The sequence below is a fragment of the Equus caballus genome, chromosome 8 (genome assembly GCF_041296265.1).
Source record: "Equus caballus isolate H_3958 breed thoroughbred chromosome 8, TB-T2T, whole genome shotgun sequence".
Classification (NCBI taxonomy): Eukaryota; Metazoa; Chordata; class Mammalia; order Perissodactyla; family Equidae; genus Equus; species Equus caballus.
The window spans coordinates 12,118,997-12,170,486 of NC_091691.1; the positions used below are offsets into that span (position 1 = coordinate 12,118,997).

At 42.3% G+C, this 51,490-nt stretch overlaps 1 protein-coding gene across 1 annotated transcript; it reads left to right on the plus strand.

The window, feature by feature from the left end:
- The first annotated feature begins 12,902 nt into the window (after nt 1-12,902).
- Nucleotides 12,903-43,892, plus strand: PIWIL3 (piwi like RNA-mediated gene silencing 3). Its single transcript, XM_023646955.2, has 20 exons — nt 12,903-13,040; nt 15,369-15,477; nt 20,635-20,763; nt 21,396-21,610; nt 22,235-22,353; nt 22,939-23,019; nt 23,666-23,863; nt 26,860-26,971; nt 31,784-31,910; nt 32,122-32,239; nt 32,630-32,744; nt 33,222-33,409; nt 33,858-33,930; nt 38,448-38,648; nt 38,793-38,896; nt 39,826-39,896; nt 40,282-40,435; nt 41,135-41,260; nt 42,124-42,271; nt 42,422-43,892. Exons 1-20 carry the CDS (start codon nt 12,903-12,905, stop codon nt 42,536-42,538), a joined length of 2,643 nt encoding a protein of 880 aa, XP_023502723.1. The 3' UTR covers nt 42,539-43,892.
- The last annotated feature ends 7,598 nt before the right edge of the window (nt 43,893-51,490 follow it).

Below are 51,490 nucleotides of genomic sequence, written 5' to 3' on the forward strand. Positions count from 1 at the left end.
ACCCAGCAACAGCTCAGCCAATGAGAAGCCATTGCCACCCTGAACTATTACTTTCCTCCAATAGATTTTCATTTAGAACAGCCCCTTCCTTTTTCTCGTAAAAGCAGCTACCCTTCTTTGTTTGCTGGATTGGCCAATGATTTGCTTTAAACAGGCACACCCGGAATTGCAATTCTTTCGGCTATTCCAAAATAAACTCATTTGGAGGGTAAAATAACAGGTGAATTTGCTTTTTAACTTGACACCCTCATCTTAACTAATTACATCTGCAATCACCCTATTTCCCAGTAAGGTCACATTCTGGGGTACTGGGATTTAGAACTTCAACATAGCTTTTTTTTGGGGGGGGGGGGAGTGTCACAAATCTATAATAACCTCCAAACGCTTCAAGTGCTTTCATTGTTTTCAGAGTCTGCAGATTGCTTCCTCTGACCCTCCATGATCTCACTTTTCTAACTACAGAGCTGTCCCTTATCACACAAGATTCAACTCAGGTCACTCGTAAAGCACACAAGCAGCCCTGGATTCAGTGTTCCTGCACCAGGCTGGGTCATCTGGATCACAGGGGTCATCTTGCAGGGCCACCACGGACTTGTCACCTGGATGCAGCCACATTCTACACTGGGATCCCCTCAAGCGAAGGCACTGGGGTTTTGCCACTTGTATATTTCTAGCAACACTTTGGGTGAGTGCCCAGTACTCAGGTTTCACGATTGAACAGAAAGAATGAATTAATAAATGAAAGGATGAAGTATGCCTGACTGTTCCATGATGAGCATAGAACACCTGTGGCTACTCATCTCTGCCACAAAGTATATGGGAACAAAGAACTATGTTAAAACCAATAATGGCAGCATGGCCTACAAGAAACCAAGAAAAGAGTGTAAAGTTAAAGAAATTTGGCTTGTGGATCTTATGACTTCATGACCTCTGATTCTGGAAAAAAAATTTGCTAAGATCCTGTACCACTCAACCAATTATTCCCCCCAGACAGGTGTGGGTTCCTTTGCGTTGTTTTCCTGATTGAGAGGCCACCATGTCTGGGGGCTTGGGATGTGATAAAAGATGTCCTCTGAGTGCAGCTGAACCACTGGAAGATCACACATTCTTTGCCAAAAGGAATTAACGTTGAATTGCAGGAATTATAGACAGAGTGACAAAGCAATGGAAAAAAAGTTGGAGGTAGAAGAATATTCCCGGTGCCCACCAATTCTTGCCGTATGATACTAGTGCTGATTGTATAATCTGGCATGAGTGTGTAATGTTTACAAAAATCCTTCACATGTGTCACTCTTGCTGCTGTCACAAGATGAGACAGATAAGATCAGCGTACTTATTCCTGTCCCATGGAGGGGGACCTGAGGCATGCAGAGATCAAGAAAGCACAAGTTCACAGGCTATATGAGGAGCAGCCTGGCTCTCTGGAGTCTGACAGTTGCACCCACTTGGGCCATTGGGTGTGTCTGGAGTCTGAGTCCCTTCTTTTGTCCCTGACACTATCAAAGCAAAACTAGGTACATCTTCAATAAGGGGAGGCCACGGGCATTTCTGATGACTCGAGGTCACTTCCTGAGTCCGTCAGGAGATGGTCTGTTTACACTTTAACTGTGAGCCAGCTTTCTTCCACACAAGAGTCTCCCTCTGACCGATATGTACACATCTGTATGTGGAAACACTAGAAAAGAAAAAAGAACAGAAAGGAACCCAGGCAACTCAAGAAATGTTCATGGCACATTTACCACATGCCCAGCCATGTGCCAGACGATGGGAAGGTGTGAGTGGAAAAGAGGCACGGCCCCTGTCCTTGAACTTAGGGACTAATTAAGGAGATACACCTTCTTAGTGAAATAATAATGAACAGTTGGGAACTCATTCACAAAGTCTTGTAGATTCTACCCACCATGTCCGAAATCATTCACCCCTCGCTCTGCTGCCACTGCCTTGGTCAGGCCCCACTTGGATAACTTCTACCCACCCTTCTGAGTGTCAGCATCAGGCAGTTCTCTTGACATGTACTCAATCCCCCTCACACTCTTCAGTGGTGCCTCTCCTGTGAGCTCCCTCCATACTCTGCATGCTTCTCTCCTTGTGCTTTCTACACTGTACTGAACGCGTGTCTGCCTTTCTCACTGGATTGAAAGCTCCTTGCAAGGGACTGTGACTTTTACATCTAAAAAAATTTCCTGCATCTAGTTCAGAGCTAGACATGTAGTGGGATAGGTCAGGGAGGACAGAGGGAAGTGAGAGCTAAAATGATCAAGAAAGTCAAGTGAAAGTGGAGACTGAATCATATGGAAAGGACTTCCTGGCGGGAATATCTGCTGAAGCAAAACCTTAACAGAATGGAATAATGTGACTGGAATGACCCAGGCAGAATGGGCCCACAGGAAGGAGACCCTGATGTCCAACAAGGAGTGCCTTAGGAGAAGATAATACAGAAAGCAAACCAAAGAGAAATTTACCTTATATGGACTCACAGAAAAATATACCAGGAGATGGTCTTGATTCAAAGAAAAAAGCCTGTGATGTCACTTCCATTCCAGTCAATTTGGCATTGGCGATGGCTGAAGCCACTCCCATCCCAGCCAGCCCCACAAAGTGGCCACTGCCCATGTCACTGGCAAAGAGAGAGATTCCCGTCTGGAATCCAAGACAACAGACTGGGATCAGAGTTTGAAAGAGCCCAACGAGACTTCTTGAAAACAGGAAAGTGATGATGTTTCGATCCCTACTCCTTAGGGCAGGGTTTGGCAAATTACGGCCTTTGGGCTAAATTTAATCCTTCACTTATTTTCATAAAGCCTATAAGCTCAGAATGGTTTTTACAGTTTTGAATGGTTAAATCTAAAGAATAACATTTTGTGGAATATGAAAACTAGATGAACTTTAAATTCAGTTTCCGTAAATAAAGTTTTCTTGGGTCACAGCCATGCCCATTGTTTAAGGTATTGACTATGACTGCTTTTGTGCAACAATGACAGAGTTCTGAGGTTGTGACACTGTATGGCCCACAAAGCCTTAAATATTTAAAATCTGGTCTGTTATAGACAAAGCTTGCTGACCCCTGGCCTAGGGAAACATTGACCTATCTATCTCCATTCTCTGAGTTGAGCCTGTCCTTGGCCAACAACTTCCACGGAAAATGAAGCAGTAGAGTGCTTCAAAAAATCAATCCCTCCTTTTTTTTTTTTTTTTTGAGGAAGATTAGACCTGAGATAACATGTGCTGCCAATCCTCCTCTTTGTGCTGAGGAAGACTGGCCCTGAGCTAACATTCATGCCCATCTTCCTCTACTTTATATGTGGGATGCCTGCCTTAGCCAATGAGAAGCTGTTGCTGCCCTGAACAGCTACTTTCCCCCAATGAACTTCCATTTAGAACAGCCCACTCCCCCTTTTCCTCTACAAAGGCAGCCCCCCTCCTCCACAGCATGAACATCCTGAATTGCAATTCTTTTGGTTATCCCTGAGTAAACTCATTTTGAGAAAAACATAACAGGTGAATTTGCTTTTTAAGTTGACGTCCATGAGTCAGGACATCTGTTAAAGCACTTATGAAGTCCCACTGCGTACCCCACCCAGTGCTGCCCGTGTGTGGGTTCCTCTGATGCAATGTGGGGTCAGGAGGAAGCCAAACATCAAGTCCCAATGTACTTCAGAAATTGTCATCATTCTCAATTTCCTTTATTCACTCTTATACCCATAGAGGAAATATATTTCCCGGAAACTCTGACCCACTCACTGGCCACCAGGCCACATCTCCACCAGCCGGGAAGATGCCTCCAAGAGTGCTGTGGCTGGTCCTCAGCATCGCTGAGCAGAAGGGAAGAAGTGAAGATCAAGCCACAGCAGAGGCACCCAAGACACCCCAGATGCTCTGGCCGAGGTGCTGACACTGGGGATGTTTTCATCACTCCTGCAGAGAGGAACATTTTCCTAGAAACTGTCACATAGAATTCTTTTAAAAAGGACTTCAAATAGCATAGTTTCATAAAAACAGGAGGTAGAAGGAACTCGAGAAATCATATTCCTCAACTTCTGTCCTAACTGCTCCGTTTTAATTGACTCAAACAATATGAGGTTTGGGTAAAGCTGTGCTTAAAAGAGAATTTGCAGCCTCAAATTCATTACTGAAAGAAAGAATGAATGTTAATAGATGAAGCATCCAACTCACTGAGTCAGAAAGCGAGTGAACAACAAAGGACTGTAAAAGAAAAGAGATAATGGAACCAAAATCTTTATTCCTTCATGCAGGTGCTGGAGAGGCCGAGCAGAGTAAGTGAAGCTCCCACTGCTGGCTCTGTGCATACGATGGGGTTATTAGGAGAATGAGTTAAATCAGAATGAGCGTTAGTTATGTCACACACCAGAAAATGATTCTGATGAAAAGCTAATGAGTTTTATGAAAGTTGTAATGTTTTCTCAGCCTTGTTATGCCACACTTCTCCCTCCCTAAGACACTTACTCCCTCAAGACTTGTGCCCACTCTGAAAGCCTTATTGGGCTTCCACATACCCACAGCCCAACAGCCATCACCATCACAAAATAGATGACAGTCACAGAGATGTCAGCAGCCTTTCAGATGCGCTCTGACATCGCAGGGGGCTCTGGGTTCCCAGTCATGGTGCTGAGGCTTAACATGCCGGCTATGGCTGCAGGCAGTGCCTGCCCCATCCCAGGATGGCTCTGACCTTATATAAGCTCTGGTTAATGATCAGCCTCAGGTAGGTGGGCCACGATATGAGAGACAGCTCCTGAGTGTGAGGATCTTTAAATCTCTCCTCTGAACACAAGCTTGGAGACCCTGGTCCTCCAGCAGTCAGCATTGGCCTAGGTAGAGTGCAAAACTGAGGGGTGAGAGGCCAGAAATGGGATGAGAATTGGAGGTGGAGAGTGGAACGCTCTCTGAGTGAAAAGACAAGGTCTTTAAGATTTACCCAGGTCAAATGAGGATGAGGGAGAGATGGAGGGGACAAAGAAGGGGGAAGGTCAGAGGCGAAGGGGCCAGAAAAGAGTCAGGAGGGACAAGGGTGAGGGTCCCTCATGGAGCAGTTAAGACTCCTGATCAAGGACTGTATCCATTGAAAGTGAAGTTAATTATGCCTTTCATAGATCCCAAAGCTCCATATTTCTCTGGAACAGGCAATCTGAGGTGGGCTTCATATGACACATCAGGACCATGGTGGCTCATGTAGGAAAGGGAAGTGGCTCTTCAAGCAGGGCTGGGGAAGGGGCTGGGTCAGAGGTTTTGACAAGTGACATAACCTAAAAGTGTGAGATGGTGATTCTCATGACTCAGGGCCCATGAACCACAGCCTGCAAGAAGTTAGAAGTAAACCCCAGACACTCTTGGTTTGCGCTTGTGGCCGATCTGAATTGTCTAGTGTTTATGTTAACCATTTGGTCTTGGAGAATGCCCAGTGGTCCAGGGTCATTCTAGAGGCTCCTTACTCCTCCCGAAGGCACACCAGAGCCAAGATACGTCATTAACTAAGTGCTAGGAGTCCTCAGATGGCCCACTTGGAAAAGAAGAAACATCTGTGGCAAGCAAGACAGAGTCTTGTCATCCATTTCATCATGAAGAAAGAACCACTTGGACCCCAAGTAAGGAGTACATTCTAGTGTAGAGCTCAGCTAAAGCAAGACTGTTACCACCCCCTGAATCTTACGTTTTTCATCTGTCAGTGGAGATAGCAATGTACTCCCAGATGGTGACAACCCAGTCTACCTTTATCTTTATGAATTAATGATCACCAATCAAGATGCCTAAAAATTTAAGGTGTGTGGTCACATGACCTCATGGGAGGTGGATCTCAGGCTAATTCTTACAATGTTTATGTAGAGTGCTGCTGACTTGAGATGAAGGACATACCCCAGGAGACACATTTTCTCCCACCACGAGACAGAATCAAAACTGAGGCTGGGGGTGGACATACACACTGTGAGGAAGGGTGGCCTAGACAAATACATTCCAATTTAGTTCTTTTCCACTAGCCACAGTGTAGCTTCTGTAGCCACACCATGAGAGGCAGAATTCAAGTGGGAGGAATAAAATGCTAAGAAAAGGCCACACAAGTAGAGGGAGAGAAGGTAATTATGAACTATAATCCTGTTTTTCATTCAATCAACTGACGTTACTGAGTGCCTAAAACATTGCTAGTACTGGGAATGGCAAAATGGGCAAATTCCAAACACAGGAAACTCATAATGTAGTTTTTGAAGAATGTCATGAATCTTCTGGGATCAAAATTATCTAATTCCCCACTGGCCTGAGGCAAGAGCCTGGGTCCCTCCCTTTGGGGTAAGTACTCCTATTTTGAGGCTTCTACTTGAGAGAGCAAAAGTCCAGAGGTCATGGGCCCTCAGTTGTGAGAATCACACATGCTTTTTGGTTGATTCACTCTTTGTCAAAACCTCTGACCCAGCCCTGCTTGGAGAGCCAGAGAAGATGCACACTTGACCAATAAGCATATGAAAAGATGGCTAACATCTCGAATAATCAGGGGAAATGAAAATCAAAACCACACCTCATTCCCATCAGGAAGGCCACATTGCATGTATATACCACGTTTTTTATCCATTCATTCGTCTGCCGATGGACATTCAGTTTCCCTCCACCTCTTGGCGATTGTGAATAACGTTGCATTGAACACGGTTGTGCAAATGTCTCTCCTGGACCCTTGTTTCAATTCTTTTGGATATACATCCATAAGTGAGATTGCTAGATCATATGGTAGTTCTATTTTTAATTTCTTGAGGACCCTCCATACTGTTTTCCACAGTGGCTGCACCACTCCACATCCCCACCAACAGCACATAAGGGTGTGAATTTCTCCTCGTCCTTGCCGATACTTATTTTCTCGTTCTCAGGGTAGACCCCCTGCATCTTAAAGATCCCATCATGACTTGGACCCCATTCTGCCCACTCATCTCAAGTACCCAAGTGGCCACCTCGAGGGGCTGAGCAAATGTATCCACCTTGGCGTCCTAGTCTGCAGCAGTTGGATTATTGTGGCGGGCAGTTACACAGCCCACGTTCACTGTCCTTCAGAAATCTCATGGGGCCTGTCATAATTGAATTCTCAACACCACACACCCCAGGGTATTCTAAACACGGCATTTATCAAGAGCCTGTGTGACTATATGGTTTGGCCATTAATTACGGCTGAGGAATCTGAATTTCTCACAACAACTAACAACCCAGATGCTACCAATTGGGAAAGAACCGAGCCCTTCCTGTACTTCCATCTATACTGCTCTTCATTCAGCCCATTGTGAGGACTCATCTTTATGTTCACCAACTAGTTTTACCATCCACAGGGCAAACAGCAGTGAGCTTTGATATGGGGTCCTGCCATTTGATACGAGAACTCCCCAGAGAGGACAAAGCAGCTTGCTTCAATTCAGTGGAGAGAGAGACAAGCCTCAGAACATCCAGCTCTAAAATGGGCTCCTCAAGTTGTCCTACCACCAGCCCTAGAGGCAGAGACTTCAGCTGCTTGCACTCCCCCAGAAGTCCCCCGACTCTTAGCATATGTCATTTTAGAGAGTAATTTTGTTGCATAAGTCCTTCTTTATTAGAATGACCTTGATATCACCCAAGACATAATGGGTTCTTTAGGTCTTCATATAGTCTGAGATCCTTCATCCCAACAGCACGCATGTCTAAGAGGTTGAATCTAGCCCTGGAATCAGGGAGTGTTCTAGTCCAAAAATCCCAGTGGTCACCCCTAGGTATCTGCATAGAGTTCTCTCAGAAACTCCAGCCTGTGCGTGTTTTAGTTGCAGACACATCCATACATGGCATTTGACTCAGGGCTGGGGTTTTCCATTGTCTTCTCAGAATTAATTAATATTTACTGCAAAGGTGGGTTCCGGCAATTCAAAGAGCTCCCATTTAGTATGGGTGATTAGATGGGGCAAAGGATGGGCTTGCCCAGCGTTCAGCTGTAAGCTACTGATATCACGTTCTCCATTTATGAATCCTGCACACTTCATTTACACATTGAGGTCCAAGTGATGACAGTGGTGAATATACCTCGTCTCATGTTCCTCCTTGGAGTTCTACTGTGACTTTGGTGCTTTTGAACACAACATTGACATAAGCCCAAGCCTCCCTTTTGGCCTCTTAATATTATCTTCTTCAATATGTTATCATATATTGTGCATTGTCATCCAGGAATGCACAAAAGCTCACTCACCATTCCCAGGCCATTTTAACATTTTACCTAACTTAATCTTGATACAATTTCAAGCTTGCAGAAAAGTTTCAAGCATCGTACAAGTATCCCAGTAGATCCTTCACTGAGATTCATCAACTGTTAACATTGCTGCATGAACTTTATTCTCTCTCTTTTCTCTTTACAGAAAGTTGCACATGCTTAATGTATGCATCTTGATGAGTCTGGACATAAGCATATATTGGTGCTCAGGGCAGGTCACTCCAAATTGCCCCACAATAGCATACCAATTATTTTGAATTAAAGGGACTTGAGAAGGAAAAAGGGCATTCCAACCCTCTGGTCTCTGTTTCCCCTGAAAGTGGGAAATAAATCTCCCACGTGAAAGGTGTTCTCCCTTCATCCTTATGACCAAAGCTAGGGAACTCAGGGCCGAGAAGCTCACATAAACAAACCTTGTTAATTTACTACCTCACACCTAAACTCTGTTGAAATTCCTCACTAATTCCATACCTCACAGCTAAGTTTCTTTGTCTTGTCATTCCTCACAAATTGTTGTTTCTTTGTGTAAATGTAAAACATATATATACTGCCCGCTTTATTCACTCTCTGAGCATCATTTCTCTATGATTTCCAGTACAGACATATTAAACTGGGTTTTTCTCTTGTTAATCTGGTCTTGTGTCAACTTTATTATTAGTCCAGTCATAACAACACAAGAAGGGTAGAAAGGAGATTATTCCCCCCCCCTCTCAACACACATACCTGTGGTACCATCATTTCAACCAAGGTACTGAACATATCCATCACCTCCAACAATGTCCTTGTGTTCTTTTGTCAGTTTTTTTTGTTTTCTGTGGTTTTTTTTTTTTTTTTGGTAAGAACATTTAACATGAGATTTATCCTTAAACTCATGGAAGCAGAGAGGTGGGGGCAGGAGAAGGGAGGGGGAACATGGAGCAGGGAGAGAGTGGTCAATGTGCTTTTATGTAGGGTGGTCAGGGCACGCCCCTTTGTAGCCTATTTTCATAGAATACCATTAATTTCTCCCAGGTCTCTCCATTAATTTGCAGGGGTGTGCTAATTATTCTCTTATAATTCTTGCCATCTCCCCTCTCTTCGATCCTTTTAAAGATTCTCTGTGATTTCTCCTTTTTGTCTTAATTCGGCTTCATGGCAGTTTACCTATTATATTGATTGCTTAAAGAACCACCTCTTCATTTTCTTACTAGTTATGTGTATTTTTTCACCTTTAATTTCATCATCCTTTTCCATTGTTTGGCTTTTATTTGGCTTATTTTGGTGTATGACTGTGTTTTCTCATTGTAGGTATAAATAAATACACAAATAAATGTGTGGGTATGTGTGTATATATCCGATATATTTATGATATACATATCCAAATTGTATTTAGTTACCAACCGAGTTTTTTATTTTTTGCCTGCATATCCTCATTTTTCCAGCTTAAATGCTGCTTTCTCTCCTACTGCCCTCCCCTCCTTTTTTTTTTTTTTTTTTTGACTGGAAAGAACGCTGGCAGTTCTCTGCATGTTATCCCTTCAGAACTAATGATAATCAGAACTCTGCGACATTTGGGGCTGTTTATAAGAGTTATAAGGTAGTCAGCTTTCCCATTGGGTTCATATTTAAATTTAATCATTCCTCCATCAACTTAGCTTCTCTTGATGCGTTAATTGAGCACCTCTTCTTTGCCAGGTACTATTATATCTAGTGGAGAAAGAGCAGGGAAAGATCAGACCAGGTCCCTTCCCTCATGGCCCTTCCAGTCTACTGGTGAAGGACTAACGATAAACAGACACGTAAACCATATGGCGACCAAGAATAAACCCATCACATGACCTGTAACACCAGGAGGCAGAAAAACTGTGTGACTTTTCCGAAAGGCATTAAAGAAGACCTACTGGAAAGAGTCCCAAGGACCATGAAGAGGTGGGTACCCACTAAAAGATGCAGTCCCGGTGTGACAAATGTAGGTCCAGGAAATATTTACTTAGAACCTGTGACACCCGAGGACTGGGCTGGACCTGGGACAGGACACTGAGTCCATAAGTGACGTCCGGGACAGTCTCTTCAATCCAGTGCTCCAGAGTTTTCTCCTCTGATCCTCTGTTCTCCCACACTCTCTCTCCTGGGTTACCCTCCACCAGACAAACCAGAATCTTTTTTTTTTTCCTGCTTTATCTCCCCAAATCCCCCCTGGTACATAGTTGTGTATCTTAGTCGCAGGTCCTTCTAGTTGTAGCATGTAAGAATCTTAAACAAATCACACACAATAGGCACGGCCACTACCCAGAATGCACCCAGGGCCCACTTCTATGGTAAAATCTAAGCAGAAACCTGGACACCCACAGGCATCTTCCCGGGAAGCACTTATGAGCACAAAGATTTTCCAGGAAAATCTCAGCGAGGACTCTGCAACTGGGAAGGACTAAATCAATGTCTGGATTCGATACACCCCAAATTAACAGGACAATAGAAATGGTTATACTCTGGAACTCAGTGCAATGATTCTAAAGCTCATTTAAGAGAATAACCAGCAATGTTTGAGTGCTTAGCAGTGACAAATAGAATTGGCAAGAAATAGGACATAATGGAGTATATGAGGAAGCCACTTGATGTAAACCTCATTCGGCCTGATTTTGTTTTTCCAAAAGGGCCTGACATGGTCATTGAGCATACACTGTATATCTGCTCTAAGCATTTGCTATGTCCCAAAGACAAGAACAAATGCCCTTAAGACAAAGGGGCACCTTCCCCCACCTTGGTACTTCCTTAAGAATCAGCATCTCTCCCTAGGCCAGGGGTTGATTGCTGTGCTCACCTGTGACCAGCCGGGTCAAGACAACAGACCTGCCACCCTGCTGTGTCCACTGAGACAGCAGACCTGCTACCTGCTGTGTCCATCAATCACTGTGCTGACAGAGCAGTCTCGTGACTATTGTAGTGACTATCTTAAAAGGGACATGTCAATCATACGTGAAACATCCTCTTTGAGGGTATCTAACCACTCTGTACTCCCCACCTCTTCGGTGCCCCTCCTTCCTTGGGGAAGGGAGGCCCCGGGCTATATGGTCCTCACATTTGGCTCAGAATAAACTTATCCGAATTTTCATTTATAGGTTAGTTATAGGTTATGTGCGTTAACAGCAGATTTAGGCTTTTCTAGTCTTTGGGGATATTTTCAAGTTACAGCCACCAAAACTTTGTGTTACTGGTGCACCACGGACAGTGCCGAGTTGAGTTTAGAATTAGAGCTGAGGGTGCACACAGATTTCTACAGGATCATGGTGGAATTTCAAAGCACTGGGTTAGGTTAGGATTGTTCAAGCAAAAGCGTCAGATAACCATCTTTCTCTTAATTAAAATAGGTATTCTGTGTGTATCAAGGATTTAAATGCAAAACAATGCAACTATAAAAATATTAAAAGAAAGAATTGGTGATTTAAAAAATCGTTTTTAGGTGGCAAGGAAGAATGACAGAAACCTGGAAGCAATTAACAAGAAGACGGATACGACAAATATCACTTCTAAGAAATGACCCGAATACTTAAAAGCTTACCAATTACTGCGAATCCACTCGTAGGGATCTGTGCCAAGGAGACGATTACAATATATTACAATAAGCCTGGGTTTGAATCCAAGGGCAGTCACGGCAGCTGCAATTTCCTTATCTAGGCAACAGCAGGGACTTGGTTAAAGTATTAAGGGGTGAGGCCGTAAGTTTCTGAAGTCTCAAGTGCACGTCGTTTTGTAAGGTCACCTGGCAGGTTGATCCGGGGATGGTTGATGGACGAGATAAGGTGGGGCTGGGGAGGAGGCAGAGCCGCCCCCACTCGCATCCCATTAAGACTCTGGAGCATCTCCGAATCCACCAGGTGCCACTCAAGGTCCGCCTCACTTAGGCCAGGATGGAGGCGGCGCCGGAAGAGGCCGGGCTGGCGGAATTGAAATTGAAATTGAGGTGGGCGCGGCCCGGCCCCTGCCCCGCTGAGCTCAGGACGCGTTCCGCCAGGCGGCCAGGCTGGTCCGACCTCCGCCCCAAACCCTACTTAGTGACCGCTGCAGGGCACAGGACTGTATCCCGGGAAAGGCTAACCGTCCGGGAGAGGAGCTTTGCGCCTCTGACCCGCAGAGGTCGGCGCTCACACGCTCCGGGGCTGGGAGGAGAGGGACCCGAGGCCACGGGTGCAGCGCGCTCAGATCGGCCTGATTCCCGCGGAGGAAGGAAGGTAGGCGAGCTGCGCGAGCGGAGTCCGGGGGACCGAGACCGGAGAGGTGGGCAGAGGGGCGGTTCAGGTTGCAGTAGCTCAGATGTGTGCGGGGGAACCCAGGGGACACTTGGGCCCCTCACTGTGCTATAGGGGTGCCTGGTAGATGAGAAGAACCCAGAACACACCTGACTCATACAAGCCAACCCTGTAACCCATAGTGTCTTGTGAGTCTGCGGGGGCAAAAGAACCATAATCAACAATTTTTTTTAAATTTCTATGACTATTTTGCCAGGTCCCGTCTTTTACTGCGGGACACTGACCACTTGGAAGCAGTCTTTGGTGTGAATGGAAAATGCGCGTCGTTAATAACCTGATGCTTTCTTTGAAGTCATAGTTTAACAAAAGTGACGAGGCAACGACACAGAGATGTCTAATATCACCGTGTTCTTTAACGGCCTCTCGCCTTCCGGGTCATCGTTTTCAGGACAGCGATGTCCGGCAGGGCCAGGACTCGAGCCCGCGGCAGAGCGCGCGGTCGGGCGTCCCCGCAACCTGCGGCCCCCGGAGCGTCCGCGGCACCTGGAGCGGCGGCACCTGGAGCTTCAGCGGCGCCTGGAGGCGCTACGACGGTGAGCGCCGCGCTGTGACGTACGTTGTCCCCTTTATGCAGAACACGCTGCCTCTGCTGACCAGAGACGCTGTTCGTGGAGCCAGTGTGGCTCAGGGAGAGAGTTCTCTCCTGCTGAGAGGGAACTAGTACATTTCATAAGCAAAGTCAGATTTTCGGGATGGTGTGGCTGGCTCCACCTACCCGGAGAGCCCCTCTCTGCCTCCCTCTCGCGTTGTTGTCACCTTAGCGCAGACTCCCTTTGAACCCTGGGTGGATGGAAAGGCTTCCACATTCCCTGGCCTCTCAATTTCTTGGGAGAGACTTCAAAAATTAAAGGACTTGAACAGCCTGAGTTGGATAGAGTTTTCAATCTTGTTTAAAACTTGTTATCCCTGCTGTCTGTCTGCATTTCTGTCTTCTCTTATCCCGTGTCCATGGCGCGGTCGTGCGCTGGAACCCACAGCCGTGCTGAGGGTCTTGCTTTGACGCCCTCCGGTGGGTCGCGGTGCTGGCCTGGCGGTCACTCGACACCATCTGGGTCCATTTCTTCTCCTCTGCGGTTGTTGCTTCTGTCTTCTTTTCTTCCCTCAAGCCTCAACTGCTCCTCCTCCATCCTAATTCTTAGCCTTTCGCAGCAACTCCTGTGTCCCTGAGACATAGAACATCAGAGCAGAAGTTCAATGTCTTCCCCACAGCATCTCTGCACCCGGGCCTCCCCCTCACCTGAGACCCCAGGGTTCTAGCTCCGCTCCCACCTAAAGAAACCATCTCCACTTACACCCTGTGCCCCTTAGCCGGTTCTGGGGCGCCTCTCCTGTAACCCTCCCCTCTATCTCCTGAGTCATCAAGCTTTATTCTCCTAGATTGTCCCTGTCTGCATACAACCAACCGGCTGCGTTTCCTCCCATCCAGCAAGAAACCTCGCTGGATCCCATTGCCCTCACAGCTCCTTGCTTGGTCTTTGCTTCCCACGGCAGAAATCTCTCTACTCTGAACTCCACTTCTTCCTTCTTCTCTCGCCACTCCTCTCTCCCGGTCGCTCCACTGAAACAGCTCTTGTCGGGTTTCCCCAGGATCCTCCACTTTGTCAGACCCACAGGTCAGTTCTCAGTCCTCTGTGTATTTGCTCTATCACTTGTTGGTGGAATAGTTAAGCCCTCTTTTCTGCTTGATCAACTCCCTCCATGTGGGTTCAGGTCACCACACACCCCTGGTTTCCCTCCTACCTCCCTGGCTGCTGCTGTTAGCATTCCTTTGCTGGGTTCTCGTCCTGCCCTGTTCACATGCCCGGAACCTAGTCCTTGGGCCTCTTTTCCTTGCTACATGGATTCTCTCCCTTGTCATCTTATCATTGTCATGGCTTTCAGTGTTATCTGCTGTGAGGACAGGGCCTCCTACTTATATCTCCGGCCAGTGCCCTCTCCTGCAATACCTCACACCCCGCAGATGTCCACACCCCGCAGATGTCCACACGTCATGCTCCTGATCTGCCCTGTTCATTTCCTCTGAAGAAGGTTCATTCTTCCAGTTGCTGAGGCCAAACTCTGGCTCCATCCTAGACTCCTCTTTTGAGCTCAAACCCTTCACTGGAACAAGCAGGAAATACTGTTGTCTCTGCTTTTCAAAAAAGTATCCAGTATCTGAGAATTTCTCACCCCTGTTACTACCCTCTGGTCCAACCCACCAGCATCACTTGCTGGACACTGCAGGTGGCCTCTAACTGGCCTTCTTGCTTTTGCCCTGGTCTCTTCCTCAGTCTGTTTCCATCACAGAACAGATAAGTCAGTCCTTGTAGCTCTCTGCCCAACACGCTGATAGGGCTCCCATTTTCCCAGAGTCAGAGACCAATGCCTTAAGATGGCCTCTCTCCTGCTGCCTCTCTGACTTCTCCCTCCTGCTAGCTTTGCTCCAGCCACACTGGCCACCTAGTTCTTCCTTGGCCATTTCTCCCTTAGGAACTTTGCTCTCTCTTTCCTCCACCTGTGGCTTGTGTAACCTTGTTAACACACTCACCTCCTTCAAGTCTTTGATTCAGTGTCAGCTTCACCCCGAGGTCCTGCTTTGTCGCCGCTAATACAACTAGCCCCCTTCACAGCCCATCTTCCCAGCAACTCCCAATTTTACTTGGCATTGCTCTTTTTTCTTCATTTCTCTAGCCATGCCTATACTTACGCTATAGACATTTTTATTTTGTGTCACTGGAATGTGAGCTTTTCAAAAGAGAGTCCTTTGCTTTATGTCCTGGCACCTGGCAGGCAGACAATAATGTTTGGATGATGAACGAACGACTCTTATTTCTAAAGAGTAGATAACACTATTTATTATTTCTATCTCCAAAACCATGCAGACCCGGCAACCTGGGCAAATTCTGCCTAGACCCCAGCCACTGCCAGCAGAAAGCCAAGTGGTTGAGCCTAGGCAACCAAGAGGAGCGGAAGGAACGTCTCAGCCTTCAGGTAAAAAGAGGGAAGAAGGATGTGGTGGAAGAGGCAGGATGCTTCACACAGGAGGGTGCACCACAGTGATAAAATTCTAGACAGATAGCCTCGTATTCCCCCGAGGTTTGGCAGGATGGAAAGAATGTACAGCTTGCTGCTATTTCCTTTCCTGCAATAAATTATCTGACCATCAGTGTTTTATTCCCCCTATATGTTAAGGCTTATGGAAAAGAAATGGTGATTATTATTCACTAGCCAATTCAATGTAATTGCTTTTCAAATTTAGACCATGCATTTGTATGTGGGGAGTCTAAGTTAGCTAGGAATGCCAGGAACATTATTTTCTTGGGTTTGTAAATCTCTGCACTGAAAGGTCGAGCAGCTCTCGAACATCTCAGCGCTCGCCTATGTTGCGTTATCCTCACAGGTGAAAGGTTATCTTGATACAGGTGAGCACACAGGCTCAGGTGTTGTCGTTTGCCAAGGAGTCAGCCAATGCAGTCAAACCTTAGGTCTGATTCTCCAACCAACTTCTTTTTTTTAATTTTTAAAATTGTATTTATTGTGGTAAGAACAGTTAACATAAGATTTACCCTCTCAACATATTTTTAAGTGTACACTACAGTCTTGTTAACTATGGGCACAGTGTTGTATAGCAGCTTTCTAGAACTTACCTTGCATAACTGAAATTTTAGACCTGTTGATTAGCAACCACTCCCCCACTCCCTGCAAACCACTACTCTAGTCTCTGCCTCTATGGGTTTGGCTATTTTCCATCTCTCATAGAAGTGGAATGATGCAGTGTTTGTCCTTCTGTGACTGGCTTATTTCACTTAGCATAATGTGCTCAAGGCTCATCCCTATTGTTGTGTATTGTGGGATTTCTTTCTTTTTTAGGGCTGAATAATATTCCATTGTATGTATAGACCATGTTAATTTTATCTGTTCATCTGTTGATGGACATTTAGGTTGTTTCCATGGCTTGGCTGTTTTTGACCAGTGCTACAATGAACATGGGAGTGCTAATGTCTATTCAAGATCATGATTTCAAGTCTTTTGGATAAATACCCGGAGTGGGATGGCGTAGATCATATGGTAGTTCTATTTTTAATTTTTTGAGGAATCTCCTTACTGTTTTCCATAGCACCTGCACCATTTTGCATTCCCATCAGAGTAAACCAGGGTTCAAACTTCTTCACATCTTGACCAACACTAGTTGTCTTTTTTTTTGTTTGATGGCATGTTTTTTGATAATAGCCATCCCTATAGATGGGAAGAGATATCTCATTGTGCTTTTGATTTGCATTTTTCTGAGGATTAGTGACCTTGAGCATCTTCTCATATACCTGTTGGCCATTTGTATGTGTTTGGAGAAATGTCTGTTCAGGTCCTTTCATCATTTATTAAAATTGGGTTATTAGTCTTTTTGCTATTGAGTTGTAGGAGTTCCTTATATATTTTGGAAATTAACTCCTTATCAGATACATGGTTTGCAAACGTTTTCTCCTGTTCCATAGGTTGCCTTTTCACCCTGTTGATTGTTTTCCCTGCTGTGCAGAAGCTTTTTAGTTTGATATAATCTCATTTGTTTTGTTTCCTGTGGTTTCAGTATCATATCCATGAAGTGATGGCCAAGACCACTGTCATGAAGCTTTTTCTCAATGTTTACTTCTAGGAGTTTTATAACTTGGGGTCTTACATTTAAGTGTTTAATCCATTTTGAACTTATTTTTGTGTGTGGTGTAAGATAAGAATCCAATTTCATCTTTTGCACGTTGATATTCAATTTTCCCATCACCTTTTGTTGAAGAGACACCCTTACTCCATTGTGTATTCTTGGCACCTTGTTGAAGATCGGTTGACTATATGCATTTATTTCTGGCCTCTCTATTCTGTGCCATTGGTGTGTCTTTAGGCCAGTAGCATACTGTTTTAATTACTATAGCTTTGTAATATATTTTGAAATCAGAAATATGAGGCTTCTAGCTTTATTCTTTCTTGTAATTGTTTTGGCTATTCTGGATCCTTTGTGGTTCCATACAAATTTTAGAGCTGTTTTTTTATGTTTCTGTAAAAAAAAAAAAAAAAAAAAAAAAGCCACTGGGATTTTGATAGGATTGTGTTGAATCTGTAGATGGCTTTGGGTAGTATGAACATTTTAACAATGTTAATTCTTCCAATCCACGACCACAGGGTGTCTTTTCATTTGTGTCTTCTTTTAATTTCTTTCATCAGTGTTTTATAGTTTTCAGTGTACAAGTTATTCACTCCCTTTTTTCTTTCTTTTTCTTTTTTTTTTTTTTTTGCTGAGGAAGAATCGCCCTGAACTAACATCTCTTGCCAATCTTCCTCTTTTTTTGCTTGAGGAAGATTAGCCCTGAGCTAACATTTGCGCCAATCTTGCTCTATTTTGTATGTGGGTCACCGTTACAGCAGGGCTGATGAGTGGACGAGGTCCACGCCCAGGATCTGAACCTGCGAACCCGGGCTGCCTAAGCGAAGTGCACTGAACTTAACCACTATGCCACGGGGCCAGCCCCAAGTCGTTCACTTCTTTAGTGAAGTTTATTCCTAGGTATTTTATACTTTTCGATGCTGTGGTAAATGGCATTGTTTTCTTAATTTCAGATAGTTCATTGTTAGTATATAGAAATGTAATTGATTTTTATATTCTTCTGCTTTACTGAATTCATTTATCACTTTTAACAGTGTTTTGTGGAGTCTTTAGGGTTTTCTATTTATAAGATGATCTTGTTTGCAAACAGGGACAATTTCAGTTCTCCCTTTCCAGTTTGGATGCCTTTTATTTCTTTTTCTTGCCTAATTCCTCTGGCTAGAACTTCTACTTCTATGATGAATAGAAATTGTGAGAATGGGCATCCTTGCGTTGTTCCTGACCTTAGAGGAAAAGTGTTCAATTTTTCACTCTTGAGTATGAATTTAGCTGTGGGCTTCTCCTATATGGTCTTTATTACATTTAGGTAATTTTCCTTTATTAAGAGTTTTTATCATGAAAGGGTGTTGAATTTTATAAAGTGCTTTTTCTGCCTCTGTTGAGATGGTTGTGATTTTTACCTTTCATTCTGTTAATGTGGGTGTATCATGTTAATTGGTTTTCATATTTTGAACATCCTTGCACCCCAAGGGCAAATCCTACTTGGTGGTGGTCTATGATCCTTTTCATGTGCTGCTGAATTCGGTTTGCTAGGATTCTGTTGAGGATTCTTGCATCCGTATTCATCAGGGACATCAGTCCGTAGTTTTCTTTTCTTGTAGTGTCTTTGTCTGGCTTTGGAATCGGGATAATACTGGTCTCATAAAATGAGTTTGGAAGTGTTCCGTCTTCTTCAGTTCCTGGGACTTCAAGGACTGGCCTTCATTCTTTAAATGTTTAGTAGAATTCACCAGCGAAGCCATCTGGTCCTGGATTTTTCTTTGTTAGGAGGTTTTGATGGCTGACTCAATATTCTTACTAGTTATAGTTCTATTCAGATTTTCTGTTTCTTCATAATTCATTCTTGGTAGGCTGTATGTTTCTAAGGATCTCTCCATTTCTTCTAGATTCTCTGGTCTGTTAACATTTCATTGTCCATAGTCTTCTTATGATCCCATTCTCTCTGTACTGAGCCAGAGAGGAGCTGTGGTGAGTACCTGCCTGCTAGTTCAAAACACTGCCTTTGTTTTCTGTAGCCCTCAGGGGTCCAGCATATGCTGGTCCACTGTCACTCTGAGGCAGGCAAGATAGAAGCCAGTCCTTCAGGCAGCACCCAGAAGAGATGGGACATCGGATGTGTGGTCCCACTCTTTCCCTCAGCGTGGAAGAGCTGTTTGCTGGGGGTTTCCTCCTGTTCATCTGCTGCTGTGCTGGGCTTGGGGATTAGAGTGAGAAGATGTCTCCAGTTTTCCTACTGGTGTCCGCGTGGGTGGTTTCACACTTGCTGGGGGTGCAGGAGCATCTCAACTAAATTCTGGATTTCACACAAAGGGAGTGATCCGTGTATTGCTATTGGATCCATGTGCTCACTGGGAGGAGGGGTGCCCAGGGCTTCCTGTCCCGCCATCTTGCTGATGTCACTCTCCTCTAGCTTGATTCTTACAGCGAGATAAATTGTGATGGGTCAGAGCTTGAAACACCAAAAAAATTTAAAAGGTAAATAAATATTTTTATAACAAACAGATATAAAATCCAGGCTCCATAAAATGAAGTTATAAATTTGAATATGGAAAATTAAAATACCCATTTTTATTATCTGTATTGCATCTCTGAGGAGCTGTGATTAAATATTATATGTGAAATACATTGTATGTAGCAAGTGCTAATGAATGATGGCTGCTGTTTTCTTTCACTGAAATTTGAATTTGATTTTGATTCCTGGGTGTGTCAGAATTAGTTGAGTTTGATAAAGTTGTTTAAAAATTTTATGAGTCAATGAAATAGTTTTTCTATTATAGAAATTCATCCTCTAAATATTTTGTAAGATCATCATAAACTAGGAATAATAGCTTTCAGAAGTAGCATGTTGAAGAAAGCCATTTTTTATAACCCAAGGCATTGGCCCTTCAGGGGCACAAGATTTATGGATAATGTGCGCATATTTCTTTCACAATGCACCACCTCTCCGCTGAACGACAGCTTGGCATTGTCATTCAGATACTGACCTTGTAAAATATATATTTAAATCCGTATGAATCTCGGGATTTAGCAAAAATAGCATGAGACACTTTCCCAGTTGCTATTAATAAAATAGATCAGTCGTTCTGTATCAAAAGCCAGTTTCATGGATTTTTGATGGATTGTTCATTCAGCCGGTACTTTCTGATGCCCACTAGAGGGCAGTGTGGTGCCAGCTGATAAACCCGTAAAGATGGAGAGAGAGCGCAAGGTTTCTGCTTCGAAGGATCTTGTACTCTGAGCAAGCGCCTGATGAAACAGCAGCGATGACTGAAGGGCTGGGGCAACCACTGCTGTGGACTGCAGACTTGTTGGGAAAGGCCTCTAGTCCCCCTTGCTGGTGACGCATTACTGAAATAATGTTGTTTGGATCCGTTGACATCATCCTATCTACCTCAAACCACCTTGACGGTTTTGCTTAATAGCTGGGGTTTCCTACTGTCCTTCGTATTTACATTTCCCCTTTTCTTGTATAAACTCATTGCTTTTATGTTTATCCGTAGCGGAACTCCAGCTCTCGGCTGGCTTGCAGGCGGCCTCGCTGAGGGGGAACAGGGGTTTCAGCGGGGTTTTTCGAGACCTGGTGGTGAACACCCGGCAGAACCTGGAACATGTCAGAAAGTCGAAAACAGGTACTCCGGCCATTAAGCCCATTGGATGGAGTTGTTCATTTTAAACTTTTGATGAGATGTGTGTTGGTGCTTAGAGTTCTGTAAAGCTTCGTGCCATCATGTAAGCGGAGGTCCTCTCTCACGTTTTTGTAGTAACATTCACTTTTACAGAAATGAAGACATTTTAGAGTCCTTATTATTTATTTAGAACTTATTTACATATTTAGAAGACATTTTAGACATACATTCTTTGTTTTTCTTTTTCTTCTTATACACATTAAGATAGAATCACCCAGTTCTTTGTCGTACTGAGATTTTTTTTAAACACTATTACGTACAGTGGCTTTTTCCTCCTTTTGGAAGGCTTGTGCTGCAAAAGGTTTGTCTTATTTTGATCTTTTTATTGCTATATTAATATATTTATAACTATATTAATCATATATTTTAACTTTCTAAATGCATACTTGTATAAGAATTCACCTAAATGACGATGTTAGGTGTTCTGGACAACAGGTGTAGATAAATGTTTATGTCATGTTGTTAGCCTGCTTGTTCGACCTCGCTTTGGCTCTCAATGTTTTGCTGTCCAAATTGTCTTTGGTTCAATTGACCACTTTGTTGTCTCAATATTGACATGTGGCTCAATTTTTCAGGCTCGAAAGGTACAGCTGTAAGGCTATTCGCGAACCATTTCCGAGTGACATCTCGTCCCCAATGGGTCACGTATCAGTACAACGTTGACTATAAGCCAGACATAGAGGATGGAAGTCTCCGTGCGGACTTACTGAAACAACATGAATCGTTACTTGGAAAGTGTCGTATATTTGATGGAAACTCTTTATTATTACCACGTGTGCTACGTAAACGAGTTAAGTAGTGTTACTGACATTTTCCTAACATTGTTCTCTTTCTCTTGCCTTTTGACTTTATTCTCGGAGAACTCCTGTTGTTTCTGTACAGCTGTTTGTAGAGATATCATGGAGATCTCTTGCCCATTGGACTTGTAATAAAACCCATGTTCATGTTTGATTATCATTGGTATTCTTTAATGATTTTTATTTCAGTGTTTAAACAGAATTTAATATAAGGGTGAAATATATATTTTTTTACCTTTTTAATGGCACAGTATGTCTCGAAAATGCTGATCTTGAAGTTTTGAATAGTTTTTTATTTTATTTCTTATTCCCTCCAAAACGTCATCAAAAAAAGAAAAACATTGGGAGAAGGACTTAATTTTCTTCTATAAATTTCTGTATTCATTAACCAAATCATTTAGAGGAGCTTAAGTAAAAAATAGTTTTGATTTAAATATTTAATTCTGACTCCTCACTTTTGTCGTGTAAATCACATCTTCTACCTGCACGTGTCTTGGTGGGAAAGATGGCTTGCCACGGCGGTGGGTTGGATGGCCAAGTGACATTGACTTGCGATGCGATGGAACTTAGTGTCCTTGGAAGCACCTCTAAGGCTTTTCTGTTCTTCTTTATCTCAGAAAACGGAAGTGGTCAGCAAGTACAAAGAACAGCCTGTGAAGATTACCATCGAGTTCTCCAGAGAGCTCATGCCCACCTCGCCAGATTGCCTGCGCTATTACAACATTCTCTTTAGAAAGTGTGTTAGATTGCATTTCCTCGCAATTTGGTTGGTTTTACTGAGTTTCAGTGGTGTTGAACATGGCCATTTGCTTCTAGCATCTTATGTTCTTGAGATGAAAGGACACTTGAGCCTCACTTGGACCTGGGAGAATTCGGTGGCCTTCCTCAATATTATTCCTCCTGCCCGCCCCCACGTCTGGGTCCTATCTAGAAGGAGTAACAGCCATCAGCTATGCACGTCCATGCGTATTTCCCTCTGGAGCAAATACACTCATTTTCTATTCTGCACTCACTGTGATGAACAAATATTCAAAATTAAAATTCGAGACACAGTCTGGAAAAGATGTTTTGGTTCATTTCTGGGAATGAAGGTCATTCTGATGGCCTTTCCGTGATATTTTGTTTTATGAAAAACTGAGGTTAAATGCACTTTAATATCCACCTCATAGTGTAACTTACCTGTTATATCAGGCACTTCATGTTAATCGTTAGTGTAAACAAAGCCAGTGACAGATATCTTTCCCTCATGTATCTTGAGGTCTGTTACCAAATGCTTGGTATTCACTGTGCGTTCAACGCAACCTATTCTTTCCATTTCTAGAATTTTGAAGTCGATGGAATTGAAACAGATTGGTCGCAACTATTACAATAAATGTGGAGCCACTCAGTTCTTGGATCATAGGTTTGTATAAAGTGGAAAGTTCCACATTCTGTGCACAGAAACAGAAGCTTTTGAGAAAGTTACTCTCATTTGAAGTCACATGGTTTACAAGTGATGGTCTTTTAAATTGTACCCTCTGGCTATGAACAATTAAGTTTAATGTAAACTTCAAAGGAAGTGAAAAGATTCGCTCTAAAACTCCTAGCATCTTAAGCACAACCCTTAAGATATTCAGTTGTTGTGTAAACCATCTAAGAAACCTAAATATTCATCCCAAATTTGGGTAATTTCTCTCTGAAAATATTTTCAATCATAGCAATTGTATCTATATGTATATATGTGTATATATGGGGGTGTGTGTATATATATATATATATATATATATATATATATATATATAATATTCTCACGTACATGAGTATACATGACACTTTAAGCCTATGAGCAGTAATAAAAATGGTTTAACAAAGATGATGTTTTGCTTATAACCAGCACATCTGGTAAATCTCTATTGGAAGTTCCTTAGAAACACCAGTTATTACTAAAACTGAGAAATTGGAACCGACTCCTAAGCATCCATTTCAGACCCTGAGTTTGGGCCCATAACACTTGGCTCCATGGTCAGAGCTTGGCCTTGACACTCACGTCTACTGTGTTCTGTTTGCAGTCTGGAAGTCTGGCCTGGTTACTTCACATCTATTCTTGAATATGAAAACAGTATTACCCTCTGTGCCGACGTGAGCCACAAACTGCTCCGAATGGAAACTGCTTATGATGTAATAATGAGGATTGTTGACACTCCCAGAGAGGGAGATGTCAAACAGCGAGTTTCTAAAGCATTAGTTGGCTTAATCGTTCTCACCAAGTAAGTCTGCATTTTAAAAGCCCATCCAATCACTTTTTTTTTTTTGAGGTGAGGAAGATTGTCACTGAGCTAACATCTGTGCCAATCTTCTGTCTTGCATGTGGGACGCCGCCACAGCCTGGCTTGATGTTGCTGAGTGGTGTGTAGGTCTGCTACCTGGGCTGCCAAAGCAGACACACAAACCTAACCACTACAACACTGGACCAACCCTAAAACCCATCTAATCCCTTTGAAAACCTTATTTTTCCATAAGAGATGTTCCTATTATTTTCAAATTACTAAATATTGAAGTTCAGAAGTAGAAATAGCATGAAAATGGCAAGAATCACTGTATACTTTTCTCATCTGCTTATACAGTATGGGAGAGGACTATGTCAATTGTCAGCTTTGCCATTTTTGCAATTCCTAATGTTAATGCATTCATTTGAAACCTCACTTGCGTGTAGCTGGGTATGCTCATTCCAAATGTCTTCTTGCTTTTCTCTCCCTCTGTGTCTAGGGATTTTAAAAATCAGTGCTTAATTAGAACACATTAGCAAATTTCCTTTGAAGGAACTTTTTATTTCGAGTCTCCCTCTACACCAGAAATCTTAAGTTGATAAGAGAATGGATTTAAAGTTACTCAGCCAAAACAATGTTTTTGAAAATTTTTTGAGGTCATATTGGCTTATGACATTGTGTAAATTTTAGATGTACATTATTATATTTCAGTTTCTGTATGGATTGCATCGTGCCCCCCACCGATAGTCTAATTTTTGTCTGTCACCATACACATGTGCCCCTGTACACCTCTCACTCTCCCCCTACCTCCTTCCCCTCTAGTAACCACTAATCTCTTCTCCTTATTCGTGTGTTTATCTTCCACATATGAGTGAAATCATACGGTGTTTGTCTTTCTCTGAGTTATTTTGCCCAGCATAATACCCTCAAGGTCCGTTCATGTTGTTGCAAATGGGATAATTTTGTATTTTTTATGGCTGAATAGTATTCCATCATATGTATGTTGCTTCCACGTCTTGGCTGTCGTGAATAATGCTGCGATGAACATAGGGATGCATAAATCTCTTTGAATTATTCACTTCATGTTCTTTGGATAAATACTCAGCAGTGGGATCATATGGTACTTCTATTAATTTTTTGAGAAATCTCCATACTGCTTTCCACAGTGGCTGTACCAGTTTGCAAAATAATCTGAAGAAAAGAGCAGTTAGAACTCACACTTGCCAATTTCAAAACTTACTGCAAAGCTGAAGTAATGAAGACAGTGTACTGCTGGCATTAGGATGGATATATAGATCGGTGAAATAGAACGGAGGATCCGGAAGTTAATCCTCACATTTATGGTCAGTTGACTTTCAACAATGATGTCAAGACAGTTCAATCAGGGGAAGAATAGTCTTTTCAACTAATTTTGCTGGCACAGCTGGATATCCAGCTGCCCCTTCCTCACACAACACACAAAATTAGCTAAACTGGAACTCAAAATAGACCTAAATGTAAGAGTTAAAAGCCCAAAATTCTTAGAAGAAAACATAGGAGTTTGGGTTAGGTAAAAGCTTATTATATAAGCCACCAAAAGCACAAGTGATGACAAAAGAAAAATGTAAATGGGCCAGCCCAGTGGCTCAGCGGTTAAGTATGCACGGTCCGCTTCTTGGTGGCCCGGGGTTCACTGGTTGGGATCCCGGGTGCGGACATGGCACCACTTGGCAAAAGCCATGCTGTGGTAGGCGTCCCACATAGAAAGTAGAGGAAGATGGGCATGGATGTTAGCTCAGGGCCAGGCTTCCTCAGCAAAAAAGAGGAGGACTGGCAGTAGTTAGCTCAGGGCTAAGGTTCTTCAAAAAAAAAAAATGTAGATAAATTGGACTTCACCAAATTAAAACTTTTGTTCTTTAAGTACATGTCAAAAAAGTGAAAAGACAACTCACAGCATGGGAGAGAATATTTGCAAATCACATATCTGGTAAGTAACTTGTATTTATATATATATATAAAGAACATGTACGACTCAATGAAAAGAAACTCAATTTTTAAAAATAGGCAAAGGATATGAATAGACATTTCTCCAAAGAGAATATACCAATGGCCAATAATCACATGAAAAGATGCTGAACATCATTAGCCATCAAGAAAATACAAATTAAAACCACCATGAAATATCACTCTATACCCACTAGGATGGTTAAAATGAAAGAGCAGATATTAACCAGTATAGGTAAGGATGTGGAAAAATCGGAACCAACCTTCATCGACGGCTGGTGTGAGTGTAAAATTGTATGGCCTTTTTGCAAAATAGTCTGGCATTTCCTCAACATGCTAAATATAAAGTTACCGTATGACCCAGCATTTCCACTCTTAGTTATATGCTCAAGAGAAATGAAAACATATGTCCAGCAGTATTGGTATGTGAATGTCTATAACATCGTTATTCATAATAGCTCAAAAGTGTAAACAACCCGTATGTTCATCAACTGGTAAGTGGATAAGCAAAAATATAGTATATCTATACAATGGAATATTATTTGGCAATAAAAAGGAATTAAGTACCAATACGTTCTACAGCGTGGATGAACCTTGAAGACATTATGCTAAGTGAAAGAAGCCAGTCAGGAAAGATCACATATTGTGTGAGTTAATTTATGTAAAATGTGATGGTAGGCCAATGTATAGGGACAGAAAGTAAACTAGTGGTTGCCCAAGGGCTGGGGGAGTTGGGTGGAAATGGGGAGTGATGCTCATGGTTATGGTGTTTCTTTTTTGTGTGACGAAAATATTCTAAAACTGACTGTGTTGATGTTTGCGCAACTCTGTGACTATTCTAAAAATCGTTAGATTGTACATTTAAGTGGGTGAATTGCATGTTATGGGAATTAATCTTACTAAAGCTGATGTATCCTGCAATTACTTACAGGATTTAAAACCCCTTGATTCTTGCATGGTTCCACGCAATGAATGAGCCAGGAATAATACCATATATTGTGATTATTCCACAGGCACAACAACAGAACCTACAGGGTGGATGCTATTAATTGGGAGGAGACTCCTAAAGCTACATTTAAAAAGTCAGATGGCAACAGAATCACCTTTGTGGACTACTACAGGCAGGTATGAAATTTTATTTCTTTAAATATATTTAAATATTAAAATCTTTTCAGATTATGTGATTAAATATATTTTTAAGTCATATATATATATTTATATATTTATATTATCCTTTTGGGATATTATAGCTTGACTTCTATTATCCGTGTATTCAAGTAGCTTGGGTACAGAGTAATGTCACAGAACTAGAATGGCTCCAATATGGCCCCTCGTGTCAGTCACAGAAGTGGCTATGGGAGTTTTAAACATGTAGATGCATTGTTAGGTAGAAAATAAAATATGGTAAGACTTAAGATATGAAAACTTTACTTATGTAGAAATTGCAGCCCTATAGAGTTTGGTTCAAAAGGAAGGAAAAAATGGCCAATTACTACCTGAAATGATGTCAATTATATGCCAAATCTCGTAATTCATGGATTCTTCAATCTTTGAGTGTTCACAAGGACGTACGTAGACTTGCCTTAGTAAACTAAGATATACCAGTTGATGAGGGAGCTTTTCTAGCTTTGGAAGATGAGAGAAAGATAATTAAAGGAATCACAGATATTTGTAGCAAATGGAAAGAACTTATAAATGGATGATTTTTTAAAAAAAAGCTTGTATTTTTTATATTGCAACCCAAAATCTAGCTACTTGAAACCATTGAGGATACACAGCCCTCTGACATCCCTTCAAGGGGATGGTTCTATTCTGACATTATCTTCATTTGTGCTTCATACTTAGTGCTTTTCCTTCAATCCAAAAAGTGTTGAGTGAGTTCCTATCATATATCTTGGGTATACATCGGTAAGACAATTGAGTTCTCTGATCTCACAGGAACTTGCATTCTCACGGCAGGCAGGGAGATGGCAAACAAGAAGAAAACTATTCTGATAGTTATAAAGGATGTGCAGATAATTAAAATTGAAGGGGATTATAGAGAGTGTCTGGTGGCTACTTAGACTGGGTAGTCAAGGAAAGCTTCTCTGAGAAGCCGAAATGTGAACGTCAAAAAGGAGCAAGCGGTGTGCAGATCAGGGAAAAGAGAAGAGATAGTGCAAAGACATCATTTTCAAGATGGCCATGATGTATCCAGATCATGCACTAGCTACCAAGGCTAGTGCGTTCTCTAGAAAAGTCAACCGGATTTTATTGTCCAAGGGTGTTATGTAGATGAATTTTTCATTTTCAAGATTATTTCATCTGATGTACTGCAAATGGGCTGTATGGGGTTAAAAATGGAGGCAGGGAGAACAATGAGGAGGTTATTAAATTGGTTTAGGTAAGTGATGAGGGTGACCTGGATTAGAGTGGGAGAAATAGTTGAAAATGGACAGGACTTATTGATGGCTTGGATGTAGTGAGTGATGGAAAGAGGAGCCTGCCACACAACCCTTGGGCTTTATCTGAGGAAGTGCGGGAGCAATGGCATCATTTCCTGCCATGGGGGAGTCTGTGGGAGGAGCAGGTTTGGGGATCGTTCGGGGATGAGATTGGCTCTGTTGGAGTTGGAAACGGAAATGTCAGTAACTAAATAAAAGACTTATTTCTGGCTTGAGTAAAGTCTAATGAGAGTCTAGTCGCTCTCAGGGAAGCTGTCTTCCATGGGATGACTCAGTGATCCAGTGTTACCATTTTGTGGCTCGACCATCTCACCAAGTGGACTCCGAGGTGGTTGCGTGAGAGGAAAAGAAGTAGAAGAAACACCCTGGCTCTTAGGGACCTTGGACTGGAAGTGATAGGCTGATGCACCACTTCTACTCGTCTTCCTGTTTGTCAAAACTTCAGTCCTGTAGCCTGATCCTAGCTAAGTGACAGCTGAGGAGGCACCTCTCCTCTTTCGTGTACAGCAAGGTGACGCGATGTGATTTCACAGCATTTTCTCGGCCCAAAGGGGTAAATAAAGCCTGCTGTTTGGGCATGGCCATGAATCTGGAGTTCCACGGGGAGGTAAAGCCTGGAGGTTTAGATTTGGGCAGTCATTAGCCATTCTCTAATCCTTGGCTTTTGATCTGCAGTCACCTAGGCAGAATATGTAGATAAACAAGAGAATAAAGTATTTCAAGAAAGAGGAGGGAAGTGCATCTCTGTAGAATGTTAAGAGGTTAAATAAGACCGTATACCTACGTCCAAACTCACCAAATTGTATCCCGTAGTTGTGTGCAGATTTTGGTGTACCAGTTACACCTCAATGAAGCTGGAGGGAAAAGACATACAGTCAAGTGTGTATTGGGTCTGGTAGCATGGAGCTCATACCAAGAGCAAATTGGTAATAGTGGGAGTCAAAGTCCAAGTGGAAGGTACTGAAGAAAAAAACGTGGCAATATTTGCTACAAAAGAAGAGGAGAGAAAGGGTATGGGAGATGGAGGAGTTTAAAAAATTAGACAATAGTATGTTTCCATCTTGGTGGAAATCATCCAACAGAGAGGGAGAAATCGATAACATCGATTGTAAGAGAAATAAGGGATAATAACAGAAACAAAATCCCTGAAGTTGAGCAGAGGTTAGAATCCAGAGCTCAGTGGAGGGGCTGACTTTTCTCTGAGCAGGACAAACCCTCTGTAGAAATCGGGCCCCAGCGGCAGAGCACATGCCTACAGGGGAAAAGGTAAACGCTGGGCAGAATGTTGTGGATTCCTGTCTGAATCCTCCTATTTCTCAGTGAAGTATGAAGCAAGATCGTTGGCTGTGTCGGTTGGTGGGTGGCGGGAAGGGGGTGTGTAGGAGATTTGAGAAGGTATGAGATGTTGGTTTTTGAATGAGTAAGGAGCATAATGAGGGAATTTGAATAGAGCGCCCCTTTCAGATTGTGGCCAAGACTAACTGTAGAACCAATCAGCAGGGTCAGTTGCTGCTTACACGCACAGGACAGACAGCTGGGTTGTTGCATGGTCAGAGCTTGCCAACGTAGTATGATGAAGGCTAAAAGGAGGGAAGGAATTGATGGCGTTTATGAGGGAGTGATTATGACAGGCTAGGGAATGCAAGTTGGGGAAGTGACGGAGATGAGGATGTGAGGGAGATAAGGACCTCCTTCCTCCTAGATTTAAGTGTGCTCATTCCTCTACCTAGGCTTGCTCATTCTACAAATTTCATCTCAAAGGTCATTGATTAAGAAGAGCCATTCTGGATATCCTAACAACCCCCCTCCCACCCCAAACACACACGCCAACCTGCAACCTCAGGCCTCTGTGGGCACCCTATTCTGTACACATTTGTATTTCATGACGTTTATCCCAATTTGTAATTACATGTTTGGGTGATAATTTCATTAGTCTCTCCCCTCCCCAGTAGACTGAGTTTCATGGGGGCAGGACAGTGCTGGTTTTGCTCTTTGTAATACCTCTTGTATCTTATACCTTGACTGGCACATATAATTGTAATAGTTCATGAATGTCATCACAGGGCGGGGGGTTAGGAATAATTTGAGAGAGGGGGGAATTTGACACATTAAGGCAAACTACCTTTTTGGCATCTGCTGATAGTCTTGGATGTAAATGAAATATAAGGAAAGGTTTTCAGCAGCTTTACTTGAGTAAAACAGATGGGCAGAAATATTTGAAGTGACTGGGGGAGTCTCAGGATGCCCTGGTGGGAACTCAGTCTAGAGAGAGAGAACAATTTAGTTTTAGTGTTGTCATGAGATCTGGAAAAGTCAATGAATTCATAGATAAGTCATTGGAAGGGAAATACAATGGCTTTCAAAAGAAGTTTAATAATAATGCAAATAGGAGCAACAGAACTGATTTTTAGATGTTGCAAAAGATCCTTCTAGGATATTTCATAACAGCTGTAACAAAGGAAGTGCGATTTCCAAAGTTCTCTACAGGAAGAATAGCACCTCCAAAGGCTTGGAGAAACTGGGTGGTAGGAGCAGTTGATGAGGTCTAAAATGGTGCCACAATTCTACACACATGTGTATACTTGCACTAGCTCCCACCTTAAGAAGGCTGTAGGATCAGGGAGTGGGGGTGAGTCCCAGCTGCCTTTCAGATAACTACAGACCACTTTAAGGAAAAAAAAACTACGTAATCTGCAAGAATTTCATGAGAATTGAAAGTAGTAGCCCAGCCCAAGAAGAAAAAAGCCATGAACACTGGATTTGAAGTCTTCTTGTCTAAGGTGGGAATTCCTTTGAAGTTCCCAAGATGTCTAAAAGACAGTTGATACCGGAGTTCATGTGGCTAAATTATTATTAACAAGGACCTTGCTTACCAATAAGCAACACAGGAGGATCTCTGAAGGGACCACTTTGTGTTGGAGGGTAAAGGCACTTCATTGTGCAAGCATTACAGCCTAGGGTAGGAACTTCTGCATGTAATGTCTTTGAAAATGCCTTTTCCTACTGGAAGCAGGGACTAAGAACTTAGGGGAAATAATGCAGGAGGAGGTTGAGAATAGATCTGAAATGGTGACTCTGAAAAGTGGCCAGCTTTGATTGTCCCCCATTAGTGTGGGAATCCTCTTGAAAGTTCTCAATATGGTTTAGGAATTTTTAAGGCAAGACTGAGGTGAGAAATAGGCACTCTAGGAGTCCCTCACCCATCTCCATATGCAAAGTTAAAGAAGGATAGCTCAGTGACTCCAATTTAACATTTGTGGGAGTCTTTTTCTCCTCGGCCGTGTATAAGAAAAAAGACGTGGTCCCTGAGACATCTAAATTCAGAGAATATTAAGGGTATTTTTAACGTAATTTTAAGCTTGAGGAAGCAATGTCACCACACCTCTGGGCATCCATTTGTGACCCAAAAATGCACATTTGTACCTGTTGTTGAGGTGTTACGAAGGTTTTGCTGATAATCATGCCAGTGTTCTTTCTCGCTTCTGTTGAGCAGCAATATGACACACAGGTCACTGACTTAACTCAGCCACTTCTGATCAGCAAGGGAAAATGGAAGAAGAGCCAGCAGGACACACCCAACGAACCTGTACTGCTGGTCCCTGAGCTCTGCAGCCTGACAGGTATAGCAGATTTATGCGGTCTTCCCAGGAGACAATCCCTCTTTAAAGTCATAGATATTCGGGTGTAGAAGTGTGGGCTTTTCATGATACTCCATCTGACCTGGAGCTGTGTCCTCTGTTCATTCTTCCTCTTCCGGATACAGCAGTTAAGTCTCCTCTGAAAAAGTCTATTCTTGCTTACTCGGCTGTATCTTTTGGATCTCTGTTGAAGGTCTAACAGATGCCATGCGTCAAGACTACAGAGTGATGAGAGACCTGGCTCTTCACATGAGGTTGGATCCAGACAAAAGGCAGCACGAACTGCAAAAATTCATGAATACTGTACAAAGGTAAGCGCTGCTTTCCTGGCTCTGTGTGTGTGAACCGAATTTGAGACCCGTGCAGAGAGATCCCTTGGCATCTCAGATTCTTCAGTTAAAAAAGGACGATTGGGAAGAAAATGAGATTTGGGGGGCCAATTCTACTTTTTCTGTCATTGCAATGTTAGAGGAAATCTAGAGGGAGATGAATGAAATGAAATGGAAAGACTAGTGCCCCCACAAATGTGAGAGCAAGACAAGACTATTCAGAGTTTGAGGGAGTTGATCTGTAGCGTCTTAACCAAGGACAAGCAAGAAGGAAACTTATGTGAGAGGGAAATTGCCCTGTGTTTTGCAAATGAATAATTGTTTTTGCTTATTTTCCTTGGTTTGATCATGTGGAAATATTTTAACTTTCAGAGATAAGACTGCGCAAGAGGAGCTTCGACTCTGGGATTTGAAATTCGATACCAACTTTTTGTCCTTCTCAGGAAGACTGCTGAAAGAAGTCAGAATTTGCCAGGGAAGAAGAGTGGTAAGACGGTTTCAAAGTTGACAGGTCATCGTAGGAATAATAACATTGTCAAATAATAACAAAAACAGGAACTAACTTAGTCATGTCAATAATTATGACTACTCTCTCTTAGACTACCTATTCTTTATATGAGAGAACAAGCAAATATTCAAAAGGAATGCATGGAAAGTGCTTGTAATACAGTAAACTCAGTTCTGTATCTTTACCTATTAGTATTGTGGACATTTTCTCAAGGCAAAATGATCTTCTAAATGTATCCTTAAGAGTCAAATAGTTAATATCAAAATAATCCAGAGTAACCCATGATAGAATTCCAGCATTACTAACCTGTCTCTTCATAAAAATATCTAATTCAGTCATGATTAAAGTTTAAAATTGTAATATTTCAGCGGGAGATAGCACAGATTTACAATGGAAAGGATCTTAGGTGGTTTTTTTAAATGAAGTTTTATACCGTGTCTTGGAATTCTTTTCCAGTTTAACTCCCATCCACTGTTTGCAGAATGGTCAAAAGAAACAAGAAAGGGCCCCTTACTTAAGGTGAAGTCCCTGGATGATTGGCTAATGCTTTACACTAAGAGAAATTACGGGGCAGCCGTTTCGTTAATGCAGTGTCTACGGAAAGTCACACCCACCATGGGCATAGCTATGAGAGATGCCAAAATGTGAGTAGAGCAGAAATTCCTTCCAATTTAAACCTCGGTTGTTAGCAATCTGGGAGTGGAATAACTGAAAATGTTAAACTGTAGAAATCAGTCACTTTATCAAAACTCTGAAAGTTTGTAAACAAAATACCCATCTAATCTCCAGTCAACAAATATTAAAACAGGCTTTTGTGATATATGGTTTGTGGCTATTAGGATCCATGTTGAGGAAGACATGAGAACTGTCAACTTGGTATAAATGGATGGCGGGATATTAAGAACTAGTTCCCAGATGTATTTCCAAAAATTGTTCAACTTGTCTTGGTTTTAAAAGCAAGCTTTCAACTGAAATGCTTATCTTGGCATTTTTTCTTGACTTATTTTATATAGTGTTTCATTGGTTGCATAAAATATTATGTGTTTCTCTGTTCATGACCTTTTGAATATAGATAATATACTCATTTTCCAGGCTTGAAGTCAATGACACAGTCAAATCCTATATAAATGTCTTAGAAAAACACGCCTCATCAAAGACACAGATGGTAAGTCTACTTGATACATGCACAGTCTTTAGTGGTTGTTCTAAAGCGGCGTTTGTACGTATCACGGAATTTGGAATGTTGCTATTGGTTTTCTAAACTAGCCAATGAATACAAATTTACCCCTATAATAGAGCTGAATACAGACTTTTGGGTTTGAGGTACTACTTAATATTATCATGTTATACAAATTCTTTCAGGCTTGAGGACTTGGAATTATTATTTCTTTAAGTCTCAAACTGAAAAACACCATACAAATGTAAAGAAATATGGATTGTGGAGATCATCACATTTATCGTTTCTCTCTCCAGTTGTAACTGCAAACTCTCTGCTCTCTTGCAGCACCTCATCTTCCCTTCGCTCAGTATTTTACTTAGGATTTTTCCTTTCATTTCTGCCATCCAGTGTCTTAGACCAAATTGTCATTATGTTGTATCTGAATTGCCAAAGCAACTTCTTTTTTCTTCTTTCTTTGGATTCTTTCTCCTAATTCATCTTGCATTCTTCCCTTCTTCCTCTGGGATGATCTTTAAAGGGATCTTTGTTTCTTGATCATGAAACCCTGATGTTTCTCCTATTGTCTTTTACATAAAGGCCAGGATTTTCTCGCCTTTTAGTTTCCGCTAAGGAGCCTTTTTGGCTACCCTGAAGGATACTTTGTATGAGCCATACTCAGTGTCAAATGAAACATCTTACTTTTGAAAGCATATTGTACTTACATTTTGAGTCTTACTGTATTGAGTACTGTGTTCCATTCTTCTCCAGTGTCGTGGCCTTAAGTGCTCAGCTTGATCAGGGAAGCATCCATTAGGAATCAGCAAAGAGTCACATCTTAGTATGTTAGCATCAGAGTTGATCGAGCCTTTGTAGTTGTCTGAATCCCAACTCATTCTCGTAACAGGAATTTCTTTGCTCATTTGGCATCTGCCTGAAAAGGTAAAGATCACCTTTTCAATTGGTTGGAATTTCTTGGAAAAAAAAAAAAAAGAAATCCTTCATCTCTTGAATGGGAACTTGTCTCACTTTTACTCATTTATCCTGGATTTGCTTTTTTGAACAATATCTTCTTTTACTCAAGGCAGCCCCTTAAATATTTTGTCAGATGGTGGGGGGCAGCATGCCTACAATCTTCTTATGCACTCCAGACAACTGGGAATGACCAATAAAATAGGGTCTCAAAATAACGTGCGAGATTGTCTTTAAGTAAAAACAGAAATCTCCATAGATTTCCGTAGAGGGAAATTCATGTATGTAAGCAGGGGTGAAATGATGCAGCTCACAGATTTCAAAGGCTGTGTGGCACTGGGCAAGAGGCCAGAACCAGGCTGTGTAAGATAATCCATTGAATCAGATAAGACATCAAGCCACATATTTATATTATATATAAAATAAAATGTTAACTTCACAAATATGTAATATGAATTGGTGGTAACACTACCAGTAATTCCTAAGTATTCATACTGTCTGGGAATGTATTTTCCTTATGGTGTATGCAGACAACAGCTTGTAGATTACTATTTTAAACAAGTCATCATGAGGAAGGAAGCTCGTGTTTGAATAATAAAGAATTAAAATCCTATACGTGTATGAGTTGGAGGAGTAAGGCAGAAGTAGAAGAAATAAAAGTATATTCAAGCTATAGGATTTTTTTTTCACAGAGAGGAAAACAAATCTAGTATTGTGCTAATAATTTAAGGCTACAAGAATAAAAATGAAATACAGTTATCTCAAAAATAATAATTCCTGAAAATCAGATATTTGTGTTAAAAAATGCCAACTGAGAACATGGTCCCCATTATTTTAAATAGAGAATCTTACAGTTTGTCTTTTAAAAATAATGATTACACATCAATTCAGTCCAAAACTTCTAATTTCTGTTTTCCTGAATATTTAAAACTTTTATTTCTTTTAACTTTATATTTTAATGTAATTTCAGACTTACAGGAAGATTTGCAAAGATAGTATAAATCTCTTTATAACCATCATCCAGGTTTTCTAATATTAAATTTTACTACATTCATATAATCATTCTCTCTCCTTCTTCTTTCCATCTATCTAGCTGTATATCCATGTATATCTATCTGCATTTAATCCTTCTTTCCCTCTCCTTATTTATGTGTCCATATATACATATATATGTGTGCCATTATTCACAATAGTTATAGTGTATGTGTGTATTTTCCTAAGCCATTTATCTGATCTGCACACTGAATTCAAGTTTAGTCAACCTTGAGATTCATCTTTGCTGGGTGTAGCTGTAGGTTATTCTCTCGCTCTATATAGTATCCCATTGTTTTTAACTCAATCCATTCTATTGATGAACATTTGCAATGTTTCTAGTTTTGCTCTTACTTATAGTACTGTGTGGATACTTTTTTATGTGTCTTTTGTGCACATATGTATGCATTTCTGTTGGGGATTTACCTGGGATGCTACTCATAAGTTTTCCAAAATAGTTGCACCGGTGTACACATCCACCATCAGCTTGAGCATCCCATAGCTTCCTGTCTTCTTTAACACTTAGGTGTTGTAAATCTAATCTGTTTAGTTTTGAGTGGTAGACACTCAAAATTTAACTCAAGCACCCTTTCCTTGGCAGGACCTTGTCTTCAATTTCTGTCCTTCTCTCTCTATGAGGCTGTCAGTCTTTTCATAGCCTTGCAGCCTCTCAGCCGTGTTTACTGAGCCGGGCAGATATCTTGAGAGAATGCAGCCTCAGTTGCTGGGATCATCTCTCTGGGTCCCTACTTCTCTCTTATCTCAACCCTATCATTCCTCATTGTGTTGTTAAACTGGCTGAGCCTTACAACAGGCATGCCCCTATATTTTCATCAGCCTGAATAGCTCTTCTCAGCGATGGACAGGTCCATGCTATTCCAGAAGCTGACATTTTAGGAGACAATGGTAGCTGACCACTCTCAGGAAACTCAGAGATCAGCAGATAAAAAAAACTAGAATCTAGAAGATTTTAAACTCCTATTTAAAAGCTTGACCTAGTAACCTACTAATATGTATATACAGAGAGATATACATGTGTGTGTGTGATCTGTACCCCAAAGATTAGGTGCTCTTAAAAAGCATATCTTTAAGTTTGTTTTGTCTTCATCTTTAGCTGATCGCAATGCACTTGGAGAAATCCTAGGCAAATAATGAAGCATCGGTATCCTATCGACCACACGCAGTGACTATAGTACATTACAATTAGAAATCATTAAACCACGTAAACTCAAAGACCAAAGAGGTATTTTTAAGTGACAACCATATTAGAATAATCTCAGTGGAAATTTAATAAATAATAATAATTTAATAAAATAAAAACTCTTAGAATGGAGAGACCATGTAAGTACTATGCATCAAAATCTGTGTAAAACAGCATACTGGTAATAAGAGGGGACCCACAGCCCTTAATGAATGCTTTGGGGATGAAGTCTGGATTTTAATGCACAAGAACAGAGTAAACCAAAATAAAGTAGAATGAAATAAACAATAAGAAGCAGAAACTAAATAGAGAACAGCCAACGAATCTAAAGCTGAAAATATTAAAATTTGATATTGTCGAGAGTGAAGAAAAAAGTGAGGCTCAAAGCATCAGGAATAAATAGAGTTCATTATTACAGACTCGCTGGAGGTTAAAGAAATATTGGGAGAACGCCATAGGCTACGGTGTGCCTGTAAATTTGAACATTTGAAATGTAGTTTTTAGAAAAATATAAACAATTAGCTGGTTAGTGTATTGAATTACAGGGAAAAATGTTTCTCTTAATCATTGCAGGTAATGCATTTAATAAAATTCCACACCCTTTCATGTGAAAAGAAAAGCTCCGTCTAGAATGAGAAGAAGACTTTCCCTAATCTGATAAAAGATATCTGCCAAAAACTTCTTGCAAGCATTATCATGTTAAAAATAATATACTGATGATTTTCCCATTACGGTCAGAAACGAGCCAAGCAGTAACCTCTCTTGCTAATCCCCAGGTCCTGCTGGGGGTCCTAGGGGATGTCTGAAACCTTGCTCTGCTGCTTGTAAATCAGGCAATTTCCAAAACTTCCATAATTTGCTCAAGGCTGAAATGGCGACAATAGTGTCCCCAGTAGGTTGTTGATGGAAGAATTAACTGAGTCAAGTATAATGCCTGGCAAATGCCCTACAGATAATGATCATCCTGTAGACGGTGACTGTCCTGATGATGCTATATTTCAGTCTACGTTTGTAACCCACCCTTGTTAACTTCTTGATAAACTGGAAATTGAATAGCTAGGACCAAAGGATTTTGCAAATCTAAGCGATTGACGCCTATTGTCAAATGCCTGTCCTACAGCCAGTTTCTTCCCCACACTCACTCACGATTGTTTAATGTAATGTGATTCTAGACCCTTTACCCTCATGGATTCAGCTATTTCTTTAATACATAGACTCTTCGCTGTCAGTGCACCACCTCAATAGCTTCCTCAACGTGGTGTCCCTTTCTCGTATCACTGTGTTATTGCATCCTGGAATTTCATATTTGCTTGCTTTCGAGGTCGTTTGCGTGCTGTCAAGTGACAGGAAAGAAATGTATGACGGCATAAAGAAATTCTTGTGCGTCAATTACCCCATTCCAAGCCAGTGTGTGGTGGCGCGGACCTTAGACAAACCCCAGACGCTGATGACCATTGCTACAAAGATCGCCCAGCAGATGAATTGCAAGATGGGAGGAGCCCTCTGGAAGGTGGAAACAGGAGTACGTTGCATTTCGTTGCCTTCTCTTTATTTCATTTGTGTTTAGTGGAATTTAAGATTCTATTTAACTAGATTTAAAAGGTAATTGTTAAATTTTGCTTGCATTCTCTCCTAACTCAATTTACTACATTTTTAAAAATTTAAGTTGCGGAATACAATGTTCATCGGTATCGATTGTTTCCACGATATTGTAAATCGACGGAAGTCAATTGCAGGATTTGTGTCGAGCGTCAATGACGAATTAACACAGTGAGTATACTTTGGAAGATGTTGTTTAATTGGTAGCTATCTCCAGACCAAGTAGGAGAGGTGGACCTAATTGATGTTTGTTGACATTTTTATAACATAGTCAACTTCTGGTTAAAATTTTAATTTTAAAAGTTAAACTACCCCTTAGCTAATAGAACCTGCCATGTTCTAGGCAGAGAGATTCTTTTTAAAAAAGTGTATTTTATTGAGGTCACCTTGGTTTATAACATTATGTAAATTTCAGGTGTACATCACTACTTCTGTCTAGACTGTATCGTGTTCACCACGCAAAGTCTAGAAAATTCCCTGCTTTTAAAGGGCCTCATTAGATTAGAGGAGGCTTAACTAAAGTTGGCTGTGTCATATAACACAATCACAGAAGGGGCAGCTCACTATAGTCATGGGTTCCAGGGGGGTTAGGACAGGGACAATTCTGCTACAGTAGGGCTCCGATCTGTGAATAGAACATTGAGACAAATATGTAATTTTAACTGATATCTTGGTAAGCGGTCACAATAGCTATTATTGTTGAAGGAAAACTAGTCCTTCAAAGCAGATTATTATGGGTGAGCCAGCGTTTAAGACATGGCCTAGAAGCAGGAATCTCCAGGAGCACTGGGTGTTCATTTTGTGGCATCCCTCTGTAGGTGGAAGGACCGGAGTCTCGCATATTGAAAGCGTGTATGATTTTTAGTAACGTTAATGAATGCTTTCCTGTCTATATTACTATTTGTGTGCATTTAAAATTTTATTAAATGCCTAAGAGATCAGAAGAGACCCATGCTTTGCTGTCTGCATGGGAATGAAAGAAGGGATCCTCAATTGGATCCTCAGCTGCCAATAATGATTTTCTGGGTCATAGATTAATCCAGAATCAAAATGATGACATTCATTTTCCAAACTCTGAAGGCTTCTTTTTCTCCAAACAGGTGGTTCTCTCAATGTATCTTCCAGGAATCGGGGCAGGAGCTTGTGAATGGGCTGAGGGACTGCTTGCAAGGTCAGTGTCCGGGAGAAGTTGGAGCACTTGAGTCTATACCGGTACTTCTCCACCAGTGCGGATACTGACCCCCGGGGACATTTGGCAATGACTGAAGACACTGTTGGTTGTCACAACTGGGATGGAGAAGCTATTGGCATCTAGTCTAGTGGGTAAAACATTTTACCACCCGTGGGACAACAGCACCCCCACCCCCACCGCAGAGAAATATGGCTCAAAATTTTAATACTTTCATTGAGAAACCCTGATTAGACTGAGGACTTAAGCAGTGCAACGGTCCCGAAAGCTATGCTATTGAAAAATGAACCTAGAAGGGGTCAAACTAGCATTGGCCAGTTTGTTCCAAGTTATGGCTCATTTACTTGTGTTTCTGGCTTCCTTTTAGCTGCTCTGAAGCTCTGGCGTGAACATAATCCATTTATGCCACGTTCTGTTATTGTGTATCGGGATGGCGTGGGAGATGGTCAGCTTGAAGCATTGATTAAGTATGAGATACCACAGATTTCATCCTGCTTAGAAAGTATTTTACAAACGAACGAGTAGGTATATCAGTTATAAAGTGCAGATTTTGTAAGCTCTACATTTTAATCTTGGACGAAGATCTGACAGTTTGATGTGTGAATTATGAGAGAGAAAGAGCTAGAGAAGAACAGAGGCTTCAGTGGATGGGTGGGGAGAACGGAAACCCTTCCCGCTTTGACTCTGTGCTCCACGCCCACGTCAGAGTACGGAGCAGAAGTGGAACATTGCAGTAGAAAATTTTTCCCCCATGGAACCCCTAGGAATCTTTCTCTTTTTCTAACGTCCCTTCAAGCCTTTGATGCAGGAGGGCTTGCTAACGTCAGATATTCGTTAAAATCCATGAACATAGTCTGTCAATGGTTTCTACTTATCCAACTCCTTTATGCTGGAGTTTTGTGGGTCCCAGGGCCGGGGATCCCTCCAGCTGCCCCCTCTGGCCTCAGCTGTTAGTCCTTGAAGCCTGGTGCCCAGCATAGATAGCAGAAGTGGTCCTGACCTTGTGAGGAATGGACCCTTCCCCTCGGAGATGGGTGGCTGTTGAACCCTCCTTCTCTACTGCTTGAATCAGGCACTAAGACAGTAAAGTTGGGAGTGATGGAGAACTGCCATCTGCAGATTCTTTTGAATGGCTCCTGTGTTTGCGGTGTTTTGACACTCTGAATGCTTCTAAGATAACACTAAGTGAACATAGTGACCCTGATTATGATTTTTTTAAGTGTCAAACTAGCTGTCATTGTGGTGAAGAAACGAATCAACACCCGATTTTTTGTTGAGTCTGAAGGAAAACTTCGAAATCCACGTCCAGGAACAGTCGTTGATGTAGAGTTGACCAGGAAGGAGTGGTAAGCCACCTTTATTTATTCTAAATATTCCCTTTTATTCAAATAGTAACAGAATTTTTTGAGGTTTGCATGATTTGGAGGAGAAAGGAAGAATTGACCTAAGGAAGGTTAAAAATTGTATGAATAGATACATTGGATTATAGATTTTTCTGTCTTCAACCATTTTCTTCTCACAGAATTTTAAAAATATACTCTAAATAGACTTATCACTCTAAGATTGTGCTGTTATAAGGAAGAATGATAGAACTTCTTTAGACTTGTAAAGTCAATTAGCAAGTGAGAAAATTATGCCAGACCACAGCAGGAAATAAAGCATGACATTCATACCAATTAGGGAGAAAGGAAGTAAAATTAAAGAAGGACATTGTTCAATCTAGTAGAAACAGGAAAGGATTAAAGAAAAAAGTAAATGAAAAGTATGATCAACACAAAGCATAACATAAGACGATACACATAAAAATAAATTCAATATTTACAATAAGTGGATTAACCTTACAAGTCCTATCATTTAGGGAGTTTGAATATATTCACGTGATTCTCAGGGAGAGGCGGGAAGTGTCCACCCTGGATCTCTGAATCAAGTTACCTATGACCATATCAAATGTGCCAGTTTCATGTTTTTACCTCTAGATATCACTACTTACGCTTGTAAGTCTAAATCCCATGAGAGTTATTACTTGTGTGAATATCGTCCTGGCTGGATTTGCTTATCAAGTCAGTGCTCAACGGTTAGCTAGGCTTCTAAATGTAAAGGAAACTGTCTGTAGGATGGATTTCTGTAAATGAATGTCATTTCAGATACCAGGTTCGCTACATTCTTTTTCTTAAATAAGCTTAAATACCCACACGTTCTGTAATTCCAGGTACGATTTTTTTATTGTGAGTCAGTCTGTGAAAGATGGTACTGTCACGCCTACTCATTACAACGTCATCCACGACACCGTTCGCTTGAGCCCAGATACGGTCCAGGGGCTAACTTACAGACTATGCCACATGTATTATAATTTGCCAGTGAGTATTTTTTTGGATACTGATTTTCCTTCAAATCTGGAAAATGGTTCAAAATCGAATCTGTTCTTTTTGAACCTTAGAATTGATATCGGTGAAAATTTAAATTTAGGAAAAGTAGATATAAGGTTAAAATATTTGTTTCTCCTAAAGGGTGTCATCCGAGTTCCGGCTCCTTGCCACTACGCCCACAAACTGGCTTACCTCGTGGGCCAGAGTATTCACCAAGAGCCACATCATTCCCTGACAAACCGTCTCTTTTACCTTTGACCTACAGAAGGAGGCCAGATGGGATGTGGAAGACCACAATTTGGAAATTGATTGATTTTTTTCCTTTTGAAGCTGTACGTCTCAAATATTTTCCTGGACGCAGAGTTTTAGAGTCTAATCATCCTTGATTGGACATGGAGGAGATTCAGGGGGGTGGATGCTATTTTCCATCCTACCACTGACTTAACATGAGACTTCTGTTTTCCAGGAGGGAGAACTGACAGTGAGGGTTAGGTCTTGCAATTTACCTTTCAAATGTGTTACAATGACTTTATGATGAAAGGTGCCTGCATGTTTTGCACTCTGAGCAAGGCTGCTCGATTAATTGCAGTGGTTGGGCATTAGCTACCTGGAGGGTACATCTACGAACTAGTCATTCTATTTGGAAAGTGATAGATACTTTATTTTTGAAACATTTTGTTTTTAAAGGACAGCAAACTGATAAAAATAGCAAAATTAAATGGGGATTTGTGTTATTTAATATTTTGTATGAAAGAAAGAACCTATATGAAGTATTGTTTATTCTTGGTACTGGGGTGGGAATTTGAATGTATTTTTGGCGAAGCTGTAATAAAGGAGAGCCTTGTGATTTAAAAGTTGGCAGCTTAGGAACATTGAGACATTTTGTCACTTTTTCCGCAAAGAAGGGAAATTATGAGCTCTATTAGCATTTCTGTTTAATTCATCCTCTGGAGCATGTTCCAAGTGGGATATTACCGTGTTAGCTGTACAATAATCAGAAGAGACTCCTGAATAAGTTGTTTAAATGAAGCTATTATGTTTCTCCTGAAAGTAAACACGTTATTTTCTCTCCAGTTAAAACTATCTTTAAATAGAATCCGGAAACAGTACGTGAAACTTGGTTTTCTTATACTCCTAAATAGAGTGGTATTTCCGGGGAGGGGGTAATGAGTTTCAGAAATATACCAGAAAGGGTATGTTTATAAACAGTATAGTTCCTTTGACTATTAGTTCATCAATTTAGGTTTGCAATCGAATTCATCTTATAAGAGATAAAATTAAAGCAAGTCATTTAAAAATATATCATAATCTAGTAACCTCTACCCAACAGTACTGCCAGTAATGATAAATATAATACAAGAGATGGGTCCATGATTAAAGAAAGTTAAGGCAATATGTTCTTTTCAAAAATAGAATTTGATTTATGATAGTACTTTCTAGAAATCTATAAAAATAATTTGGAAGGAACAGATTCAAAGTAGTTATTAAAAACTTTCTGAATGTTTCCTATAAATGCAATGCAAATATCATTTATTCATAGCACTATACAATAATGTCTAGATTTATAAATTTAAAACGGTGTGATTCAATAAAGATATTCATGTTAAAATCATTGAATTGGGTCATATTATCTTAAAAATACATGCTGGTTTTAGGCTTCTTAATCTACTGATTAGAAAAAATTGTTGCTTTTCTAAGAAATGGAAATATTGTGACTAGGGAGCTATCTGATTTTATTAGCCTACTAGTCCTTTATAAGTTAGATGAAGGAAGCTGAGTATTCAATATTTCTAGGAGAAAGCCTTACTATCCCAAAGGTTTATAGATAAAATTTTTATAATGTATCACAGTGCCTAAGTTTCACCTTACTGAATAGGTGTTTGGGGAACTAATTAAAGGTCTTCCAGGAATGGATTTGAGCTAAGTAGCAATACAATATATAATTTAAGGAAAGTGAACTTGCTCACTCTAGCAGTAGTAAATAAATCGTATATATCAAACCTCCCACTGAGTAGAGCTGAAAGCTGGACAAGATATTAGAAAAGAACGTTGTATAGTGTTACCAAGCAAAGGCTCACTGCCTGATGAGCATAGAAGCGACCACTACAGCACCAGGTTTTGAGAGAAGAAAGAGCTTTCTTGCATGGCCCACCAGCAAGGAGACAGGAGGCAGGGCTCAAATCTGTCTCCCTGAGCTGAAGCAGGGACACACTTTTAAGGAGTTGGGAGTGGGAGTGGTTACATGAAATGCAATTGCCCGCCTGTGCTGTGCTGCTGGCCTTCCTGTGGGGCTGCATGAAGTGAGCCCTGGGGCTCCTGCCCTGGGGCAAGACTCTAGGGCCTTCCTGCTGAGGTGGGGGCCGTGGTTCTGCTCTTCTCAGGGTCTCAAGGCTCCTGCCTCTTGGGGCTGCCCCTGCCCTAAGCATTTCCTTCTTCGCATGCCAAAGGCTGTCCCTGTGTGTGTATGTGGGGGGAGGGGCCCTCAGCCCTCCCCCATTCTGCTTAGAGGCCAGGATACTTGAAGAAGTGCCTAGGCCTCAGACCCTAGCTTCCCTTTCCTGCTCTCCAGGCTAGTCCAAACAGGGTGTGTCACCTACCAATCCTTAGCCCTAATCCCACCCACACCCCATCTCCCAGCCCACATCCACCTGTGTCCTCTGAGACTGGGCAGAGCTGGGACCAGCTTGATATTCCTTCCTGGCCAGCTGGGATTCCCGCTGGACTTCATCTCCTGCCTCGTTATTAAAGGTTTCACCCCTTGCTGTCACCATGGGCTTCGGGCAGATCAAGGTAGGCTCGCTAGTTGGCACAGGGGCACCTGCTGGGTGGCAGGACAAAGGCTGGGTTCTAATATGTGCGGGCTACTGGACATCTTGCTGTTTCAGAGATTGAAGCTCGAGGTGCTTGCCAGGGTCCCCATTAATGACCCCTCAGAGAAGATGTTGAGTGATGGTCAGATTGTACAACAGGTCAATTGGGGACCAGTAATGACAGCTCCATGAATGGCAGTTTACCCCAGTGTGCTTGGTTCCCTCACGGAGTGGTTCATTCCTCTGCCTGTTCTGCGCACTCTGCCAGCAGCCTTCACAGGTCACCAGCTTCCTGCCAAAATTTCCACAAGCGAATGATTCCCTCACACTCATTTAGCTAGATGATTTCATCTTTATGTTTTCTAATTTCTGTTTAATAGTTTTCGAATGCCATGCTTCTTTATATGAATATTTTAGCATCTGTGAGAAACCTCAGGGTCACTGATCATCAGTTATCCGAGGCCGTCACTGATTCTCCTTCCCCTGGGTTTGACGTTCCTGGGGGGCAGGAGCTGTTGTGCCCCCGACCGTGGCTGCCCAGCACTGTGCTTGGTATAAAGTAGCTTGGGTGGGTGTGCAGAATGGGCCTGAGCTGCTTTGTGCAAATGAAGCCATGGGGCTCTGGTGGCAGACTCAGGGCCAGCCCCCTGCCTCGTGACTTGCTGTCCCCACCCGGGTCTTTCCAAGGCCTGGTTCCCACAGCCAAGCTCTGCTCCAGGCTGGCCCCTGACAGTTTTCCTTGATGGCGGGCAGGGGGCAGGTCAAGGACAGGAGGAGACATGTGTGTGAGAATCAAGTAGCTGACACATCTTCCCTCTGCCTCTGTGCTGGGACTGGGGCCACACTCTCCCTGTGCTTATTTCTCACCACACCCCCGGGAGGCAGCTTTACCATCGACTCCATTTAGAGAGGAGGAAACCCCTTAGAAAGGTGGGGTGAGTGCGATTTCTATATTATGTGCACACACATGTCAGGGGAAGCTTGGCAAATGTGGTTTCGTGGGAGGGTCTGTCCTCTCTTCTGGAACAACATCCTTCCTTTTTAGGGTCAAGAATGTTCCTTGATAGGATGATAATTCGTGTAGAGGCAGCTTCTTTATGCATCTGTACTTAGCGACCTTAGGCCTCCAAAGTCATTGAACCTTGACTGTGTCAGGACAGCCATCTGAGAGCCCCTAGGCTGGGGTGGGGGTGGGTCCTCCTTACCTGCCCAGGACATAAGTGGGGGAAGGTGGAGGTTGGAGGTGTCTCCTGGCTAAGCAGCCAGGACTTCTTGGCACCAACACCTCAGGCCCCTTGGCCCTGGTGGGTGGCGTGAGCCCAGGGGAGCGTATTGTGGTCGGTGATGGTTGTGTGAACTGAAGGGGGACAAAGGTTGGCATCAAGAACAGGTGCACAGCTTTGTGACAAATCGGAATGTCTTTGTCTTTGTGTTTGATCACTCGTGGAAGGTACTTTAAAGCCTGATGGATTTTAATAGACACGCCCTGCAACATCACTGCAAAGTACTGAATTCTCAGGATCCTTCATCACTCTGCCCGCTGGTCGTGCTGACTCACGTTTATGTCTGTTATCTTATATAGAGTTAGGATTAGACTCAGGGTCGACAAAGAGTGTTTTAAAAACATTGTTGGATTCTTATCAGTTGTATCCTGAAGGCGTCTCTCACTTCTGGAATCCACTCCAACCACGAGGAGGAGAGTCCCTCCAACGCCTATGAAATGGAATCTTCAGGAGTTTTTAGTTTTAAAACCGGGGATCTGCAAGATTCAGTTCCTCATGATTGCAAAATATGTATTTCTTAATATTTTGGTTTTGCACAAACTGATGCTTTTGAAAGAGGTGTTGTTAGTTGGGCTCTTTGACTTTTGAGGCCATCTTTAGGGGTGGAGCAGTAATAAATGTGGGTCCACTTTCACATTCAGGGTGCAGATCCGTGTGACCCAAACTGTCACACTTTCCATTTAGTGACATCTCTGTGTTCCCCTGCCCCTGAGTGATGATGATTCTCTTCTGACACTTGGGAATGTGTTTTTTTAAACTTCAGGTGCCTTTTTAAAACAATTCAAACATGAAAATCCTCATGAATATTTCAGGATGTCCTGGTACCTGGAACATTAACTAATAGAATTCCTCTGGGTTTTCATTGCCCTAGTTCAGGTCCTTTCAAGTGAGTGAACAAGATTCTGTCTTCCCTTCCGGGGGTTACTTTCTATGTTGACGGTGCGTAATATAGTGTTTTAATGCTCATAACAGCTTTATTGAGATACAGTTCACATATAATACAAGTCACACTTGAAGGTGTGCAATTCAGATTTTTTAGTACACTCACAGAATTGTGCAACATCACCACGATCGATTGTGGAAACTTTCCCTCATCGCTCTAAAGGGAACACCTTCCTCATTAGGGACAGTCCCATTTCCCCTAACCCCTCAGTCCTAGGCAAACACAGATTCTCTTTCTATTTCGATGGATTGCCCTATTTTGAACATTCCATGTCAATGGACTCATACAATGTGTGACCTTCTGTGTCTGGTTTCCTTCATGCAGCATAATGGTTTCAGGGCCCATCCATGTTGTGGCGTGTGTCAGTACTTCATTCCCTTTTGATTGCTGAATAATATTCCACTGTGTGGCTGTAGCAGTTTATTTATCCATTTTTCAGTTGATGGACATTTAGATGTTTCCAATTTTGGCTGTTATGTGAGGGTTCCAGTTTCTCCAGATCCTCACCAACACTTACCGTCTTTCTGATTCTAGCCATGCTATGGGTGTGAAATGATATCTCACTGTGGTTTTGAGTGGTATTTCTCTGGTGGCTAATGATGTTGGACATCTCTTCAGGTGCTTAATGACCATTTGTGTGTCTTCTTTGGAGAAATATCTGTTCAGCTCATTGGCCCATTTTCTAATTGGGTTATTCGGGTTGTAACTGAGTTGTAATAGCTCTTTATATATTCTAGATATGTTTCTGATCAGATATATGAGCTTCAAATTTTTCTCCATGTTGTGAAGAGTCTTTTCACTTTCTTAATGGTGTCCTTTGAATCTCAAAAATTTTACATTTTATTCCTAATGAAATCCTACTAGTTGGAAATTATTTAGACATTAAATCGTATCCTCATCAATATTTTGGTTATATGAATTAAAAACCAAATATGAAAGGATTAGAAAAGATTTGAATGAGTTTGTTTCAAGGTTTGCTCTAGATCCAAAAGAACTCGTCAGGGAACACGTCATTCCCCTGTTCGGGTATTTCATTATTGTCCTTTTAATGTCCTTGGGATCAGTAATCATAATCCCTTCTCATTTCTGTTATTGGTAATTTGTGTTTCTCTCTTCTTTTTCTTAGTAAACCTGGATAGAGGTTATCTATATCTTTGATCTTTTCAAAGAACTGATTTTGGTTTTATTGATTTCTCTATTGATTTCCCATTTTCAGTGTCATTGATTTCTGCCATAATTTTTATGATTTCCTTTCTTCTGTTCGCTTTCAGCTTGCGTTGTTCTTTCTCTAGCTTAGATTATCATTTCAGATCTTTCTTTTTTCTATCTGTGCATTCACTGCTATGAATTTCCTTCTGGGTCCCGCTTCCACTGTATTCCACACATTTTGATAAGTTGCATATTCATATTAACTTAGTGGAAAATATTTGAAATTCCTCTTGAGACTTTTTTTTTTTTGGATCCATGTGTTGTTTAACTGCAGCTATTTTGGGATTTTCCAGCTATGTTTCTGTTCTTTTCTACTTTAATGTGTTTCTTTGTTCTGAGAACATACTTTGTATGATTTCTATTGATTTAAATTTGTTGAGGTGTGGGGTTTGTTTTTTTTTCACCCAGAATGTGGTCTATTTGGTGAATGTTGTATGTGAGCCTGAGAAGACTGCGTATTCTGCTTTTGTTGCATGCAGTATTTTATAAATGTGCGTTAGATCCAGTTGATGGATGATAGTGCTCAGTTCATCCTTGCTGGTTTTCAGTCTGCTGCATCTGTCAATTCCTGAAAGAGCAGGCTTCGGTGCTATAATAGTGGATTTGTCTAATTCTATGCCTGTTCACCCTCACAGTGGATTTGTCTAGTTCTCCTTGCAGTTTCATCAGTTTTTGCCCCATACATTTTTTGTTGTTGTTGTCGTTGAGGAAGACTGGCCCTGAGCTAACATCTGTTGCCGGTCTTCCTCTATTTTGTATGTAGGATGCCGCCACAGCGTGGTGTGATGAGCGGTGTATAGGTCCATGCCTGGGATCTGAACGCACGAGCCCTGGGCTGCTGAAGCAGAGCACGTCAACTTAACCACTGTGCCACCAGGCTGGCAGCAGGAGGGGAGAAAATGCCACCCCAAATCACACAAACCACCGTGGGTGTCTGCATAGTGAGGACACATCAATGGAAGCAAGGAGGCGCTGAGAGACTAAACGATCAGAGAATTTATGGTCATTTGGTACAAGGGCTCCCAGGCAGGATGAAGCCTTGTGCAGGAGCGCTCTGTTCTGGACGCTGCCTGGAGTTGTTTCCACACTGTGTCTCCTGATGCCTCATCCCTTCCCCCAGTCAGGCAGCAGGTGGCTGGCCAGGCATCTCTGTCTAAGGAAGAGCTGACACAGAAGACGAGACGGAATAAAGCAGGCAGGTCCTTGGCTCGTGAGTTATGGAGTCTCTCTCCTGAATCGGAGTCTCTGGGGACCTGACCTGCACACAGCTGCGGTTTGATTAATGTCCCGGGTGATTCTGACAGTCACTGAAGTTGAGAAGCACTCTTGCGCTGCCAATGAAGTATTGGGAAGAATGTTTAGTGAGAACTAGATATCTTATTCTCAGAAAAGCCTCCTGGAATGCAGGAAGCAGAGACTAAGAACCAGAGTGCTCAGCCAGCAGCAGAAAGAACCCGCTCCTCACCCCCAGGCCAGTTCTGCAGAGCAGGGAAGCAGCCCCGGGTAGGTGGGGACATCTGAGAGCAGAGGCTCCTGCTGCAGCCCCTCCTTTGGTGTCACCGCGGGAGGGGAGACGGGAAGACCTTGGAGTTCTCAGCGCCCAGGGTGGGATGGTCTGATCCCTTAGCGGGAGACCTGCTTCCTGAGAGCCCTGGGCCGCAGCACAGCACGGGAGCAGAATAGGGGTCCAGGGGCTGATGGGAGTCCTGGAGACGGAGTTTCCTAAACCCAAGAGTGCTGAGGAAGCAGCAGAGGGCTCCGACAGCACACGCAGGGGACCCGAAAGGACCTCTTGGAAATTCAGACTCATTCAGCAATGACCTAGATGGGCAGATGCATGAAGAGCAGACAGGTCAGGATGTTTCGACTGTTGCCAGATGGAATAGACTAGAAAGGAAGGATCTGATCCCCAGCTCACTGCCCTTCTTTGGCACTAGGTATGCCCCCAGGGTCACCCCAGTTAGACCGAGACTAGGTTTCTGCTCTGAGGCACGATGGGGTCTGTAGCCAATGCTATGGTGCCCCGCCTCCATCCTCAGACCCTCTGTCATTTCCAGGCACACAGTCTCCCCATGTGCTCTGCACCCTATGGCCAGCACGTGCATCTCCGTGTGGCAGGGCTGCCCTCAGGTTTCCAGAACCCCCTTGGCCTGCCCACCCAGAGAACCCAAGGTGCCTGCATATTCACATCCCCCAGGACAGCCCTTAACTGATGCCTGACGGGTGCAGGGAGAGGGAGATGCAAATTTGTCAGCTTCCGGGGCCCCATTCCGGAACTCCGATGTGTGGCCATCACTGTCCCCAGTGCCCTGCAGGACGGAGTCAAGGGTGCCCTCTGTGGGACCTGGCTTGACCCCTTCCCTTGGCGTCTCACTTGCCTCTCCCTGATCAGATTTTCCCTGGACCACTTCCTTATAAGTCACTTTTCCTCACGTCCTCACTTTAGGATCTATTTCTGAGGAATCTGATATAAAACAGGAACTTAAACAAAACTGAGTTTAGTTATGGGAAAAAAATTAGGTACCCCTTTATGCCTGGCTGAGTTCGTAGACTGAGCTCTGTAAGACTGCACGCGTTAATGAAGACCTTCATAACATCACCTCTTGTCAGCACTCACACGTTTCCATGAATGATCTCGTTAAACCCATGAGGCAGAAACCACTGTTACGCCCATTTTACACATCCCAAGAGGTTCAGTAACTCTCGCTTCAAGGGCTACAAGCAGTCAGGGCTCTGTGCCAACCGTGGCTCTCCGCCTGGGTCTGGCTGAATTCCAGGGCTCTGAGCAGAAGCGCTGAGGGAAGGCGGAGACCTGGTCCCGAGCTGGGGGCCCAGGGCTCCTCCCACAGGGGCGGATCTGGGCTGAGAAGAGAGAGGACAGACCTCACAGGGCCTTTGTGGCAGAAAGGGCAGGGCGCAGGCTCACAGCATAACGGCCCCGAGTGCAGTGAACTCCCAGCGTGAG

Excerpts from the sequence above, each read along its gene's own strand:
- PIWIL3 (XM_023646955.2), top strand. The coding sequence starts at position 12,903 with ATGTCCGGCAGGGCCAGGACTCGAGCCCGCGGCAGAGCGCGCGGTCGG. Across the intron at positions 31,911-32,121 it reads TGAGCTCTGCAGCCTGACAG|GTCTAACAGATGCCATGCGT; the intron begins GTATAGCAGATT and ends TCTCTGTTGAAG. Across the intron at positions 40,436-41,134 it reads AGTATTTTACAAACGAACGA|TGTCAAACTAGCTGTCATTG; the intron begins GTAGGTATATCA and ends GATTTTTTTAAG.